Here is a 72,089-nt window from a genome sequence, read left to right as displayed (position 1 = left end):
AGACTAGACATTGTACTTCCTTTAAAGACTTGTTGTGGAGCTTATTGATGGCGAATCAACCCAGATTTGAGCTGGTAGCTAAGGTGGTTACATGTGCCTGGGCTTTGTGGCACAACAAAAATGAGGTTGTAAAGTATGTACACACGTATTGTATCAAAAGTAGAGAAACACTTGTACTCACACTTGTACTCTGGCAAACATATATTGGATGACTACTTATATACTCTAGTATTTTACTGCTTTCCCTTTTTATTACATAACACGTTATCAGCACGAAAGTAATCTAGCTAGATTCAGAAAACAATTCATCATCTTTTTGCCTAGTAAAGTGAAAGGTTATTTCTTTGACACTTTCATTTAACTCACATGTGTTTACATATGAATATATATTGCAGTACTAGATTAAATTTTGTATTTCATAAATACTTATCTACTTTAATTATTAATATTGTTACATCTCTATTGTATATATAGATCATGTCAAACTTGGCAAAACTTGAGTTTGTTGCCCTTGATCTAACGGGCACAAATTATCTATCATGGATCCTGGATGCTAAGATTCATTTAGAAGCAATGGCACTTGGAGATACAATTAAAGATGGCAAAAAAACATCCCAGTAGGATAAAGCAAAAGCGCTAATCTTTATTCACCATCACCTCAATGAGGAACTAAAAAGTGAGTATCTCACGGAAAAAGATCCCCTTGTTTTATGGAAAAATTTAAGGGAGAGTTATGAACACCATAAGAGTGTAATCCTCCCAAATGCTCGTTATGATTGGTTACACTTAAGGCTACAAGATTTCAAATGTGTGAGTAAGTATAACTCAGCCATGTTTAAGATAACCTCAAAATTGAAATTATGCGGTGAAAAAGTCACCGAAGAAGACATGTTAGAAAAAACGTTTATTACATTTCATGCCTCAAATACGATCCTGCAGCAGCAATATCGAGAGCGTAAGTTCCAAAAATATTATGAACTTATATCATGTCTTCTAGTAGCTGCGAAAAATAATGAGCTTTTATTAAAAAATCATCAGACCCGCCCGACTGGCTCCATACCATTCCCTGAAGTGAATGGAGTGTCATTTAAAAGAAATGGAGGGAATAAAGGTCAAGGGCGTGGTCGTGGTAAAAACAATCAATACAAGGGGAAACATACTTTTACTCCCTCAAAAGGAAATAACCCTCCTTATAACAATAAGTGGTATAGAAATGAGATAAAACCACAAGATAGTGGCAGAGGTTTGCAGAATAAATCTCCAAAGGGCCATGAAAGTGTATGTTATAGGTGTGGTATAAAAGGGCATTGGTCACGTACATGTCGTACACCTAAGCATTTAGTAAACTTGTACCAAGCCTCCTTGAAAGATAAGGGAAAAGGAGTTGAAGTGAACCTTGCTGATCTTAGTGATCTAGAAGATCCAATGAAATATCTTGATATCTCAAGTGAACCAAATGTTACTCACCTTGAAGCTTCTAACTTTTTTGAAGATATAGACAGAGAAGTTGAGAATTTAATTGGTGATCAAAATGTTGGTACCAATTAAATATTTCCTATCATTGTATTATATTATGATATGTAAATTATGTGTGTGCTAAATATTTCCTTTCATTGTATCATTATATTATGCTATGTAAATTACATGCGTTTAAATTAATGAAGTTCAATTTACATTCCGCACATATAATCTTATTGAATAATTAGTCTATGCAGACTCTATGATTCAGAAAATCACTTAGACACACCCATAAACCAGTTCATTGTTCATGCCAATGGCTTATCAACCATACACAAACCACTAGGGGGGCAAAAATCCAATAGCAATATCCTAAGGATCCTTTGCTCCAGATTTAAGGGATTTTGTTTCACAAGAAGCAAGCTTTCGGTCACTAAGTCTTCCCCCCCTTCCCTCTATATATATGTGTGTTTATCACCATTACAAAACACACCAAAAACAAAGTAAAGAGATATATATATATATATATATATATATATATATATATATATTTCATATCAACAATATAGTTCTACTATTTTTTCTTTGTGTTCTTCTTATGATCTTTTTGATTCTTTACATATTAGCCGTGCAAAAACATTACTCTACATTGTATTCTGACATCTATGATAATTTTAAGTATGCTTTATTATGTGTTTATTTTATTTCTTAGCTATTAAATTCAATGTATACATTTTGTATATTTTGAAGAAGCATGGATCCTATTGATGAGTATAATTCCAAGATGATTGGGGAAGATTTCTATCTAGCAGATAATGCAACAACACATACAATCCTTAAAGATAAGAAATTTTTTCAAAGCTTAATATTGATTAAAGCAAGCATCAATACCATATCTGGTTCATCAAACATAATTGAGGGCTTTAGAAGAGCAAATATTATGTTGTCAAATGGCACAAAATTTTGTATTGACGATGCTTTGTACTCATCTAAAGCTAGAAGAAATTTGCTCAGCTATAAGGATATACATGGTAATGGTTATCATATTGAAACCAATAATAAAGGCAATAAAGAATATTTAAATATTACTTCACTAGTTTCGAGCCAAAAGCTCATATTAGAAAGATTGCCTATTTTCTCTTCTGGTTTATATTATACCACGATGAGAACAATTGAAACAAACGTTGCAATGCATCAAAAGTGCTCTAATCCAAAGAAATTTATGCTTTGGCATAATCGTCTTGGACATCTAGGATCAATTATGATGCGTAGAATTAGTGAAAACTCTCAAGGACACCCCTTGATGAACTAGAAATTTCTTTCACCAAGTGACTATACATGTAGTGCCTTTTCTCAAGGAAAATTTATTGTCAAACCATCACCATCAAAATTTGTTTTTGAATCTCCATCTTTCTTAGAAAGAATTCAAGGTGATATATGTGGACCTATACATCCATCTTCCAGGCCATATAGATATTTTATGGTTTTAATAGATGCATCAAGTAGATGGTCACATGTTTGTCTACTTTCTACTAGAAATGTAGCATTTGCTAAACTCCTTGCTCAAATCATTAGGTTGAGAGCACAATTTCCTGTTATTCAATTAAGAAAATCCGTCTAGATAATGTAGATGAATTTAAATCTCAAGCATTTAATGATTACTGCATGTCAATTGGAATTGATATTAAACACCCTGTTGCACACACGCACACTCAAAATGGTTTAGCTAAAGCACTTATTAAAATACTTCAAATGATTGCTCGTCATTTACTATTAAAAACTAAATTACATGTTTCTACTTGGGGACATGCCATATTACATGCTGCATCATTAGTTCACATCAGACCAACAGCTAATCATAAACACTCACCAATGCAACTTATTTGTGGTCGACAACCAAATATTTTTCATCTTCGTAATTTTGGTTGTGCTGTATATGTTCCTATTGCACCCCCACAACGCACTAAAATGGATCCTCAACGTAGGCTTGGAATCTATGTTGGTTTTGATTCTCCATCAATTATTAGATATCTTGAACCTTTGACTGGTGATGTATTCACGGCACGTTTTGATGATCGTCATTTTGATGAAACTATTTTCCTAGGATTAGGGGGAGAAAAATCGTTGTCTGAAGCACGACGAGAGTTAACTTGGAATAATATGGCATTATGCCATCTTGATCCTCGTACAAATCAATGTGAACATGAAGTTCAAAGGATCATTCATTTGCAAGGTATTGCAAATTAATTACCAGATGTATTCATTGACAATAAGAAAATTGTGAAATCTCACATTCCAACTGCTAATACTCTAGCAAGGATTGAAATCCCAAAAGAACAATCCATTAAAATAGCAGCAAATGAATCTAAACCATGCCTGAAGCGTGGGAGACCTACTGGTGCTAAAGATAAAATTCCTCGAAAGAGGAAAATACAGGATAATCAAGTTGCAGCCCCTGAAGAGGCTATACCCATGAAACGGGCAATAGAAATAATTGATACATCCAAAATTCATGAACAAAAATCTCCTAAAAATGAATCTTCCAAAAAGGATCCTCCTGAAGAGGAATCCCCTGAAAGATTATCCCCTGAAAAGAATGAGGTACTTGAAAATAATGAGATCTCAATACATTATGTGAGTACAGGAGATATTTGGGATAGAAATAAAATGGTTGTCGACAACATATTTTCATTTAAAATTGCCCTTGACATTATTGGAAGTAATGATCATGAAATAGAACCACAATCTGTCAAAGAATGTAGAGGCAATTCAGGCAGAATTGAATTCACTTGTAAAACGTGAAGTATTTAGACCTGTAGTCCAAACACCTGAGTATGTAATGCCTGTGAGATATAAATGGGTATTTGTACGAAAACATAATGAGAAAAATGAAATTATGAGGTATAAAACACGACTTGTAGCACAAGGTTTCTCACAGAGACCTGACATTGATTATAATGAAACATATGCTCCTGTAATGGATGCAATCACATTCAGATTTCTGATTAGCTTGGTAGTAACAAAAAATTTAGATATGTGTTTAATGGATGTGGTTACAACATATCTATATGGATCATTAGACAATGATATATACATGAAAATCCCTGAAGGATATAAAATACCTGAAGCAAATAATTCCACATCCCAAAACATGTATTCTATCAAGCTGCAAAGATCTCTATATGGGTTGAAGTAATCCGGACGCATGTGGTACAATCGCCTCAGTGAATATTTATTGAAAGAAGGATTTGAGAATAATCCAATTTGTCCATCCGTTTTCATTAAAATATCAGAATTCGGATTTGCTATTATTGATGTATATGTTGATGATTTAAATCTTGTAGGGACTCCAAAAGAGCTCACAAAAATCGCAAATTATTTAAAGACTGAGTTTGAGATGAAAGAACTCGGTAAGACAAGATTTTGTCTCGGGCTACAAATTGAACAACTTCCAAATAAAATTCTTGTTCACCAAACATCATACACAGAAAATGTCCTAAAACAATTCCTCATGGATAATGCTCATTCTTTAAGCACTCCAATGGTGAGCAGGTCACTTGATATCAAAAAGGATCCTTTTCGTCCTCAAGAAGACAACGAAGAAATTCTAGAGCCTCAAGTACCTTACCTTAGTGCAATCAGTGCCTTGATATATCTTGCAAATTGCACAAGACCTGACATAGCTTTTTCAGTCAATTTACTGGCAAGGTATAGTTCTGCACCTACTCGAAGACATTGGAATGAAATCAAGCATGTATTACGCTACCTATGTGGAACTACTGACTTGGGATTATTTTACCCTAAGGGATCAAATCAACAGTTGATTGGGTATGCGGATGCAGGATTTCTTTCTGATCCACATAAAGGTAGATCACAAACAGGATAGTTATTTACTTGTGGTAACACTGCTATATCATGGAGATCTGTCAAACAAACATTAGCAACTACCTCCTCCAATCACTCAGAAATTATTGCAATCCATGAAGCAAGTCGTGAATGCATTTGGCTGAGATCAGTATCCAACATATACGAGAAAATTGTGGATTATCATCAATTAAAGATAATCCCACGATTCTATATGAAGATAATGCCGCTTGTGTCGCTCAAATCAGAGGTGGTTATATCAAAGGGGACAGAACCAAGCACATTTCACCAAAATTCTTTTATACACATGAACTTCAGAAGAACGGTGAAATTGATATCAAGCAAATACGATCAAGTGAAAATTTAGCAGATATATTCACCAAGTCCTTACCAACTGCAACATTTAAGAAAATAGTGAAAAGCATTGGCATGCGTCGCCTTAAAGATCTCCCATGTGTTCATGAGAGGGAGTAAAGATTTAACATAACATGTGCTGATTATACTCCTTTTCCTTTGCTTAGGTTTTTTCACATTGGGTTTTCCTCTGCAAGGTTGTAATGAGGCAATCCAAAGGCACTTAAAGGTTTACAAGAATACTGTACTATTTTTCCTTCGCTAATGGTTTTTCCCACTGGGTTTTTCATTTGCAGGGTTTTAACGAGACATATTCTTAATATGTGGTCATCCAAGGGGGAGTGTTGAAAACTGAGATAAGTTTAAGCTGAGTTTTACTGTGGTGATAAGATTGCTAGCTGGTTTGATAAGTTGCGCTGTATATTTACCGCAACATCTTCCAATAAGATAACTCTACTATTTACTTTACTTGACTATATATATATGGTATGTGGTTGTAAAGTATGTACACACGTATTGTATCAAAAGTAGAGAAACACTTGTACTCACACTTGTACTCCAGCAAACATTTATTGGATGACTACTTATATACTCTAGTATTTTACTGTTTTCCCTTTTCATTACATAACAGTTATATCAATAAAGTAGAATTTTTATTAATACTTAATACATTACACACACTTTGCTACCCACACTACTCTTCATTATTTCACTCACTACTTATTTCCTATCTCCCTACACTTTATTGGATAGCTATATCACTTTTTCTTTTTTCTTTTTTTTTGGTAACCTGGATAGCTATATCACTTCTTTCTTATTGGATGCCTGACATGCATGCATAACCGTAGAAGCTATATAGAACTTACAAAGGAGACATAAAAACAAAGCACTAATTGCTTCCACCAAAAAGCAAATGAAACTATCCTATAGAGTTGCAATTGTTGAAATCATGGAGAGGGAAAGTCAAGTAAAGAAGAGTTTTCCTTATCAGAACTCAACCTTCGACATTATTAGCATTTTTTTTTCACAATTGCTCCCTGCAAAATAGTTGAAGAGATTATCACCGGCCTAGTGCTAGAGCCGGTGATGACTCTCACAGCCAATAATGATTGGACCAATACTATTTTCACATGACTCACTACTAAGATCATTTGTATTTGAATTAATCACGATACATTGCTTCGTTAGTTGTAAAAATATTTGTATCTCTAGACCTACTAATAAAACAATAGAATTGTCTTAAACCCAAAAAAAAAAAAAGATAGCAATAATAAATCTTTGATTTCCGTGAAACAAATTAACAAAAATTAAACTCAAATAGTAACATTCTACTTTGACTATAATCAAATTGATTTGTTTACGGATTGAATTGCTCAAGTAGGAGAAATCTATTTTTTATAGGGAACAATGTAATGTGGAGGGTGAAGATGGGTTTGAATATTCCAATATTATGGACTTCAGGTTATATAGAATTGAATGGAAGATTCGTGTTAGACAATTTGGGCTTTGAAGATGAGTACACCTGGGTCAACAAAGTCACAGGCGTTGCTGAAGGGCTGGGTAGCTAAGCCAGCCCATTTGGAAAAGAGATATGGGCCTCTCCCCAACATGCAACAAAATCTAGATTTTTAAACTTAAATAGAGTCCAATCCTTTAACCACAAAAAAAAAAAAAAAAAAAAAGCCCAATTTCATTCGCACTAAATCCTTGAACCATCATCTACTTTTCAATCCAAAGAGTCACCATCTACTTTTCAATCCAAAGAGTCACTTGGCAGAATATTATCAATAGTCAATCCAATCCTTTAATAATGTTCTCTATCCAATTTTGGGGGTGTTGTGCAATAGCAAAAGTTCTAACATTAATTATTGTAATTTGAGATTAGCGGAAGTGCATTCGCATGAAGAAAAAATATATATATTCACAAGAAATAAGAATATTTAATGTGGTTTGGTCAACTTCATGCCTATGTTGACAAGCAACGCCAACCAAAATATTCACTATCAACTATATGGATACAATTCACCTTCTTTATTAATATTTTTGATATGGTTTCTTTTGTGTGAGTGTGTGTGTCTATATATATATATATATATATATATATATATATATATATATATATATATATATATATATATAGATATATATGTGTGTGTGTTGTTGTTAATTTGTGATTATTGGTCGATTTTAGTTAATTGAGTTGTGCAATTGGTGGTTTGGGTGTGGAAGGATTGGCCAAATGTGAGGGGTAGTTGTGCTTGTGTTTGATCTATTTTGTTTTATTTGTGATGAGAAGAAGGTTTGAGTAAAAATAAATTGAAATAGAAAACAAGTGCCAAAGAGAAACGGGTGGAAATACAATACGAAAACTATTTTTAAGAACAATTTCTCAAAACATCAAAAAACGCAAATTAATTTTTTGATGATAATTTAACATGATATCAAAGTATGAGATTTTAAGTCTAATTATTATCTCTTTTACTCTATTTTCCATTTAAAACCTCACATGTTGATTCTCACCTATTAAAAGGAAGTTTGAGCCCACACGTGAGGGGCAATGTTAAAAATATGTAATTAAATAATTAAATTTATCATTTCAGTTTAATATTTTGGGAAAAATCGATCATTTAACAATATCCAATAAGAAATTATTAGGTTCACCAATAAGACTGCTGAAATGGTCATCTCAACCAATAAAACACTACCACCAATGTAAGTATGATATAATTATCACTTGGTTTTTTTTGTTTTTTGGTTTGTGTGTGTGTGATAATCTTGATTGCATAGGTAGCTGTGTTTTATTAGTTGGGATACTTGGGAAGACAATTTCAACAATCCTCCGGAATGAACCTGATAATTTCTCCCAATTTCTCCACTCCAAGACTCCAACTAATAGTCTAATACCCGGATAGCAAATAACTAGCAAGTCCACCTCCCTTCTTTTGAGGTTGAATTCTTTTTCTTATTTATATGGTATTTTGCAAATACAAGGTTTATAAACAAGAAAATGCACTTCCTAGATAATAAACTTACATAACTTTTGTGCGTGGTAGGCTAGGATGATTTTATATGAATAAGGTATTGAGTTTGACATTTATCAATCCATGCAGCACATGGATACTAGTGTTTGATAATGAGAAAATAAAGCTACAGGAAAATGTAAAACTGAAATAAAAACACAATTTTTTACATGGAAATCGTTTGTGTTTGGAGACGAAGAAAACCACATACTCAAGTCAATCGATTAATCCAATGTTCTGAAAAATAATCACAATGTTGTAACAGTTTACAAGAGAGAAAGAGATGAGGTATAATGAGTAAGAAAATGTGGCAGTGTGAACTTCGAAGTCTGGAAAATTGTGTATTGTGTATTGTAGATGTGTATCGTTTTTTTTTTTAATTTTTTTGGACAATGTATTGATTTCTTATGGGACATTGTGTTGCTTTCTTATTTGAGAACATTGTTTAGTCTTGCCAAAAATAATGCTCTTGTGCACATATATGCTTGTCCAACAAGCTGGTGCTCCACCGAAGTATGGTCAAACTCTTGTAATTGTCAGTGTAGTGGCCAGTGTAAATGCTAAATAAAATCCCTCACTTATGTCAAGCATTACTCACCAACCTTGCTCTCATAAAAAGTGATGGATTATTCCACTTTGAAGGTGTGACTTGGTGATAGAAGCCTTCGTACAATTTTCACATGATGATTGATAGGAATTGAGCAGTTTAAGTAGTGATTGATGCTTCAATGAATATGTTTTGCCTATGATAATAGCTTTATCAAGATCCTCATGGTACCTAGTTTTAATATTATGCATTACAAGTTTTTTAAAATAAAATAAAAAATTATGTATTACAGCCACGTGACGTAAGGTTGATAAGTTCACACTAAAAACCATTTTTTCATTAAGTAAAAAAAAAAAAAAAAAAATGAAAAAAAAAAAAAAAAGTGATGGAGTAGATGCCAACAGAACTTTGCCTTATGGCTACATAAATTTGTTTAATTAGTATTTGTCTTTTTCGATGTCTATAGGTTAATACTTAATAGTTATATGTCTTTGCAACCATGGAAAAGACTAATGTTTTAAGCAAAACCAAATTAGCCATTTGTAAGCCACGAATGGTCCCAGGCTCCTAGCAAATATTCACACTCATCTTTAACAAATATATAGCTTTCTCTTGTTTCTTTTTCTCATTTTATTTTATTTTTGACACGTGGCATTGGTGGATTGGACCATTGCTTTGCTAAAGGATACCACCATGTACAACCAGGTACAGCTTCCCTATAAAACAATTTCAGACCTACATTGTAAAATCATATTCAATACTTAACATGGACTATCTTCTTCTTTTTTGATGAATTGGAAATATTTATTGTGGGTTCCACTTAGCTCTAGAGGTGTCCAGACCCGACCCACACCCGCCAGACCGACCAAACCGCCCGATCTTCACCCTATTTCAGCCCGAACCAACGCTCTTGTGGGTAGGTTACGGGTTTCCGCGCCCAAAACCCAAAGCCAGTGGGTCGAGTGGTGGGTTTTCTTCTCTAAAACCTGAGCCACCCGACTCGACCGATGTTATATGCAAATCCAGGCAACTCCGGCAAGATCAAGCTTAGATTCGAGGAGATCTGGCGAGAACTCGACCGTATTTGGTAAGATCGAGCTTAGATTTAAGGAGATCTGGCGATCTCAAGCTTAGATTCGACGAGATCCAATGGGATCAAGCTTAGATTTGAGGAGATCCGACCAAATTCCAGCAATTTGTAGCTAAAAAAATGCAGAATTCTGCGAGTTTTTCTAGAATCCGGTGAGTTTTTCCAAATTCCAGCGATGCTTTTTTTTTTTTTTTTTTTCCAGATCTCGATGCATTTTTTTATTCCAGCGACCCACCCAACCCGACCGATGCTCACCCTCACTCAAAACCGACTCGACCGATTTTTTCGGCGGTTGGTTTCGGGTTCCTCTGCCCTCCACCCAATGCCGGCAGGTCGAGTCTGGGTTAGGTCCAAAACCAAACTGGCCCAACCCGTGGACAGCCCTAATTAGCTCAACTAGTAAAGTCTAATAGTTGTATAAGAGATCTGGAGCTCAATACCTGTCTACACCAAAAACTAATTAGTGTATTGATCCAATAATAAAGATCTATCATTAGGAGCGAACGTCATAGGTTGAAACTCTCTTAAAAAAATGAAAATATTTATTAAGACAAAAAAATAGCTACTATAAGGACACAATTCGAACTCCCGATCCACAATCAAAAGGGAAAGGGCTTGAAAGACATTTTTACAATAAATTTGTAGAGAGTGGGCTTGATATTTAGATTTCAAAGGTGGTTTAAACAACAAAGAAAGAAAAGGCTTTGGGCCCAATGGCACAAATAATGAATGAAAGCTCCTCCTCGGACACAATCCGAGGATAGTTTATAATATTGCTTCTTAAGGTCGATTATAATGGTTTATACTATTCTTTCTCTTTCTCCAAGAAAAGCCTCATTTCTTCCGAAGGTCTTTTCTCTTATTTATACTCCCTCTTTTTTACATTCTCATCTTCCACCTCATGTATAATGCTGGTTTTAGATACTTGTCCCATCAAATTTCCCTGAAGTCCTCTAGGATCAGGGACCAAGTTTCAAACCTCATGCTCAGGTTCCATTTCTCCATTAATGTAGTCAGTATATCAATTGCAGAGTCTTTAATGTGTGGGCGGTGGTAACAGCTTTACATTAGATATCCCACCGCCCTTTCTATTGTCCTCCACGTGTACCGTGTCTTACCGTAACCATAGGAATTTCTATAACATACCCTGGGGATATTAAACCTCTCTTCCTATGACCTCGGCTTTACTATCCGAGGACAAAGCTTTTCTCGGACATAATTTGTCTACACGTTATCACATCTTTACCTAGCCTTTTCTTTACGAGGTACATTCATGTACCCCTAGATCATTTGATGTCCTCAGATTGAGTTTTTAGCCCAAGAGATTTTTTGGGCCATCCTTTATAAATTACTGGGCCCAATGTCCCTACAGCAACTACATAGATGGATTACGATCCTCAACTCTAACAAAATAAGGAGGCCCCAATCCCACATCAAAAGAACTAAGAGTTGTCCCCAAAGACCACTTGGCTAAGGCATGGGTAGCAACATTTGCTTCTCCTAATCGCCCATTTGATACAGTAATTTACTTTTGTAAATTTATTTTTAGGTAAGGTGAACACATGAAGTCCATGAATTTACTAGCAAATTTTGAAAAAACATGAAGAAAATAAAAATAAAATGCACAGTACAATTCATACTAGCAACTCATCTATTAACCATGATTAATCCAAAATGTTTTAAATCTCATTTCAATCGTAATAATTATTTTAATCATAAGGATGAAGGTAAGAAAGATTTTAATGTTACTAGGCTTGGACTCTGCTTCGTTAGTATAACATTCTAAAAATGACAAAGTTTGGCTCTAAATTGGCTTGAAATTATCTTTTTGAGCTTATTATATGCTTGATATTTCAAGATAATACATGGGTATTATTTAAACAAGTTACATAAATCATTAAAAATATTTATGTGACTAAAACTACATATGAATGGTTTCTTTATTCACCGCAATATAAATTAAAAACAAGATGGCTTCAAACTAATTTAAAGCAAAAGTTTTTCCTTTCTAAAAATTAGTTTTAATTACCTTCTAAACTCTATGCCACAGCCTACAATATATAACATATAACATGACAAAATTCCCATAAAACAAAAACCCCGTCATAAAATCGACCATTCAGTGAAACCCCAAACTCACCAAACTTTCAGTATGGTTCCCTAAGGTCTCAATCACCAAACAAGTGCTTTTCAACCGGTTTATAATTACTATTTTCATTTGCAAAAGTATTCTATACGTACTCTCTGTGTCTCAGAGAGAGCGAGAGCACAAAATCAAGCCCTGCAATCTACCATCACTCTTTCTTGGTACATACACCTTTCTTGCTTTAATTAATTTTTTGTGCCACAACAAGACTCAATACCACCCATTTTCTTCCTTGTTTTGGCATGGTTATTAGAATTTAATAAGTACTTAAACCTACCATAAAAAAAAAAAAAAGTACTTAAACCTTTTTCTTTATTGAATTTTGGTAATTAAATTTTAATTGAATTAGTATTTTCAAAATTTTTAGAACTTTTGTAATTGAATTTTTTATCTAAATCCTCATGAAATTTTTTTAAAATTTGTTGAGACTTTTGATCACGAAGTTTTAATAACCGTAGTATTTTAAATTTATGTTTAATTTTTGGGTAAATAAAAAAATTGTGTAGGAGGGGAAGGTGACAATTCCTATGCATCCAAGGCATTATAGAAAGAGATGAACAACAATACGCTCACTAATAGAAATTAGGGGGATTCGAACCCAATTTTAGATATATGTTGGAATCTTAATATTTAATTTTGCTTAAAGCAAACTGTATAAATAATTTTTAGGATATTTGGAGTGAGTTATGCCATAAAAGCACGTTAGACAATAGTTTAAGTAGGTAAAATAAATTATTGTCTAAAAGTGACATAAAAGACAGGCATCTACTATATCAACATGTAACATGCTATTTCTATTATATCATATAATATTATATGATATGTTTAATCATCTAAAATATTATTCACTCAAATATGGATTTTAAACCTTTATAAAAAAAATATGGATCTTAAATTCTTTTATACTATTTAAAAGAAACAAATTAAATTATCAAAGGAAGTATTACTTATTCAACTAATTTGTTACATTTTTTTTTTGAGAAGCACTAATTTGTTACATTATTGTTGATTTATAAGTGAAATGATCAACAAGGTTATGTAATAAAAGAATGTTATTTTTTGAAAGCTTAGGAAAAGGCATTTTTATTTTTTTTCCAATAACCAATAAAGGTTAGTATGTTATGTAGTAAACTGTAAAAGTTTTTTTTTTTTGGAAGCATGTTGTTGCTTGACATACGTCTATGACTCTGATTCAAATTTTCAATCACATCTCATGATTAAAGTTGTGAAGCAAGGGTGGAAGTCTTGAGATTGTGTACCCATCTTCAACGCTACATAGCTATAGCCATGAATATAACCATACATGTTTAGGTGATTTGGGCTTTTATATTGGGGTGGGTAGTTTACGTTACTTCCCCTTGTAAATTCTTACTTAGGTCGGGTTGTATGGACGAGTTGGGATACATAAATAACTTTTTTTTTTTTTTTTTTTTTGATAGGAAAACACATTTCAATTAAACAGTAGAAATTTGGATTACATCATGGGCACACGCGTGCTCAATAAAGCTAGGACATTCCTCTAGCCATGTGAAAAAGTCCACCACATGCACAGCATGTTGGGCAAGTAAATGGGCAGGGGCATTCCCCTGCCTTTTGACATGTGACACTTCTGCGGTTCTAAAGCAACGAAATTCTTGTGTAATGCCGCAGACAATGTTTTGAATTGAAGTAGGAACGTCACCAACGCCTTGGATCGCTCTACACACGATTAGAGAGTCACCTTCGAAGGTCGCTTCCCTTATTCCCACATCCTTCGCGAACTGGACAGCCACTTCCAACGCCTTTGCCTCTGCTTCCACCACTCCGGTAAGACCAACACCTTTCTTACTCAAAGCAGCAACGACCAAGCCAGCACAGTCACGGATGATTACGCCAAAGCCCACCTCCCTGCTCTTGGCAAAAACCGCCGCATCGCAATTCACCTTATATTGGCCTTGCTTCGGGGCTGTCCATTGTGCCTCCCCTTGAGTTTGAGTCTCTCGCTTGCTTCCGACCTTATTCGCCGTTTGGAACTCCTCGAGTAGGTAGCACGAACACTTTACCACCGCCTCACCAGTTTTTCTTCTCCCTCCATGCTTCACTTCATTTCTATTCCTCCAAATCCCCCAGCATATCATCATGACTCTTTCCATGATATCCGGGTAAGCATCCTTCCACTGCAACAGTTGGCCCACCAAATCAATAAACTCCCATGACTGTGAGATGGTGAAAGGAAGGACAAGCTTACTGTGAGTCCACACAGCCTGCGCCTGTTTGCAAAACCACAAGATATGGAGCGCCGATTCCATCGCATCTCCACACTCCTCGCACAGTCCATCTTGGGTGACCTTCCTTCTCCATAAATTTTCCTTTGTGGCCAGGATGTTCCGACACGCCTTCCACGTGAAGTGCTTCACTTTGTTAGGGACCTTCAAGCTCCAAATACCTCTCCAGATTTTCTGCACCATAGACTGGTCAGAGCTAGTCGCTTGGACTGACTAGTACTCATTTCATTATAAACTTTAAGGGAGGGTAGGAAAACAGGAAAGTATAGAAAATGGGAGAGAAAATAAAATGGTGGGGACAATGATTATATGCCTGGCCCCCCAATTTGGTTATTTTCAATTTTGGGACAATATGGTCTCTTCTCAAAAAGAAGAGGACAAGATGGTCATGAACAATCAAATCACATAATTATTTTATTCCCATTACCTCATTTTTTCAAACTACAATAAGTACATAATATAATAGTATTTCAATTTCTATCATTCAGTTTTCCTATTCCTCTTACCAAATACACTTACACACAATAGGAGAAATGTAATTACTTTATTTCCTTTCATGTTTATATCTTCTCTATCTTTTCCATTTTTCATTATCTCAACCAAACACACCCTTTATCACTTAAAAAAAAAAGGTCATGCTTAAGACTCACACCTATAAGATATTTCATTCACTACTCTTTTCGATTTTTTTTTTAGAATGCTTTTCAATTAATTAATTAGAAAGAAACCCACTCGGAGTAGGTCATGTCCTATGGTCTAGTCGTAAGCATAAGTAAGTCCATTTATAATTATCATTTAGCAATATTTTTGGTATAACTTATAAGTTGATTTTTTTTTTAAAAAAAAGTCTTAGTTACATTTTAATTTTTTTGAAGAATATGATTTGAAATCTATGACATGGTGTCTTTATAATTTGAACACATGTCCTTTACTCCAAAATAAGAATTTTAGGAGTTGACTTACCTGCAACATTCATATACTTATTATTTTGGCAAATTTGTAAGATATTGCTGTGGTCTGTTATGGTACTATTATACTTTTACCAAATTGACTCTTTAAGCTAAGTACACCGAGTGCTTTCATTACTTTGTAAAACCAGCCTGCCAAATGCCATTATATGCCAAGTTGCCAACCCATATTAATGATGTTCAACTCAAAGTTCAGACTCTAAAATATGCTCTGATTTGGCTCAGGCTGTTGATGTATAGTGTATCCCTTTCCCCCATATAAAAACGTCCTCAGAGTACCTATTCTGCCCTTGATTCATGATCAACCGAAAATAAACCCCACATAAATCCAACGGGTCAAAGAACCCAATTTGGTCTTTTCCAGCCTTCCCAAAACCCCAAACCCACTGTAACTTTTCAGTATGGTCCCCAAAAGTTAAAACCCCCCACCAAAGTTTTAAGAAAATTACACCCTTACCCACGTATGACGTATCCATAGTTCATTACTTATCCATTTCTAAAATTGTGAGCAATGAACGCCTTCTGATCATTACAATTGTATGGGCCGATGACGTTTCATTGATCGCTCACAATTATATAAGTTATCAAATAAATTTAAAAATTCGACCTGAAAGGACATTAATAAAAAAAAAAAATTTAACCCCCTAATTAACCACTCTCAAATCTATTCTTCTAAAAAAAATATCAATCTCAAAAACCTCAATTTAATTTGTTTAAAGTCCTAATTAGTACTAATTTCATTCATGTAAAAGTTAATTAGTAATTCCTCTCTCTCTCTCTTTTTCACACTTTTTGTTCACTACAATTATATAGAGTCGGTAAACTAATGATGTTTCATTGAATAATCACAGTCACACAAGTTAGCAAACAAATTGTGAAATTGGGCCTGAAACAATGTTAATAAAAAATAGTTTAACCCCCTAATTATTGCGTCTCAAATCTATTCTTCACGAAATAAAAATATATTAATCTCAAATCTCAATCTAATTTGTTTAAAACTCCTAATTAGTAATAATTCCATTCATGCAAAAACTAATTAGTAATTCCTCTTTCTCTTTCTCTCTTTGTTCAAAAAAGAGCACACTTTTTGTTTACTACAATTGTATAAACTGTTTTATTAACTATTCATAATCGTACAAGTTATGAAACAAACTGTAAAATTGGACTTGAAATAATACTAATAAACAAAAAGTTTAACATCTAATTAATCCGTCTCAAATCTATTTTTCTCAACCCAAAAAAAAAAAAAACCAATCTCTTATCTCAATCTAATTTGTTTAAAAACCTAATTACAAATTTCATTCATGCAAAAAGCTAATTGCTCAATTAATAATTCCTCTCTCTCTCTCTCTCTTTGCTTGTTCAAAAAAGAGCACACAAATCCAAACACAGCCATATTGGAAACAACCACTTCCCCCAAAATATTTGCTTTTGTTATTGTTTTGTACTACAAATAGTCAAATACAAAAAGGCCAAACATTTTTCTGTTTCTCACAATTTCTTCTTGACTCTCTCTCTTTCTCTCTCTCAGCTCACACTCTCACTCTCTCTCTCTCTCACCCCAAGTATGTCTCTTTCTGTTGGCATTTTAGGGGGGTAAAATTTAGGGTTTTTGATGAAAACCCAGAAATTCTAAGGGAAGAGGGAGTGAAAATCTGTGGTGAGTTTTTCATTTTTTAGCTCATTTGCATTTCTGGGGTTTTCATTTTTTTTCCTCTGTTTGGTTACTGAGAAAGTCTAGACGGAAAATGAGGGAATTTTTTGGGGCATTGTGTTTTGTTGTTGTGTGTTGGGGAGTGGGAAAGTTAGTACATTGATGGGCTTGTGTTCATTTCCTTATTTTTTTTCTCCCTGTTGGGTTTTCTCGGGAACCAAACAGAGGCTTTTTAGTTTCTCTTACCTCTTTGTTTGACTGTCACTCTTTAAACCCATGTATAACCATTTTGTTGTGTGTTTTTGACTTTTTATCTGGTTTTAATTTAGGGTTTTGTGAGAAAAATCTCAGCTTCAAGTATATACCAACGACTCAAGTCAGGTAATTTTGTTCTTCCTTGCATGCATGTTGATTTTATTTTTTGAAGTGTTTGGCTGCTGAGAAAATGGAGGGAAATGAAAGTGGTGATTTTTTTCCTCCTTTTTTTTTGTTGCTGTTGTTGGGTTTTGGTTTTTGCCTAAAAATTAGGGGGGGAAAAAGGGCACTAGATGAAAGGAATTTTCATCCATTTTCTCAGAAGCCAAAACAAAGCCTTTACGTTGACTAAATTTATTCCCTTTTTTGCTTATATTTAATTATTCATTTATTCTGTTCAGTTTTGCTAAAATGTTGTTTCGGGCTTTTTTGTTTTTTGGTACTGTACTGATACTTGGATTTCACTTGTGAAAGTGTAATCTTGCCATTCCTTTTTATTTATTTCACAACTATAAACTATATAATAGGATGGCATTTTGATAAGTAATGAAAAAATTCCGAGAATTTTTAAGTTTTATTTATAAAGCTACGAAAATTGTAAACTGGTACTGAGCTAAGCAAATACTGCTATTATATACTTACTCAACATCACTGAAAGTTCCTGGAACATTATTCTTTTTTTCTTTCAATATTATTTTTGTTATGGTCTTGTTTACTGTCCACGAGTGATCTCATTTTGTTTACCTTTTGACATCTGCTTCCATAAACAATGTTGGCTTCACAGATCCTGAAATAGATGGAAGAAATTGCCTCTACTAGTTTTTTAGATGGGGAGGTTTTGGGGATAAGATTTGGCTTGGCCACTCGTCAAGAAATCGTAAGTAGAATTAAACTTTGAACCAATTACCAAATTACTGGGTCAATTTCTAATTTGTTGTTACAATGTTTTCATAGTGTACAGCATCCATCAGTGACTGTCCGATTAGCCATGCCAGCCAACTTGCAAATCCCTTTCTTGGCCTGCCCCTGGAATTTGGGAAATGTGAATCCTGTGGCACCTCTGAAGCTGGGAAGTGTGAAGGTGTGTAAGCGTTTATCAACCTTGTTATCTTGTGTAAAAATGATAGGATAATGTTAAAATGTATGGCATGCTGATAATCATTCATTTGCATGTGTTATAAAAAGTAACTGAGTCTTGTTCATTATGTTCCTTTCAGGGCATTTTGGATATATTGAGATGCCTATACCAATATATCATCCCAGCCATGTTAGTGAACTGAAGAAAATGCTGAGCTTATTGTGCCTAAAATGCTTAAAAATTAAAAAGAGCAAGGTATGACTTGAGGGCTCCTTTTTATCTCTTGATTCTGTTTGTGAAACAGAGACTTCACGCAAATTTAATTTTACTTGTTCTCTGAGTCTTTTCTCTTTGTTGATTAAGGGAATATAAAGGAGCTCATTGTTTTATTTTCACTTTTCTGCCGAGAAATGAAGTGCTTTTGTCAAGAAGCCTTGCCTATAAAAATCTATTTTGAATATTCTTTCTATCTTTGTAATTATATTATTATCTTTTTAAGTAATTACAATATTACTAGAAGCTTTGAGGGATTTGAATGGTCCACTCTTGAGTTTAAGTCTTTTTTTCTTTCTTACTCTTCTTGCATAGTGTTTAGTTTTGCCTACCTTTTCTTGTTTTTCCCTTCCTGTTTTGTTTGATCATTGTAATTTGGGTTCTTGATGTTGATGTCCCTATAGTACATTTCCTGTGTACTTGGCCTGTTTTCTTTTTCTAATAAAATCTTTTTCGTTACCTATCAAAAAAAAATTTTGTTACTTATAATTATTTTTATTTTTATTTTGTATCCCTTAATTTTATTATCTCTAAATATATAAGCTGGGAAACATTAACTGTTGTGCAATGTTTTGACATTTTCAACATATTTCATGAAACCCCCTGCTTTGGAACCTATGACTCTCTTGTTTGTTAATATCTTGTCAAGAAAGAATTGATATTTACTCTGTATCTTGATTTTCAATCCTTTGTTATTTTGTAAACCAGTTATGATGCACCTTTTGTTTGAGATTTTACAATTTCTGACCTTGGTACTTTTATATGCTTGATTGTACCATTCAGTTTCCGGCCAAGAATACTCCTGGTCTTGCAGAAAGATTGTTAGCTTCATGTTGTGAGGTGAGTGTCAATTGATGGTACTATATTTTCCTTGTTGGTAGATATGCATTATTTTATTCTTGCCAATATGTATTAACTTTTATGTGTCACTGCTGTGACATCATGTCTTAGTATTCTTGTTTGGCGATCAAAGAAATTTCCCCATTTGGATGACTGATGAACCTTCTTTTTAGGGAGAAGAGATGACTTTAAGTTATGGTCTTTGGTTCATATCATATATGATCATAATTCTTTGCCCTATAGACAGGTCCTTCAGATATTATTGAGTGATTGCTCAATTGGCACCTTCTCCCCTTGTAAGAGCAAGGTGGAGGGTGAGGTTTTGGGTTCAAGACTCATTGGGTGTGTGTATAATTACCAAAAATAAAGGATGGGTCCTTAAGATGTTTTTACCATATCCTTTGGTGCGGTTAATACTGTCTATGGTTCTATAAAGTTGAGTGAGGCCTTTGTTGAGCTATGTTGCTTGTACTTCAAGACACCATGGCTTGGTTATTAATATGAATGATTGAAGTAAGCCATGTATAAATTTCTTATATTCCCATTCTCTTTTCTTATTTTATTTTATATTCATCCTCATCAATTGGTAAGCTATGAGATGAATGAAAGTACTAAAAATTGATAGATAAAGCTAATTTGGGGTTTATAAAGAGATTGGAGTTGGTTTTTGATTCTGTCTGTAGCTTCTTAAACTTAGAAGTTAGAACTGTCTCCTTACCTTGTAACAACCTTTCTTGTAGACCACTTTTTTGTCCTAAGATTGTTTAAAATTTGATCTTTCTAGCAGTGCTTATTTGTGTAGATTTGAAATTTTTTCTGACGATATTGTTCTGTGCATTTAAATCTATTTTTTTCCTTGTTTAGGAAGCTTCACAAGTTTCTATTAAAGAGGTTAAAAAGGAAGGTGCTTGTTACTTGGAACTGAAGCTGCCGCAAAGGACAAGAGGAGAGGATTTCTGGAAATTTTTGGAAAGATATGGTTTTCGCTATGGTGATGACTTAACTCGAACTTTGCTTCCTTGTGAGGTTGGTTTCTACTCTTAATTGTGTTTGATTTTTGCTTGTTACAGTGACACTAGAATGTATTTTTTTGGGGCCTAGTTGATAAATGTAGGAGGAGGTCTTATATATTTAAATTGACTTCTTATCTGCTATTGTTTTATCGTTTTTGTATTTGTGGTGAAAATTGCTGTTCTGCCTTGAGTTTACACCCTTCTCCATGTTGCAGTGTTCTAGTACTGCTTGTGTTTTTTTGCACACATCTATTGGTAATCATCTGTTCTTATCTCAGAAATTTGGAGATGTGATCATCTTATGACTTGTTTTTATTGCATGTATTGTACTAGTAACGTTGTTTTTGAATGACATAAATAGCTACTCTTTTGTTTCGATGACAGTAATTTGGTGATTTGATCAGCTTATTGTCTTAGACTGCAATCTATGAATTTCATGTTCGTGCTAATACTATTTGTAGTTTTGGCTCACATTTCTAATCATGGTAATTTGGCGATATTACCATCTTATTTTCTTAGGTTGTTAGTTTGACTTAAATTTATGCCATGTTTAGGCCATGGTCTGCCTATTGCTTTTGTGAAATGTTTTGGATTTGAGGATTGGCTTGGAATAAAATTCTCACTCACTTATCTTGATGGATGTATAAGTTGGCTGAACTTTAGAATATATTTTGAAGTATCCCACCAATAAAATGATGTATTCAATTATTAGTGATTGGGACAAATGTGTTGTTTTGTAGAGGTATTAGATATGAGAAGAGAAAGCGTGTCGTGTAAATCATATGAATATTAGAAAATGCTGTGGTTTTCTGTTGATTGTGATATCTGTTAACTAGACTTGTGCTGCAACTTGATATTGCCTCTTGTACATGTGTAAATAACTAACAGGTAATGGAAATGCTCAAAAGAATTCCTGCAGAGACTAGAAAAAAGCTTTCTGCAAAGGGGTATTTCCCTCAAGATGGATATATCCTGCAATACTTGCCTGTCCCGCCAAACTGTTTGTCTGTGCCAGAAATTTCTGATGGTGTTAGTGTCATGTCTTCGGTAAGCCAAATTAGAAGCAAATCTTACAATTCTTTTGTGTTTAATGTCTTAGCATTTGGAGAGAGGATTTTGCTCAATTTTGAGGAGGGTTACTGCTAGTGAGATTGAAGCTTTTGTTTTTAAGGTCTCTCTATGATTGGACAACGGCTACTTGGTTGCTCTATTCCACAAACTTCTTGGAGTTCCTAGATCTTTTAAATTTTAGATCTTAATTTTGTCTTGGGTGTTTCTCTTGTATACATCTTGATTCCTGTGTTCTAGGGTTGCAGCCCATGTTGTGCTAATTTAAAGAAATTTATCTCTTTTTTAAATTTAAAAAAGAAGCAAATCTTAGCAGTGGGCCTTTTTTTTTTGTCGCCTATTTTGTCTGAGGTTGAATTCTCAGTCTACAAGCATTTTTGTCTTGTTTTATTCCAGGATCCTTCTATATCAATGCTCAAGAAAGTTCTCAGGCAAGTTGAAATTATCAAAAGTTCAAGATCTGGTACACCAAATTTTCAATCTCATGAAGTTGAAGCTAATGATTTGCAAGTAGCAGTTAATCAGTATCTGCAAGTTAGGGGTACTGCAAAAGCATCTCGTGATATAGATACACGATTCGGGGTTAGCAAGGAGTCGAATGATTCTTCAACAAAAGCATGGCTTGAGAAAATAAGAACATTGTTCATCAGAAAGGGTTCAGGCTTCTCTTCTCGCACTGTGGTTACTGGTGATGCTTATACAAGGGTCAATGAGATTGGTATCCCATTTGAGATTGCACAAAGAATTACATTTGAGGAGAAGGTTAATGTGCACAACATGAACTATCTACAAGAGCTGGTAGATAACAAGTTATGCCTCACATTTAGAGATGGGTTATCAACATATTCACTGAGGGAGGGCTCGAAGGGGCATACTTTCCTGAGGCCTGGTCAAGTGGTACATCGGAGGATAATGGATGGGGATTTTGTCTTCATTAATAGGCCACCAACTACTCACAAGCATTCCTTGCAAGCTCTAGCGGTGTATGTTCATGATGATCATACGGTGAAGATAAACCCGCTTATTTGTGGGCCCTTAGGTGCTGATTTTGATGGTGACTGCATTCACTTATTTTATCCTCAGTCTCTTGCCGCGAAAGCAGAAGTTTTGGAGCTTTTTTCTGTGGATAAACAGTTGCTTAGCTCTCACAGTGGCAACCTCAACTTGCAACTGACCACAGACTCATTGTTGTCTCTAAAGACGATGTTTAAGACATATTTCTTACCCAGAGCTGCAGCTCAGCAATTGGCCATGTTTGCTTCATCTTCTTTGCCTCGTCCTGCTTTGTTGAAGGCTCATTCTGGTGCCCCTCATTGGACTGCTGTACAAATGTTACAGACTGCTTTGCCTGCTCATTTTGACTGTGTTGGAGAAAGATACTTGATTAGTCAAAGTGACGTGTTAAAATTTGACTTCAATAGAGATGTAATATCCTCTTTGGTGAATGAAATTGTTACTGCTATTTTCTCTGAGAAGGGTCCTGAAGAAGTATTAAAATTTTTTAATTCTCTACAGCCCTTGTTGATGGAAAACATATTTGCAGATGGTTTCAGTGTTGGCTTGGACGATTTTTCCATATCCGGGGAGGCCATACAAGATATTCAAAAGAATATTCGGGATATTTCTCCTTTGCTGTATGACCTAAGGTCTACATACAATGAGACGGTGGAGTTGCAACTGGAGAATCACATCAAAGTTGTGAAAGCGCCAGTTACAAATTTTATTCTAAAGTCATCTACATTGGGTGAGTTAATTGACTCTAAAAGTGATTCAGCTATTAACAAGGTAGTGCAACAAATTGGGTTCCTGGGCCTGCAACTTTCTGATAAGGGAAAATTCTATTCCAAAACATTGATTGAAGATGTGGCCTCCCTTTTTAATGGAAAATATTCTTCCGTTAGAGTTGACTACCCTTCTGCTGAATATGGATTGATTCAAAGCTGTTTTTTTCATGGGTTAGATCCATATGAGGAGATGGTTCATTCAATATCTACAAGAGAAATTATTGTTCGCTCATCGAGAGGACTGACTGAACCTGGTACTTTATTTAAAAACTTAATGGCCATCCTTCGAGATGTTGTTATTTGTTATGATGGCACTGTCAGAAATGTTAGTAGCAATTCTATAATTCAATTTGAGTATGGAGTAAAGGATAAAACTAAGCCTCAGAATTTATTTCCTGCTGGGGAACCTGTTGGTGTCTTAGCTGCAACTGCGATGTCAAATCCTGCTTATAAGGCAGTTCTTGATGCTACTCCAAGCAGCAATTCCTCATGGGAGCTGATGAAGGTATTAAATTTTTGGCTGGTGCATATGATATTATTCATCTTTTCTTTGCTTCTTCTATAGCAAGTGCATGGTTGTCTCTCATGATTGTACACTCATATTTTTATTTACTTTTTACTCCAGGAAATACTGCTTTGCAAAGTCAATTTTAAAAATGAACTTATTGACCGCCGAGTAATATTGTATTTGAATGAATGTGGTTGTGGGAGAAAGTATTGCCGAGAAAAAGCAGCATATTTAGTAAAGAATCAATTGAAGAAAGTCAGCCTTAAAGATTCTGCGGTTGAGTTCCTGATTGAGTATGTTTTGCCATTACATTTGGTGCCTTTTGTTACTTATTTATCTTCCGTTACATATCTATGCATTTTCCTATGCATGTACAATATGGCTCAAATCTATGCTCATTGTTAATTATGTTGTTAGTTGATATGTTATTTTTGTATTATATGTGTATTGGTCTTAAAGATGGATCCAAGAAAAGATGATCATTTATGTCATTCCCTATAATACGAATTTTGTGAAGTAGAAGCTATAAATCTTGAACGTCATGTGACCCTTGGTTGTCTCACATGTGCTGTAATTGATATCTGGATCTGCTTCTTCATTTGCCTAACTTGTTATATATTTGTGATGAAGTTTTGTTGACCCTTGGTTGTCTCACATGTGCTGCAATTGATATCTGGATCTGCTCCTTTATTTGCCTAAGTTCTTATATATCTGTGATCAAGTTTGTTGACCTTTATTGAGTCAAATGATCTGGAGGGTCTAGTTCGTCCATTAAAGTTGAGCATGGCCTTAGTTAACCAATTAGGCATTTGTTCGGCATTCATTTTGTTTCCACTCTTTGCCTTACTGTATGTGTGATTTAAGAGAATTTAATCCCAAAGGAATGTATGCACACTTGTCCATTTTGTCAGCCCCTTCGCTATAACAAGACTAGTCTTTTATGCATCTATGTTATGTTTTGTTTTGTTCATTTTTATTCCTTTGGCATTTTAAAAGGTGGAGTAACTAGCATGTGACTCTAAATGAAATTAGATGGTTAAAATTTATTTGTTATTTGGAATATGAGATAGGACTCTAGGATTAGGCTATTATCAATCAGCAGTAGATTCAAGTTCTCTTTCCTGCATCAATCTGTGCTGGTGCTACAAATATAATTTGCAGATAGTTTCATTTCTTCCCTTGTTTCTGCTGACATGCTTAAACCAAGTCAACAAGTGACCCTTTTGGTAGGAAACAAGTCCAGAATTAGAAAGGCCACTTTGGAGGAATATTTGTCAAGTTAAGCTGTACAATCATTATCTAAGATGCATCTCACTATGTGAATTTTAAAGATCTTGGATTCTCACTGAGCAATGTTTCTGTGTCATACTTTTCCCCCCTCTTCTTCTTTAGTCTTTCTTTTCTAACCTCTATCTAGTGAAAAGAAGTTCTAAAAGCTTGCTTTGCCCCGTAATGGTCACTTTACTGTCCATACATCATATCAAATATATAAATATTGCTTTGGATGTAAAATAGAGATTGTGATAAGTGTATATTACAAATCAATTTTTCCACTGAGTAGCTTTGTTTGAGCAGGTTCTAAATGTCTAGAAAAAATGAAAATTGCAAGAGATGGTCATCCTCAAAAAAGATGTGCGATTGAGTTCTTTGTTTGCTAATTGTCTTTATGGTTAAATTTCAGTGAGAACATAGTGGGAGAAATTGCTTGTTCACCATCCTGTGTATGACAGCTCCCATGTTTTTTTCATTTGCTCTCTTTTTTCTATGACAATATGGTGCTCCTTTTAGTACCAACATGCAATGCAATCTCCCCTCTCTCTTACAATTTGTCATACTCCAATTTTTTTTCCCTGTTCAATTTAATTCGAACTCCATCAAAGTTCTGATAGTTGTGCTTCTTACATGCAGATATAAGGGGCATCGAACTGTATCAGAAGGTTTAGAGATTGATGCAGGCCTGATTGGTCATGTCCATCTAAATGAGGTTGGTGCATTTGCTTTTAACTTGTTTATTACTCTCGAGTATATTTACAATTGAAGTTGCTGTTGCTTGCTGTTTAGCGATTATTCTTTTGGTGAGTAACTTGAGATTTGTTGAACAGAAAATGTTGAAAGATATGAACATTAGTATGCATGAGGTTCTTCAAAAGTGCCAAGAGACTATTAATTCATTCCGGAAGAAGAAGAAAGTTACTCGTGTTTTTAAAAGGACGGCTCTGTCTTTCAGGTTAGTCTCAGTTAACTTGTAATCACATAATAAATTTGCCATATGGTCATTAAATTTAGGGTTTATTTTTTTTTCTGCAATGTGCTTTTTGAGATGACTAGGAAAACTGCTTACATGGTGTGGGGCGCCTGCGCGGGGGGGTGGGGGGAGGCTTAAACAGCTTTTGCTTACTTTGACCCTTTTCCCCCTCCTTCCTTCAAGTTGCATTTTTTAATTGATAAATTTTTAATATTTTTTGATTTATTTATACAGTGCAGTAATATAAAATTATTGCAAAGAATTTTATGTTTGTCACACCAAAATGTAAATCTGTAAGTATTGGCCTTTGGCCATCTCTTGAAGTTTCAAAGAATCCAAATCTACCAGACTATGACTTGTGCTTCCTGTTGATGTTGTAATGGAGGATGAAGATTAGCATTATGGTTGATGGTTACAATTTGATTAAAATCTAAACTTTTATAGGTCAGCATGATAGTTTTGTTTTGGCTCCAAAGTAGGAATCAGTGCATACACCAATACTTTTTTTTATAAGGTTCGTATGGGGTATGTGTGGAGGGAGAGTAACTTCTTGACTTCTGAAGGTTGTGAAAAATCAGTTTTTGATTTGAACCTCTTACTTTTTTTTTTTCTTTTTATGATTGGTTAAGGTTCAAGCATTACCCGGTGGTATTAGCATCCTCTGTGGTGCCTGGTGCCTTGGGTTTGTACCCCACCGCCCCCTCTGCCCCCTATATACCTACAACACCAACAAAGCCTTGGTCTCAATATTTTAGGGTTGGCTACGGATCCTAAACAGATTAGCAAGGGACTGGAGATTTTAAATCTTAGAAATTAGTTCTTTTTATAGGGTGTTTCACGTGTATACTTACCATGTTTCATGGCGGGTGTCCCTTACTGGGCCTACTAAATTAAAGTTCATTTCCTTAACCCCAAAAAAAGAACTACCTACTAATCTTTTTGTCATTGTTGGCATCCTAACAATTTAGCGGTCAGAATGACCACACTTGGGATTGAACATTATGTATTTGTCAAATATAGTCGATCTTTGTTGTCAATCTTTTTCACTAGTAGACTAATAAATCGTTGTCTCATTTCTTATTCTGGGTCTTGTCCACGTTATCTTTTTGGATAAGTAAATAATCTCCACATTATCGCATTTTAACATGACATCACAGCCCATGAAGCTACTCTTTCATTGCTGTTGTGATATGTTATCCAACATTGTTGAATCCTTCTATAACAGCAGAAGAATCACGATGAAATGTTTATCTGAGACACCTTTTTCTTTGATGGCTTTGTTGTCATATTTTGTACTTGCTTCCAATGGTCTTTTTAAGGAACAAAAAAGAATATAAAGTGTGGGAATATCTTAAAACCTGATATATGAGTATGGTAATAGACACCATAAGCATGTTCTCTCTATGAATAGACACCATGAGTATGACTATGAATATCTGGCTTGAAAAGAAGTTTCAAAATCTCTCTAAGCATGTTATCTCTCATAGTTGTAAATTTGTAATATTAGGTCTAGCATTTTTGTTATTTACATGGTATAAACTAATGAAATGTTTGGTTTAGTTTTTGCCCTTGTGTGTGCAATTTTATTCCCTTCTAACCCACATGTTTTCTGCAATTTAGCACAATACTGAAATTCTTAAGAGTGAAAAGTTACCTTTTGCTTTATGGTCTTTCTTGGCAGTGAATGTTGCTACTTCCAGCAGTCTTGTGCAAACGAAATCGCTGGTATGCCGTGCTTGATGTTCTGGTTGCAGGATATGTGTGATATTCATTTGGAGAATACTTCACATATCCTTGCTGACATGATTTTTCCGGTTCTTCTAGAGACGATCATCAAAGGTATAATTCATTGCAGCTGTTCGTTATTACATGATTTTTGTTTTAAAGTTTCATGAATTCTGCTATGTACCTGTATATGAACATGGTAGAGTACGTGATTTTACCTCAAAATTGGTCATTGTTAGGCTCAGGTGCATGCAACCTGTGTTCTGTTTTTCTTTCTTAATACAGTTTCATTATCATGATTTTGTTTCAAAACTAATTATATATATATATACACACACACACTAGTCGATAAAAGTGATTTTCCTCTCCTGCTGATATGCAATAACTGTGCTGGATAACAAACAAATACAAAATGGCTTTTCTTCTGCTTCACTCACTCCTGCTTTCTCCATTATTTAAAATTTCACTGTGCTTGTGGAATTGTGAGGGTTGAAAAGTTTTAATCGTAAATGTCATGCTTGAATTTGGTTAAATAGGCTTTTAAGCTGCTTTTCAATTTCTTTGAATTGAATGCTTTAGAGTTTTTTCTTTAGTTTGGAAGGGATTCTCTGAAACAGATGTAAGAACAGTTTTATTCATATTTTTCTAACGTGTTTCTATTCCCTCATGTCAAAGTGCTCTGCAAATGAGGGTGACTAAACTCCATTAAGATCATAGTCTTTTTAGAGTTGTGTGTGTGTGTGTGTGTATAAAATTAGTTTTGTGCTTTTCTGATTTTTATTTTGTTTTTTGAGTGTTTCTTTTCTAAAAACAACATTCTTGAGACATTTTCCCTCTTAGTCAATGTATACATAACTGATTAAATAACGTAGGACAAATTGAGGTATGTGTTTACGTGTGTTTGTGGTGGGCTTGGGGTTAGGAGAACTCGTAGATCTACTTTTAGAATTTTTGAAGAGGGGTTTTAGGATTGTGATAGAAATTTAAAGATGGTTTGATGAGTTATTTGATGACTACGTAGTAGAATAAAGTATGTGGGAATTTAGAATTTTGATAGGTAAAAGAAAGAGCTTGATCTGGGATTGTAAAGAATACGAGTAAGAGAGAATTTTAGGGTCTTCAGAGGCTTTATGAACAGTATCCGTGAACAATGCCAAGGAAAGCGATGAAAGAAGAGAAAAAGGAGTAAGAAAAGAAACCACAAAGGCCAGCATGCGTCTATGCGCAAAATACTCAAATTTTGTTAATCAACTCCATCTCCTTTGAGTACATTGTGCATAATTTTTATAAGGACCTCTTCTTGTACTAGCAGTATTAGGACTCCTATTTTGAATAGTGAACTAAAACCTAAAAAAATACTAACTTGGATCCAAAGAAAATAAAGTCTAAGATACTTAAGATCAATTGGTGATACTCAAGCAAATTTTTGAGAAGGAAACCTTCTGAAAGTGTGATCCTGAAGTCTCAAATATGGAAAAAGTTTTTAGTGTTTTAACTTGGTCCAGGGTTCCATATATGTTCCACAACTATTGATGTTGCCCTGTATACCAAATTGTATAATGTACCTTTACCTTTGATTTATTAGGTCCAGCCTAAGTATTTATTTCATTGGTCGTATATGCTGTGTCTTGATATTTTAAGAATTCCATTGAATCTAGAATATGAAATGAGATGCTCTTTCTTTTGAATGGGCAGGTGACCCCAGGATTTGCATGGCAAGCATAATCTGGATTAATCCAGATTCAACAACATGGATAAGAAGCCCTTGTAAGTCTCACAAGGGCGAACTGGCAGTGGACGTCACTCTGGAGAAATCTGTTGTGAAGCGTACCGGTGATGCTTGGAGGATCATTATGGACTCATGTCTTCCAGTGCTTCATTTAATTGACACAAGGCGCTCCATACCATACGCGATCAAGCAAACTCAGGAGTTGCTTGGGATCTCTTGTGCTTTTGATCAGGCAGTTCAGGTATTATTAGACTTCCTATACCACCTTCTGAACTGTTCCACATTAGGTTTAGATGCTAATCAGCTCAATGAAAGGGTTTTTTGTTTTTATTTTTATTTTTTCTATTTTCCTCTCCTTTTTCCCCTAAGAGAAACAACTAATGTTGTTGCTCATTGTGCAGCGCCTGGCCAGATCGGTGACAATGGTGGCAAAGGGTGTTCTGAAAGAGCATCTCCTTCTCTTGGCAAATAGTATGACGTGTGCTGGAAATTTGGTTGGCTTCAATACTGCTGGTTATAAGGCACTGTCTCGCTCATTGAATGTCCAAGCACCATTTACTGAAGCAACACTTTTTGTAAGTAATAGCTTTCATTTGAATTATTTGAAATATGTACAGTTTAAATGCAAGCATTTGTCAAAATTGGGATCCTATTGAGTATCACTGGATCAAAGTGGTTTCTTTGGATTGGAATATAGGATCTGATCATAAAATTGTAATATTTTTAAATTATGCTAATTAACTAAAAGAAAAAAAAAAAAAGAGCTTACTTAACCTTTTCTTCTATAGTACATTTCCATTGTACTTGTAGTGGCTTTGGCTAATAATATTTCTTACGTTACTTGCCAACAAAAAAAAAAGGTAGAGGTTATACCTTTTGATTATAGCTCTAAAGGTGGAGCCCTCACAATTTAAAAATGTAAAGATCAAGGTTTGACTCCTTGCAAAAAGTACATAAATATGTATCCAAGCTACATAAAAAAATTTGTCTAAAGGTGGAAGACTAACGTTGCTTAAAAGCACGTTATCTAGTTTTGCCACTTATTATTTATCTCTTTTTACCATCCCTACGCATGTGGCCAATAAAATTGAGAGGTTGCAAAGGGATTTCTTGTGGGGGGACTCCAAGATTCATCTGGTGGGATGGGACAAGGTGTGTGCACCTTTGAAAAATGGTGGGTTAGGAGTAAGGAAAGTAACTACTTTTAATAAATCCTTACTAGGGAAGTGGCTATGGTGGTTTGAGATTGAGGAGACAAGGCTTTGGAGAAGGGTTGTCGCTCTAAAATTTGGGGAAGAATGGGGGGATGGACATCCAAGCTAGGTAGAGGGGTGCATGGGTGTGGCTTGTGGAGAAGTATCAGCATGCGTTAGGAGGAGTTTAGCAAAAATATTCGCTTTGAGGTAGGGGTGGGAGATAGAGTTAAGCTTTGGACAGATCAATGGTGTGGGGATTCTCCTCTTCAATTGACTTTTCCGAGGGTGTATGGGATTGCTTCCTATGAAGAGGCATCGGTGGCCTCTTCTCTTGAACGGTTGGGGATAGAGGAATGGAGAAGCTATAATGTTCATTCTCTTTGGAATCCTAATGATTGGGAAATGGGTGGGGTGGATGGATTTCTCCATACCTTGGGTTCAAATCTACCTCCCATTGAGAACGGAGATCGTATGAGGTGGAAGTTAACAAAGAATGAGGATTTTGATATCCGATCGTTTTACAATAAGTTGAGAAGTCTCTTGCCCATTATTTTTCCTTGGAAAGGTGTTTGGAAGGTTAAGGTTCCTCTGCGTGTTTCCTTCTTTGTGTGTACTGCTGTATGGGATAGGATTTGAGAGGTAGAGGGATGGATTTTGTTGACTGGTGCATCATGTGCCGCTGCAATGGGGAGACGGTGGATCATTTGTTACTTCATTGTGGTAAGGCTTATCGGCTGTGGAGTTTGGTGTTTAGATCTTTTGGTAAATCTTGGGTCTTGCCAAGATCGGTTGCGAATACTCTTTTTGGTTGATGGAATTGGCTTGGAAAGCATTCGTCTAGTATTTGGAATTTAGCTCCATTGTGCTTAATGTGGTGCCTTTGGAGGGAGCGAAACAGGAGGACTTTTGAGGACATGGATAGCTTGGATGACTAGCTATATTGGCTTCTTTTAGTGGCTCTCCATTTGACTGGTCTAAGGCTTGGGGACTCACCTCTAGTGATTCTCTCCCTATGTTCCTTAGCTCGCTCTTGTATAATTAGTATATTTTCTTTTCTTTTTTCTTTCTTCTCTTTCTTTTCCTTTGTAATTTTCTCTCTGCCCTATGTTGTTTTGCATAAGGTAATGTTCTTGAATATATATCATTATTACTTATCAAAAAAAAAAAAAAAATTTGTTCAGTTACAAAAGATATAGACATCCCAAGTTTGCAACAATAAATAAGTGACATAAAAAATATATTAATTTAGCCATCCCAAGATTGCAACCCTGTAGACAAATAAGGAAGATTGCAGGTTTTCAGCAATGTTTAAATTTGTGTAATAGGTAGGTGATGCAGAAAGCCAAGAGTGAGAAACTAATGAAAAATATAATAAGCAAAGAATGGAGAAGAAGCAAGAAAAAAAAGTAAATAGCTGAGGGAAAAGGAAACTGGGAATTTCATTGTGAGAGAGAGAGAGTTTTGATGCCACTGGTGTTCTGATGTTAACTTCCGCTCCTAGTCTGCCTCTGTACTCTTTTGGCATTGAAAAAGGGGCTAATTGCCCTAATGGGATGTAACAGCAGTGAATAAGAGAGCTGATGGCCCAGGAAATTTGTGTTGAGGCATGTTTTAATGCATCTTTGGCCTTGCCTCTTTCTTTTTGAACTGATTTTATATTGGACCTAACGACCAAATGCAAACAACAACTCTGTTGCAAGAAAACATCCCTAAGTTCGTACAAAATTTGAATTGGTGGGATCTTACATAAGATAAGATCCTGATTTTAAATCCTGGTCCCAGCTAAGCCTACTACTGATTTTTGAAGCTATGTGGATCGTTTGTTGGAGTTTGGAGCACAAAATAATGCAACTTAACAACAATCTAAACTAAATTTTGAAAAACCAGTAAATAATTTTCGATCCAAGTTGAGAATAATCTGTTATTAATTTTTTGTTTCACCTTGCCCCATATGTGATTCAGACACCAAGAAGATGTTTTGAAAGAGCTTCTGAGAAGTGTCACGAGGATTCTCTGTCGAGCATTGTTGCATCATGTTCCTGGGGTAAACATGTGGCAGTGGGTACAGGTTCTAGATTTGATGTGCTCTGGGACAAGAAGGAGGTATTAATGATTTTAAAGTTCTCCAAATGTCTTTACAACTGTTTTAACTTACTTGGTGGGGTACTGCTAGATTTATTTGACATTGTTTACGTTTCCAGGGAGGATTGAATCAAGAGGGTGGAATAGATGTTTATAACTTTCTACATATGGTGAGAGGAAGTGCAAACGGAGAAGAATCAAATACTGACTGTCTGGGTGTAGATGTTGATGATCTTGTGCTGGAAGATGAATATGCAGAGTGGGAACCCTCCCCAGAACATAACTCAAGTTTTGATAAGCCATCCTTTGAAGACAGTGCTGAATTTGAGAATTGTCTAGATAATCAGCCAGGTGAATCAACTTGGGAAAAGGTTTCGGCTTTCAATTCAGGCTCTAGTGGAGGATGGGATGTTGATAAAAATGCGGGAACAACTACAGGAAAGGGTGATGTATGGTCTGGTTGGGGAAGGGACAAAGCTGAAAACCAAGATGCCCCGGCTTTGAAACCCCCGGAGGATTCTGCTGGGTCAGGTGGTTGGGATTCTGTGCCGGCTTGGGGGACTAGCGATAAAAAAACAACAAATGATTGGGGAAGGGACAAAGCTGGAAAACAAGATGTCCCGTCTTTGAAACCCCCGGAGGATTCTGCTGGGCCAGGTGGTTGGGATGCTGTGCCAGCTTGGGGGACTAGCGATAAAAAAACAGCAAATGATTGGGGAAGGGACAAAGCTGTAAAACAAGATGCCCCGTCTTTGAAACCCCAGGAGGATTCTGCTGGGTCAGGTGGTTGGGATGCTGTGCCGGCTTGGGGGACTGGCAATAAAAAAACAACAAATGATTGGGGAAGGGACAAAGCTGTAAAACAAGATGTCCCATCTTTGAAACCCCAGGAGGATTCTGCTGGGTCAGGTGGTTGGGATTCTGTGCCAGCTTGGGGGACTAGTGAGAAAAGAACAACAAGTGATAGTGTTTCATCTGATTGGGGGACCCTTAAATCTGAACAACGCGACATCATCTCCACAAAAGCTCAAGAAGATTCTTTCAGATCTGATGGTTGGGATGTTGCAGCGTCTTGGGAGAAAGGAACTGCAGCAAAGAGTGAATCATCTGGCTGGGGGACCAAGAAAGCTGAAGCTGGTGTTGTCATCTCAGAAAAAGATGATTCTTTCAGATCTGATGTTTCAGTGCCTTGGGGGAAAAAAACTGCAGAAAAAAGTGAGTCATCTCTTTGGGGGACCAAGAAAGCTGAAGCAAGTGATGTCATCTCCTCAGAAAATGTTTCTTCTGGTTGGGGGATGGGTGGCAATAAATCACGAGATTCATTTGTCTCTGCAAAAGTACAAGAGAACTCTCCCAGAGCTCGCAGCTGGGATGCTGCAACTCCTTGGGGGAAAAAGGCTGGAGCTGGTGATGAATCTCAGCCTTGCAGAAATGATGGGAAGCCTCTACGTGACCGAAGCACAGAGCCTTTCGATTGGGATAAGAAGCGGACACAGGAGAGAGTTCAGTCATCATCTAGTGGGGACTGGACTAGGGATGCACACCCATCCCAGTCTGTGGATGTTGAGTCACCTGCCAATAAGAAGTTGACACAGGAGACAGCTCAGTCAACATCTGGTTGGGCTTCTTCAACTGCTGAAGACTCGAGTAGGGATGAACACTCATCCTTAACCGTGGATGTAGACTCACCTGCCAATAGCAATCCATGGGGGCAGCTGAAGTCACCAGAATCTTCACAAGGTTGGGGCTCTCAGAATGAGTCAAAGCATGGTTGGGGTTCACCAAATGCTGGTAGTGGCAATGAAAGTGACAGACATAATAATCAGTGGGGAAGAGGAAGCATGGAACCACACTTCAAGAAAAACCGATTCGAAGGTTCAAAGGGTTGGGGTACAAATAATGGAGAATGGAAATCTAAGAACCGTCCTGCAAAATCACCTGGACCTGGAAGGGCTCATGATGATGCTGGTGCAGGTGGAATATTTACTGCAACCAGACAACGATTAGATATGTTCACTTCTGAGGAACAAGATGTTCTTGTGGAAATTGAACAGATTATGCAGACTATCAGAAAAATAATGCATCGGACTGGGTATGTTTTCCATGGTTTATACTTGTATAGCTCTAAATAATGTGTGCTAGTCGTTGTTGTCTTTGTTGCTAAGCAACTCGATAATATGGGATGATTGTTACACTTGCATTTCAAGTTATATGAATAAAACTGTAACCAAATGATATTGGCATTTGTCATATAAAATGTTCTGTGTCCAATTAGAATGGACCAGTTTATTCAGGGAAATCTCTCCTTTGGAGTTGAATAGAGTCCAGGTTGAGGACGATGGCAAATGAGGCGTGCTTAAAATTTTATCGACAACCGTGAATGATAAACTTTTACAATTGAATTAGAGGCACTACTCAGTACATTATTCTTTTAAGCTATAGGCAATTAACATGGTACCATTCTAATAATTTAAATGCACAACTTTTTGAAGTTGCTTGATGCAATGTGTGCTGTTTATCATGTACCGTGTATCCTGCATTTGTGCTCTGTTTCCATGCTTAGCCCTTTTTCCCAAGGCTAAAAGGCTGACTGTACTTTACGTTTTTATTGATATATATATATATATATATATATATATATATATATATATTTAGTATTATACCTTTTGTGCATTTAGGATACTGGCTAGGCACACACCCACTTGGGAGCCACTTTTGTGGTATCACATACCCCTTAGGTAAATGTGCATTGGCAATTATGGTCTTCATTATGGGATCTTTAAACCAGAAATAAAATCCAGAAGCTTTCATTGATGCCTCATTTTTCTACTCTTTGATCTCTATCTAATTTGTGTGTTACTTAACTTATCAAAAAAAAAATTCTCTTCTTAACTTGGTCATTTCCTGAAATGTGATCCATTCCCATCATATGGACATCTTCTGATTTTAAGTTTTTTTCTGAAGGTACAATGATGGGGACCCGCTGTCAGCTGAGGATCATTCCTATGTACTTGATAATGTTTTTAACCACCACCCAGATAAAGCAGTGAAAATGGGTGCTGGAATTGATCATTTCATGGTATGCTTCACAACAATGTTCTTGCAATTTTGTCCTTAATTATTCCGTCCTCATTATATGATACAGTGGATTCAGGACATTTTTGGATGTTTATTGTTGGATATGTGAGAGTTTATTGTTTGTTTTGCCTTTTCAAAAGAGATTATTTATAATAAAAACAGATCTTTTGGTCTGGCAAAGTTTTCCAAACAGAATATCCTTGCCTATTTTTTTTCCAATGATTTCAAGCTACCATGTATACAGTGAAATCCTTTTGCACACCAAATATGTGCATTGACTTTAAAAATCTGTGCAATTGGTTTCTTATTGCATTGGTGGACAAACATATGGGAAAGCTATGCTCTCCAGTCTCCACCTACCTGAGGTGAATTGCCTTGACCATGATTCAATATACAAGAGTAATAGTTTTGCAGTTTGAGTTACATTCGGGGGTTAATTATCTTGTTACTGCAGAAAACTATTGGTCACTTTTTCCCACGCCATTCAGGAATGCAATGTCTCAAATTTACATTAATTAAACATAATTGTTTACAAAATTTAATATTTAGCTCAGTGCCCTTTTTTTTTTTGCTGACCTTCCTCTTTGATCTAACTTTACTGTTTGTAAAAATATCCAAGACCATGGGGATAATTTTCTTGCAAAATTTTCTCTAATGACTTCATGTGATTCTTACTCTTTTTCTTTGATTAGTTGATAAGTTCGTACTACAGTACTACTTAATAAATGGATCTAAAATAGTTGATACTTCATGATCTTACATCTACCATAACTGAGTTTCCATGATGAGTTCTTCTCCCCACCCCCCCCCCCCCCCACCCCCAAAAAAAAAAAAAAACTGGTGAAGTGATGTGTCTCATTATTCTAAACAGAAAATGTATATAATTTGCTGATTATTGAAATGGGTTGACACATCTATTGTGTAGTTGGAAAATCTTATTTGTGCTTGTGGACTGTTTTACTTCAATGCTGCAGTGTTGGATGAATCCTGTAGTCCAGAACAGATGACTTTGTAAACATGGATTTTGACTTGACTAATTTGCAGTGTTTCTCTATTTAATAATAGGGAAGAAAATTTTAGGTCTTTGGTAGGTCTTAAGAATGGAGTAACCCCCCCCCCATCCCCTCTTTTTTTTTTTTTTTTTCTTCAATTGGTAATTTAGCATTTGCGTTACATGATAATTGATGTTTGCTATAATGTTGAGCTCGACATGTAGGTTAGCAGGCACAGCAGTTTCCAGGAAAGCCGGTGCTTCTACGTTGTCTCAACTGATGGTCGTAAAGAAGACTTTTCCTACCGCAAATGCTTGGATAGCTTCATCAAGGGAAAGTATCCAGATGTTGCTGAAACATTCATTGGTAAATATTTCAGAAAACCCCGTTCTGGGCCTCCTGGAGGCAACCGGGAGAGACACACCAATCCAGAAGAAACTGGTTCTTCTGGAGGGAATCAGGAGAAGAACAATACTCCAGAGGAAACTGAGAATGAAAATAGGCAGTAAGTCCAAGGAGGGGGGGTTCTAATTTATGTTAATTGTAAATCTTTTAGCTTGCCTCCCTCATCATGTAACTAGTTACAAACAATTCCCATCATCTGCTATTCTGATTTGTATATATACTGGGCGGATGTTTTTAGTTTACTTCCAGCTCGTCCACAACAAAATCAAAACTGAAGCGTGCTTCCATCTCAGTTGCTCATTTTTCATACAAGAGCGGTTCTTATTTACCCTGTAGTTAGCTTATTTGGTAGTTTGTAACCTATACAGTGGGTTTTGGGAAATCACAGGCTATTTATTCTTGTTGTTTTTGAAGCAAAATAGATGGAAGTGTTGCATTCTCATCAAAACTTCTCCAATTTCTACTTTCTTCTTCCTTATTTTCATTTATTTGTTGTCTTTCCAGTTTGATTAGTCTGCTGCTTATCTTAGTGAGATCAATTGTGATGTGTGACTGATAAAACAGACATGGTGTGCGATCCTATAGCTTCATAACTGTTGGGGGAGTGTTTTGCAAGACACTGAAGAGTGAAGACACCACAGGGCTCTTGTTTATTTTGACAAGCAATGCAATTTGTTGTATATAGTAACTAGCATGATTCAAGGTTGTCTTATACTACTTGTGAAGGTTTTGCACGTGTAACAAGGACTTTGAAAACGGGTTTATGGGCAGGGTGATGTTTAATCATGGGTGCTTTGTCCCCATTTTGGGCGGGGCGGGATGTGTATATATTAGATAAAAATGAGAGAAAAGGGAGGAATGAGAGAGAGAAAAAACTTTGAATGACCAAAACCATTTTAGAAACACTTTTAAATTAGCAAATTCTATCATACCAAAAAAGAAGAAGCAAATTCTACTTATCTTACCTGTCACATATTAACCAACAGCTGTATGCTCTTAACTTATCCAAACCTACAAAGACGAGTTCAATGGTACATCAATACATACACATTAGGCTTTAACTTGTAATGCTATATTAAAATACTAAATAAATTAAACTAAATGATTTCAAATATACATTCTTTTTAAAGTATTAATAACGTGGTATGGGTTAGTTAGATTGAAAGTTTTGTCTACAACTCTAATTTGTGTGTTTTTAAGAGAATCTATCGACTCATGAAAACTAATTTAAAGTGTTGTGTTAGGTTAGATCAGGTTGGCTATAATTTATTAAGTTGATGTGTTTAATACCTACTCATTATAACAGGAGAAGTGATTCGTCTATAATATTTTTACAACAAATTTTAGGTAGAAAATTATTACTTGTTATAATTTGAATTTACTACTGAAAGTTTGAAATTACTTTTTCACTCACAATTAACATTTGACTAAATTTGATGTGAAAATATTATAAACACAATATTTCTCTTTGTTATAAGTCACATATCCAAAAACCTCAGTATTTCTCTTACTCATATCCAAAAACCTTTTTTTTTTTTTTTCTTCGTTTTTTAATAAAACATATCCAAGCAGGAAAGCACATTATAATGTTTTTTTTTTTTTTTTCTAAAAAAAGAAAACGTTAAGGGTACGCGCACGTTACGGCATCAAACCACTGGCCAATGGAAACATTAAAGAAAACATTGAATGTTCCTAGGTGACATGATAGTACAAGGTTCTAATCATCTGATCATCAACTCCACGTTTTGACCCACAACAAAGCCAGTTCAGTTCACTAACACTCTCTCTCTCTCTCTCTCTTGTATATTTGTATTTGAATTGTAAACTTTATCTGTGAGTGATTGTATTCACAAACAGAGTGTGTAGAATGAACCCAATGGCCTCTTTGGTTGGGCAGTCTGTGATGGCGCTTCCCTTAGAAAATGGGAACTATAAGGTTTGGGAGGACCAATCTTTCATCAAGTGGAGGAAGAGAGACTCTCATGTTACTTTGCATTGCCATGATTCCATTGAAGGTCAGACTGGTTCCCTCTGTCTTCATTTGCTTTCCCATGTTGTTTTTGTTATCTGGGTAGCTGAATTTTGAGGTTTTAACATATGGGTTTCTCTTAAAAATCAAAAATTTATCTTTAGTTCATTTTTTTCATAGAAGCCATGGGAATTATTGCCTTTTATCATCAGGCTGAGTCATCAATTCGTTTTTGGTGTAGTTGTGATTTGAAGACTATTCCATTTAAGCTACTTAGAACCCGAATTTTATCTTTAGTACATGGTAGAACTGATTCATTTTCTTTGATTACAAACTCATCCAAACTGCAAAGAGGAAAAACAAACAATCTTGATAAAAAATGAGACTGGAGCATGTAAACTGATTGTGGTCTTTTTTGACAGCATGGGTCCTATGTAATTCTTTGAGTGGTCTATGAAAAAGTCACACCAGTCACCAGGTTGTAAAAAAATTGAAAAATAAAGAGAAAAAGAAAACAAGGATCTTTATGGTCAAACTGATTCAAAAAGTGTGAAATGTTGGAGTGGTTTGGGGATGCTTGAGGCTGGAACAGATAATATGATTGTGGTATTTATTATAACACGAGTTCTGATATAATTTTCAAGTGGTCTATGAGTATTATCCATTTTTCTTACACCAATTCTAGTTCTCTTCACATAATAAGCACCTTGGTTCCATCATGTTTTTAATTCCTCTTTGTACTAGTTTCTTTCTTTTCATTTCTCACATTTAGGGCAATCTGACATTTTGTTGTATGAATAGGATCTCTTAAATTCTGGTATGAACGCAACAAAGTTGATGTTGCGGTTGCTAATTCTGCTGTTTGGAATGATGATGCTGTTCTTGGAGCCTTTGAGAGTGCTACTTTTTGGGTCAAGGGCTTACCATTCGTTAAGTCTTTGTCTGGCTACTGGAAATTTTTCTTGGCTCCCAATCCTAACAGTGTTCCTGTGAATTTCTATGATGGTTCATTTCCGGACCCTGAGTGGAAGACTCTGCCAGGTATTTGCATACATATAGATGACACTCACACACACGCACACACACACATACATATATATATCCATGCATACAAACATACACACACACACACACACACACACACACAGAGACTTATGTGTAAATATGTATATATTTTCATTTATTTCACCACTTTCTATTTTATTTCTTTTTCATTTGAAATCTTCAATTGCCATTATCATAATATGAAAATTTCCTCCTAATGCTTGTCAGCTTGCGGTTATCTGTTCCTAATTTGCATTGTCTTTTGAATTTCAATGTGACACTCCTAATCAATCTCGGGCAACTATGTACATTTTAGTAGGTCTGTTTAGAAACTAGAAAGACATGCTTGGTGTCTTGATGTGCTCTTTCCTGCACTGCTTTTTGACTTGTAGTTATGACCCTTTTAACTTCAGGATGATATTTGGCATTATGCGAAACACTAAATTAGTTAAACAAGATAACCTATTTAATTTTTCTTGTATTATTTTGAAGCTATGATTGATACGAAATTGAAATTTGAGTTTAGATGAGCTTTCTGATAATTTTCATGCATGCTAAATGTAGCATCTAATATTTTGCATTTCTTCTACAATATTAAATACTCTTAGCCTTTCTTTTTTCCTTTGTAGATAGAGAAGCTTGAGGAAGATTTGGGATGCTTATTATTTCACGATTTTCAATTTTGTTATAGTATTTTGAGTTATGCAAACACTGGCATTGAAAAAATGTATCAAGTTCTTAATTGTTTGATGATTGAATCATCTTAAACATTGTGTCATATCTAATGCTTACAAGTGATCCTCTTTCAAACATGTCTCATAATTTTTTTTTTCTTTAATTGAAACAGTTCCTTCAAGTTGGCAGATGCATGGATTTGATCAGCCTATTTATACAAATGTAGTATATCCATTTGCAATGGATCCTCCCTCTGTTCCTGTGGACAATCCCACGGGTTGCTACAGAACATACTTCAACGTTCCTAAAGAATGGAAGGGTATGATCTATATGGACATTAGTAGAATTTTAGCTCATTACTGTGTCTGTTGATGCATCTTGATCCTTTTATTTATTTTCTTCTCTTTTTTGGGTTTTGGCTTCTTGATCAAAGTATATTAAATGGAAGCTTATCTGTTCAAATGTTTTATTCATGTTTACTTGGTTTTCATATGAACTTTGATATACTATTTATATTCGACAGGTCGTAGGATTTTGTTGCACTTTGAAGCTGTTGATTCCGCCTTCTGTGCATGGGTAAATGGGGTTCCTGTAGGATATAGGTAATTAAGCATATTTCTAATGAATTTTTTTGTAAATTAAATTAAGTTTACTCCATTTAGTTTCTGTCATTTGGATATCCTATATTTTCTCTACCATTTTATTTAGTTTTCTCAGTGAACATATCCTGTTTCAGTGACATTTTATATATATTTCTAATGGAGCCTTAACATTGCACATCATTAATTTACAAATTTTAGTTTTTTTTAAAAATTAAATTGCCTTGATTAGTGTTTTCTTTTTTGATCGGTAAATTTTCTTGATTAGTTATGTGTTACACACGAAGAAAGGAAAAAAAAAAAAATCTTAAAGTTTTATGGTATATATTTTGTTTGAGAAATGTTCACACCAAGGCATCCCACATTTTATGTTTTTTAAGAAAAAAAAAATGCTTCTAAAAAGTTTTAGTCAATAATTTATCTCTTAATAGCAAGCTAATACCCCTGCATACTTAATGTGAAATGTTTAATAAATATAATTCCACATATTTAAGCTTAAAAAATATAGTGGTCATAAACTATGTACTGCTCTAAATTGCATCATAGTGAAACAATGTGTCTTGTGTCCAGTTGTATGGGATGTGATGTTTGATATATATCCTGTATCCATTAACATGTTTTTTATTATTGTGTTAGGTCAGTCAGGATAGTAGACTACCTGCCGAGTTTGAAATCACTGATTATTGTTACCCTTGCGATTCGGATGAGAAGAATGTTCTAGCTGTTCAAGTATTTAGATGGAGTGATGGCTCCTACCTTGAAGATCAGGATCATTGGTGGCTATCTGGTATTCATCGTGATGTGCTTCTTCTAGCCAAGCCACAGGTTTGTGTGCTGATCAACCTTGCTTTAATGTGTTGTTCTATTACAGCTAAAATAAATCAATGGTTAGTAGTTGGATTTCTTTGTATATCGGCAGGGGATTCACATGATGAATTGAGTGGTTAGTACACTGTACCAAGAGCACCCTGCCACTTTCATGAAACAATTTATTTTCTCTGCTCATTTCCCTTAACATGAGAGGCATTGAAACATTACAGTATGATGTTACAGATGGATATACCATCTTTTTATTTTATTGCAATTCTGTTATGATTGAGGTGATAAGAGAAATCAAGAAGGTATCAGAAACTATCTCAGGGCGATAACATAGTAAGAAGGCCACAAAGCAGATTTAATTAGAAAACAAGAATGCAAACTATAGATTAGATGTGTCTACTTGTTATATAATTTCTCCTTCCTCATATCACTAAATCAAGGAACACTGCACAAAAAAAGAAAAAGAAAAAGAAAGAAAAAGAAATGTACTTAACCTTAATTGATTATCTCAGATAAGTTGTCTACTTTGTCTTAAAAAATCATGCCATTTTCTTCCTTTTGAATTGGCCAGGGAACCACTACATGCTTCATCAAATCTTTTATATTGGTGTAAGAGCAGTAGGTCTTTTAGAAATTGTATAGATCTAATAGTAATAATTAATTGAATATTGCTGCCCTTGGAAGTTCAATATTATTTTTCAACATCACTTTGCTTCTGACGTTTTAACTGAACAAATGCATTATCATTTTTTTTTATCTATTTTGGGCAATTTGTTCCAACTTTTTAGCGTTGCATAAGAGTTAACTTAAGAAGTATATGGTATGCAGGTATTCATTGCTGACTATTTTTTCAAATCAAACCTGGCGGAAGATTTTTCTTATGCAGATGTACAGGTTAGAATTAAAATTTTAAAATTAGAAACTGATAACTTGCCAGAGTTTAACTTTGTTCTATGTTGAGTGGAGAATATTAGATTTATCTTCTTGATCTCCACTCTCTGTTGTTGGTGAGTAAATATACGGTTGATAGCGTATCTGCTCTCTTAGTTTGCCTACTAATATGTGCAGTTTGCTTGTTTTTATATATCTGAAATATCCATTTACACATAATAAGACTTGGTTTTCATCCGCCCATGTCCATCTTTCATAAGATTTAACCAACTCAAAAGTCTGCCAGTAAGTTTCACCCTCTAGGTGCCAAAGTTCCTGTGTCACACATCAAAGCGGAAATTTGGCTTTTTAAGGTGAAGCTTTCCTGGCGTGCTGCTGTCTGCTTAATCTTTGCACAGTTTCCTCTCCCTCACAGGTGTTATTTATTGTCCATGCAAAATTCACCATAAATAGTTACAAAAAATTAGTTATTGTCTTTTCCAAATGATGTTTAATATATTAATGATATTGTTCCTTTTAGGGTTCATATCATCCTTTAAGATCCACTAGGTGCACAACTAACTAACCAATAAAAAAAGGATTTTGCATGCACAAATCTATTTTTGTCTACTTTTAAATATTCTTCAAATATTTTATCAAAATTTAGGTATGATCAATAGTTGCAATATGTTAAGATTATGTTTTCCTCATTACAAAATCCAATTATGGGAGACATTTCAAGTTTCTTTTTCTTGCACTTATCATAGGTTGAAGTAAAAATAGACAACTCTTGTGAAGCATCAAAAGACAGAGTTCTTGAGAACTACACTATTGAAGCTGCATTATATGACACTGGGAGCTGGTACAACTTTGATGGACACGCTGATCTGCTTGCATCTCATGTTGCTAATATAAAGCTCAGTTCCTCTACGACAAGGCTGGGATTTCATGGTTATGTGCTTGGTGGTAGACTTGAAAGTCCAAGGCTTTGGTCTGCAGAGCAAGTGAGGGAGCTTACTTAATTTGATTCGTTTTCAATTTTAGACCTAAGCTGGATGTACTTTTGTTGATAAATACTGGCTTTTGGCCTAATGGTCAATGTGTTTCCGTACATAGGTTCAAGCAACAGTGGAAACCAATTTTAACTTTTGGTGTTCCCTGACTTGATCAGTTCATCCACCTCAATCAAATGGGTTAAGCTAAACCCTGGTGGGTTACTCGGTCTTGACTGGGCTGAATGGAAGTCTGGTTAGCTAGGTGCCAGGTGACCAGTTTGCCTGGCGGAATCAACATAATGTGTTGTTACACTTTCCTAGATAATATTTTATAATATTCTTTACCCCCCCCCCCCCTCTTTCCCCCCTGGTGGCCCCAACAAAATAAAGGGACATCTTCATAAGGAACGGAGGAAGATGGAATGAAGCACAATAATTTCTTCAAACTAAAATATGACGAAAAGATGAATATATCAAGACAGTTTAGAATGTGATTGATATCTATTTGAAAATATTGTACCTACATTCTGCTGTTATTTTCTTGTGTACTATTTATACTCCTTTTGATTAGTAAAAAAGTTTAATTCCCTGTTCCTAATATCCAGCTCTGTTAGAAAATTTAGTGTAATTATGAGTGTTTTAGACAATAGGCTTTCAATTAGTATGAAAAAGCTTTTACTTTCTTAGCCTTGGAAGTTTGTTACTTGTTAATGGATATTGTTGTAAAAAAAACACTATAGGAAGCACCAATTACATACCTTCATTGTTTTCAGTTAAGAATTTTTAACAAAGTTTAAGTCTCTTTTGATATTATGGCCTTGAAAACTAGAACCCATAGAGTTTACTAATATTTAATTATTTGACTATGAACCTAAGTTACTTCTCATTTCACATTGATTATGTGCTAGTTTCTTTGAAGTTGAATAGTTTGATTTTCATGACCTATGATTGAAAGTGTGAAATGTTAAGTTGTTAAAGAATGGAAGATTTTCATGACTTTAGAAAGCTGAAGAGTTGTACTTTAGGGGATTGGATTGGATTTGGTTTTTTTTTTTTTTTTTTTGGTTTTCCATTCGATGTTAGTTGCTAATTCCTCTTTGTTTTGTCCAAGATTATGTGAAGCCTTCCATTTCATTTTTTTCTCAACAATTTTGGCATAATTCCATATTTACCAATGAATTTGAATTTGGATATCTTACGCAATTGTTTGCATTTATTCCCAGCCAAATCTGTACACACTGGTTGTTGTCCTGAAAGATGCATCTGGCTGTGTAGTGGACTGTGAATCGAGCCTTGTGGGCATAAGACAAGTATCTAAAGCCCCTAAACAGTTACTTGTTAACGGGCATCCCATTATAATAAGAGGTGTTAACAGGCATGAACATCACCCACGTCTGGGGAAGACAAATGTAGAATCCTGCATGGTTAAGGTGACTGCTTTTTTTCTTCTGGCTTTATCTCTGCTTTCAAAGTTGATGTATTGGATTATGATGATGTTACTGGTTTAGGTATCATTAAGACATTCATTACTATTCTGCCTGCAGGATTTGGTTCTAATGAAGCAAAACAATATCAATGCTGTGAGAAACAGCCATTATCCTCAACATCCCCGTTGGTATGAGTTGTGTAGTTTATTTGGCATGTACATGATAGATGAAGCAAATATTGAGACACATGGTTTCGATCTATCCCGACATTTGAGGCATCCTACTTCTGAACCAAGTTGGGCTGCTGCCATGATGGATCGTGTAATTGGCATGGTGGAGAGGGATAAAAATCATGCATGCATTATTTCTTGGTCCTTAGGAAATGAATCTGGATACGGCCCTAATCATTCAGCCTTAGCTGGTATATATCCTTGTTTTGGGCGTGCTATTTGCACATGCTTGGAAGCAACTTTGGCAAAAGATTTCTGCCTCGTTATTTTGAATCATACATATCATTAGCTGGTTTTTAATTTCTAGACATGTTTGATATCACAAAATTTTAAATAAGATTTCTGTACATAACTTGGTTAATGATGTGGTTTCTAAAAAATATCATTTGCTTTTATGGTAAACTTGTATTAGAACCGTGGTTTGTGTTTCAGAGAAGTTTTTATTGAATACAAATGATTGAGAATGAATCTCTGCTTAGCACATCTCTCATAAAAGAGACAATAAATCTTTGGGAATAGGCTGGCTATTAAAATCAGTTTGACAGTATCAGAAGTTGTTTTTGCTTGATATGATGATTTGGGCTTAATGAATTTCACACATTAATTGGTGAAAATGTTGTGAGAAGTTAAGATTAAACTTAATTAGGGAACAGCCATGCTTTCAGGGAGAGAGGTGTGCGCTCTAATTTTTTAACATTTAATCATTATATAGAATTTTATATAAAATTGTTCTCTCTGTCTCTCTCTGAAATTCTACATCAAATTTCTTTCACTATATTTGGGGAAACATGTCTATAAGTTTGGATGTTTTTTCAAAGTTTTGACAATATTATTGAAGTTGCTTCCACAGACACCTTTTCCTTTTCATTCACTTTTAGTGTGTAAACTTTAATTCAGGTTGGATTCGGGGAAGGGATCCCTCACGGGTAGTACACTATGAAGGAGGTGGATCTAGAACCTCATCTACAGATATTGTATGCCCCATGTATATGCGTGTTTGGGACATTTTGAAGATTGCAAAAGATCCAAGTGAAACACGTCCTTTGATACTGTGCGAGTATGTTATCTTTGTTCTTAAATATGATACTTTTTTTTTTTTAAAGTTCAATATTTCTTAATAATATCATGGCTCTCTTTTCTTTTTCTTAAAAAAAAATGTTCTAGTGGTCATGGCCTTTCGTACTTGAGGATACTTATTATGATGAATGGCAGGTATTCGCATGCAATGGGAAACAGCAGTGGGAATCTACATGAATATTGGGAAGCAATAGATAGCACATTTGGTCTACAAGGAGGCTTTATCTGGGATTGGGTTGATCAGGTCAAGAATCTTCAAGTCCTTATGAATATATTGAATGACCAGTATACTATTTTGCTTGTCATATAGAAATAAATATACATGTCAAAAATTTGAATTTTATAGCAAGAAATGACCAGGCAATCGCAAAAATTATGAGCAATTCAGATGTCTGTGCTCATGCTACATGTTGGCTTATAAGTTGTAATGTTAATTTGGACCCATCAACTTATGTAAAAAAGTTCCCACCGCTGAAACAAATCTGAAGGTTACAGAGTCACAGTACAAAGTGAAAATAAGATGGTAAAATCACTTTGCAGAGCCAGAAACAAAATACAATGACTATGTGGTTGATCTCATGCGTCCATGGGCTAGGAATTGAAGTGATTATTGAACCCGCCCCCACACCCGCACTCCTCCCCCCCTCCCCCACACACATGCTTTCTTTTCCCTCTTCTGGTGTTGTTTCACAAGATGGATATATAGTTGAGGGTAAAGATTTGCACTTTGTATACAGGGGTTGTTGAAGGATAGAGAAGATGGTAGAAAGCAGTGGGCATATGGAGGTGACTTTGGGGATATTCCTAATGATTTGAACTTCTGCTTGAATGGCCTTACTTGGCCAGATCGAACTCCTCATCCTGCAATACATGGTAACTCAATGTTTTGTGTCTTACTTTGAATTTAAGACATGCTTGAAGTTCTGCAACATAACACCTGTGTCATTTATTTGTTTGCCCTATGACTCATGGCTTTAATTATTATTTCAGAAGTCAAGTATGTCCATCAACCAATCAAGGTTTTGTTAAAGGAAAGAATACTTAAGGTACTTACATACTCCATTCACATTCCACATGTCTTTTGTTGAATCTTTTGCTTATGTTTGGTTGGAATTTTACTTTGCAGATAAAAAACACTAATTTTTATGAAACAACACAAGGATTGGAGTTTAGCTGGGCTGCTCATGGGGATGGATGTGAACTTGGAACTGGAGTTCTATCTCTTCCCTCAATAGGACCACAGAGCAGTTTTGATATTGAATGGGAGTCAGGTCCATGGTATTCTCTATGGGCTTCCTCATTTGCAGAAGAATTTTTTCTTACAATATCTGCTAAGCTTTTGCACTCCACACGCTGGGTTGAGGCTGGTCATGTCATTTCCTCTACCCAGGTTCAGTTGCCTGCCAAAAGAGAGATTGTTCCTCATGTAGTTTCTCTTCGTCCCTACATTGATACTATGAACAGTTTAATCACTTTTATGATCTTACTAACTGTTGTACTTTGCTATATGACTAAGATATTACAAATGACTTTGGTTACCAGGTCATTAAAGCTACAGATGCTACCTTCCGTGGAGAAATTCTTGGGGACAAAATAAGAGTGAGCCAACACAATGTTTGGGAGATAGAATTGAATGCTAAAACTGGATTAATTGAAAGCTGGAAGGTAGTCTATACCATTGAATTTATAGAAGTGAATGATATTCTATTTTTTATTAGTTTAAAAGACAGTTTTTCTTTTAATGTAATTTACTTGTTAAATGAAGGAAATGGGCATATGAATGTTTTGGTGTGATTTTCTCTGCAACTAATAAAAGTGATTTGTAGAAGTAATAAAAGTAATGGAGAAGAGTTTTAAATAGAGAGGTGACACTACGTGCTTAAATAGTATAGAATGACAGAAAAAAATACATATGATCAAAGTCAATTAGTTTATCAGGATCTATAGAGTTGTCTCCAATTTAATTGGGAATTTCAGTTTAGTTGGATTGACTAAAGTATTGGTATTTTATAGTGCTTCCTTAAATTATGAAGTTAGTCTTTGTGCTCCTGTTATACCTTCTCTGCTGATAGACCTTCAGGTTGTTTTCTTTAGCCAGATTCTCTCTATAGTTGGAATATAATGGCGTGTAGTTTCATTATTAAGAAACTTTTCCTTTGTTGTACTTATAAAAAAAAAAACTTTTCCTTTGTTGTCATATTTTAGGAAAGGAGAATGACCAACTTGTCTTGAACTTGTTGTTTAAAACTGTAAATTGAAACTTCCCTACAAATATCGTGTTTTCCCAAAACTGTATAACATACTTTTTGTTATATTCATATCTTTTTTTTTTCTTTTTTTTTAAAAAGGATATGATGGAAAAACATAAAATTTTGAAAGAAAAAAAAAATACAATTTTTTCCTTATGAATTTCAAGTTTTTGAGAACTTCAATAAATATGCTCGTGGAAGGTGAAATGAGGCATGCCATAATTGAGATTTTTTATATAAAATTATTTGGATATCCTTTGGTTTAACTTCAGAGGGAGTGTCTGTTAAGCATAATATGATTTCATTTGATATATTTTCATTTTCAAATTTATATTTTGAAGGGGGATGTAAGCTCCCCTCTATATATCCTAATAATAATTCTGAACTCTCTCTCTCTCTTCCTTTATTTTTGGTAACATCTGTCTCAGTTTACATCCTCTTCATATGATATTTTACATATCTAACTTCTCAAGCAGAAGTTGTTTGATATGTACTATTGTCCTGATACACATAGAAGCATATGAACTTGTGATAAATGACAACTGCTAGTCTAAAGATATGGTTGTTAATGATAGGTTGAAGGAGTGACTGTAATGAACAAGGGGATATTTCCATGCTTTTGGCGAGCACCTACTGATAATGATAAAGGAGGAGAAGCAGCAAGTTATTTATCCAAGTGGAAAGCTGCTCGTTTGGATAGTCTCCTCTATATTACAGAAAATTGTTCTGCACAGAATATGACAGACAACCTTGTGAAAATAGAAGTGGGGTTTATTGCTGTCCCAAGGGGTGAGAAGGGTTCTGTCCCAAGGGGTGAGAAGGGTTCTGTCCCCGAGTTTGACAAATCGAATGCATTGTTCAAAATTGATATGATTTACCAAATCTATGGTTCTGGAGATGTCATTGTTGAATGCAATGTGAAACCAAATTCTTCAAATCTTCCACCTTTGCCACGTGTGGGTCTAGAATTCCATTTGGAGAAGTCATTGGACCAGATAAAGTGGTATGGAAGAGGTCCATTTGAATGTTATCCAGATAGAAAAGCAGCTGCACATGTTGGGGTCTATGAGCAGGAAGTGGGTGACATGCATGTTCCTTATATTGTTCCTGGGGAATCTTCAGGTAGGGCAGATGTTAGATGGGTGACATTTCAAAGGAAAGATGGATGTGGGATTTATGCGTCCATCTATGGCAGCTCTCCTCCTATGCAAATGAGTGCAAGTTACTACACTACAGCAGAGCTTGACCGGGCAACACGTATCGAAGAGCTTGTTAAAGGAGATGACATTGAGGTAATTTCTACTGATTCTTCTAGTGGTCTTGTTATGATTTTTTTGCAAATGTATTTGTGTTATGCCTCACGGACTTGAAGTTTGAAACTCATAGTCTATACTTATTACCATTATCATTAGCAATAATGTGATAAACCAGCATTCTACAAATTCCGTAGAGGAGATGGAGTGGGCTGAAAGATTTGTAAGCCAACAATCTATGCATTGGATTTGTTGTCATAAATATTTTTAATGCCAGTAAAAAAAAAAAATTGTATAGCATTATTAGAATTTTCATGCTGCATCTACATATAGATGATCTTTGAGGTGGCCACTTAAAGGAAAAGTCAAAGAAGGGGAAGCTACAATTGCTTCCTACCATGAGCCTGCCTTCATTCCCATACAAGATACCACAATATGGATTCAATACGTAACAAATTTCAAGAAGGAAGTTATTTGATTTTTACCCCCCAAAAAAATTTCCAGATTTCCCATTACAAACATGTGCATCAACAATAGTTATTTTGTAGTTACATGCATACATAATAAAAGAAAAGAAAAAAGTCTTCTCCAGCTTGGGTTTACAAGTTTGCATGTCTATTTGATGCTGCAATTGATTGCTACTTGTTCTGCTGCTTTCCTCCTTTTTCTCTGATTCTGTCATTGTTTTTGTCATCACCATGTTATATTGTTTTATGGTGTTACAGGTTCATCTTGATCACAAGCACATGGGAGTGGGCGGAGATGATAGCTGGTCCCCATGTGTCCATGATAAGTATCTGATTCCTGCTGTACCCTACTCATTCTCAATGAGGCTGTCTCCAATAACTCGAGCCACCTCTGGCCCTGACGTTTACAAATCCCAACTTCAAAACTAGCGACTTTTTCTTGGTTGCATGGCTTGATGGAAGGTTGAGGATGTATATTAGATCATATGTTACCTTATAAGTTAGGAAAGAAATGTCCAATCCAAACCAAATACATCATATAAGTGGGACTACCACCTTGAGGCTAGAAAGCTCTCTCTATGCAAGTTGGGTAGCTCCACTACCAAGTCGGGGCATTTAGTCATGGGGATTGGTCATTAAGTTGTTTACTTGCCAATATCAATGCTTGAAAGCCTATGCTATGAACATAATACTTTTATGCAAACTACTTGTCATCTTCTTTAATAAAATCTCATGGGAAAAGTAACTAATTCAACATTTTGATCTATTACGAGTAAAATGGTATTGGACTCTTTTAGAGACTTTTTGCTACGCTACTTTTGAAAAACTCTGGTTTCTTTTGGGTGTAATATTTACGAGTCCTGAACCTAACATAAAATTAGCTACTTAGAGGGAATTTATAAATTGGTTGACATGTCTAACTTGCATCAACCCAAATAAACCAAATAAATTATTTGTGTTGGATTGATGGGATTTGTTAGTCCATCATATTTAACTTGTTTAATCACTACGCAACTTTGGTGCGGTGGATACTCTACAAGTATAAATGCTTGTGAGGTGTGGGAGTGAGAATCGGAATTCAAGTTTTCAGGAAGGAACTTTACACACGTATACAGTTAGGGTCCGTTTAGATTGAAGGGAGAAAGAGGGTGAGTGGAAGAGAGTATAGTAGAAAAAATTGGTTGAAAATAGGTTAATTTTGAGCCAAATTTAATCTACATTACTCTTTTTCCATTCCCTTCAATCCAAATGGACAACTAGATTAGGTTAGAGTATAATTTTTATTTTGTATTTTGTTTAAACAAATGACTTTATTTTTAATCTAATATAATTATTTTTAAAGAAATAAGTGAGTAATTAAAAAAATGATTGTCTATGATGATAAATGCACATAAAATGATGAAAATAAATGCACATAAAATGATTTACCTCCCCTACGCGCCCCCCCCCCCCCCCCCCCCCCAAAAAAAGAGAGAAAAAAAAATCTGAGACTTATTTTTACTTTTGCTTTCTGCGTCACTTTGGCTACTTGATCTTATCTAGTTGATTATTTGTTTGTAAATCTATATATATATATATATATATATATATATATATATATATATATATATATATATCTAAAAGTTGAGGCGTAACATTTATTATTGCTACGCTCCTGTTGAGCCACATCATCCACTTATTTTTTACATTTCCTATACTCATTTTTATTTGAATCCAAATCTTCTATCTCACTCTTCCTGCGCTATTTATTTATTTATTTTAGGAAATTGAAATAATAAAAGGCAAAAATTTAGCATTTAATAAAATAGATGAACATGTGACATGTTTTTATTTGTAGAGTATATAGAGGAGCAAGAAAAGTGGGACAAAAGATTTGGACTCCTTTTATCCTTCCTATTAAAAAAAACTCTTACCCTCCCTATTAGTCCACATTTGCTATTACACTTCTTTCAACCTTGCCCCTCCCTCTGTACCTTTATATCTCCCTGCTACTCTCTACTTTACCGTTACTCCATCATTTTCTCTTTCTTATATTTTGATTCTTCTTCTCCGTATTTATTTTGTATAAATTTGATATCACTTCTCACATTCAATCCATATTTTTCCAACAAAAAAATGTGTGTACTCTCTCTCTCTCTCTCTCTCTCTCTCTCTCTCTCTCTCTCTCTCTCTCGATTTTTGTTATTTCTTATAACTTTGATTAAGGGTGATGATTTAAAAAAAAAAAAAAAAATTTAAATACTAGCCATTGACCCGTGTGATGCACGGTATAGCTTAACAAAAATAATTTTTTTTACTTTTACAAAGACAGTTTTTTGGACAAAAATATTTGACAAAAATGAAATTTTTTTACTTTTACAAAGACACTTTTTTTGTAGAGAAAACTGTTAAAAAACAAATAAAATTTCACTTTACTTTAAAATTATATATGAATGTAAACCATTTAAAATTCATGTCTTACTATCTTAGGCTGAAATAGATAGACAGATGTCAAAACTTATATATGCTAAAATTTAAATTTTGGTTAGATCGCATACTTGAGCAGTTCATGCCTATTTGAAAACATTGAATATGGGCAGCAGGTAGTAAGTGGTCATTGTGTTATATTCCACTTAGAATAGAAACCGATGTGACTTACATTTAGCTCAAATAACATATTACCTTCTTGACTATGTGGATTTCTATGATGCATTGCTTTTCATCCACGCTCTTCATACTCCAATAATGCACCCAGGAGCGACTCAACAAACTTTGAGACCTAAGGCGATATATTTAAATGGGGTCTTTTTGTAATTACTTAATTAATATTTAACAAGTTTTTAACATTATAATTTTTTTAACAACAAAAATCCATTCTTTTTATCTTGTAATATGTTTTTTTTTTTTTGAAGAAATGCTAAAACTATAACAAATTTTATACAAAAAACTTACAAACAATGTAGTAATGAATATGATTAATAACATTTCAAGAAGATAATAAACAAGTATTTGAATGAATGATGTTAAGGATATTATACATTTTACAATATAAGACTTATAAAGATGTATCACTAATCACAAAAAGTAATTAAAAAATATATTTAATAGGTTGTTAACGTTCACAAATCATATATTTATTGTCACATCAACTTGTAAAGATTTTGAAGCAAAATTTAAAGTATTTCTAGCATTTTCCTATATGAATTATTTATTTTTATTAGCAAAACATATTTGTAAGCCCTATATATTTAAAGTTGTATTATTTCTAACATTACTCAATTCTCTAGAACTTCTTAAAAGTAGAAGAAAAATATAAAACTATTTTTTTTTTCTTATATCTCAAAATTTTGTTTAAAAAAATATATTTCAATTTTGACATAAAATTTGGGGTTTTTGTCTAGTAGGGGCCTAGGTGGTGGCCTAGGTAGCCTAGGCCTAGGGATGGCCCTAAATGCACCACAATATAGGCATTTGCATGATGGTTGGCCAAAGCCCAAAGTTGAATGGTTCATAATATTTTCCTGTATTATAATTAATGTAGAGTTTTAGATTGACATCCGATGTCTAAATAATTAACAAAAAATATGATTTAATATAAAAATATGTTTATTACTATGATGAAGCCTTTGTTTTTGTTGGTTGCTGGAAATTATAGCTGAATTTTTTGGTATATTATCTGCATAATCATAATCATGTAACTTTTTCTCAAAAAAAAGAAAAAGAAAAAAAAAGAATCTACTATAACACAATATATGTTGTATTTATTGCAAAATAATTAGAAACATAAATGTTTATATATATATATATATATATATATATATATATATATATATATATAAAGTAGAAACACAAATGTTCTTATGCCAGTTGTATTTCTAACATTGTTGAGATCTTCTCTTCTAAATTGTAGTCACTTTTCAATTTAAAATGAATAAAGCAAGTTAATTTCATATACTATGGGACAATACAATTTTATATTTATTCATAATGAAAAGAAAAAAGTTTCTGCTATATCTTCTCTGCTTTCTTATTTGCTTAAATTGATATTGTTGTTTTTTTGACTGAGAATGTGGGTAGCAATTTGTTGCTTTTTAATTTATTTTGTAACTTTGCCTATTTATCTTTTTTGCATTGTTTATAAAATTCTACCAAAATAAAGAGAATTAGTGCAATACTTCTTGGAAACAAACAGAAGACTGAAGACCCCATTAAATTAAAAATATAAATTCTAATAATATATTAATATTATTAATTAAAACGTTAAACAAAGAGAAATAAAATATTAAAACTTATCTTCCTTGAAGCCCAAAAACTCATATTCTGTTCGGATAATACCTCGCTTAATCTCAGTTAAAGTTTAAACCTATTTAATTTAATGGGTTTTGGTGGTGTAGAGCATGGATTAGGTATTTCATTAATTCATCCAACAATTTGAGTGAGAGTAATGATACAAGACAATTAGAGATAGAGATGATTCCATTCAAATATTGTAAACAATCCGAATGACTCTAAAATTCAAGGGACAATCATATATAAATTTAAGCAAATATTGTTATGCAAAGATGATACCTGAGTCTTGTAAGTGCACAATTGCACCTGGACCCAAAGACAATCACGGGCTCAGGCCCAATGAGCCTTAAACAATAAGATTTGTAGAGTGTGGGCTTTAAACCTAGGTTAGAAATGCTGGGAGCTTGATAACAGGCTTTTATAAGCAAACACAAGTAAATAAAGAACGATAATGACAAATGGATCTCCTCGGACTCGAGCCGAGGACTATTTCTTTATTATTTCTCTTTCTTCCTTCAAAATTACAAGTTCTTAATTTCTTTCTTAGTTTCCCGATCCCCCTTTTCTTTGGCCTTTACCCCCCTTTTATACTTCCTTCCCTGATACTTTTTGAACAGTGACTAGAAGTTTCCACCTCACTGTTCAGGGGTCACCTCCCCATTAATGCGGCCAGGGAGGTAGGTGCAGAGCCTTTAATGCGGAGGTGGCAGCCTTTATTCTTGATATTTTCTTTAATACTGGTGCATCTAGAAGATTCAGGATGTCCCATTTTAACCACTGGTCTCTCCAGAGTTGTGCTTTGACCTTCATAATGAAATTTTGAATTCTCTAGGGCTTTTTCGAGGAGAAGCTCGTCCTCGGCTGTATCCTCGGACCCTCGGCGTATGAGCCAACTCATAGAGTTTAACCCTGGAGCAAGTCGGCCCTCCATGTTACAGCCCAAAGGCCCATATGCCCACTTGGGTCCTTTTACTCCCCACAGGTAGGTTATTATTAGCTAATATTGGTGAGAAAAAAATAATTTTTTTAGAAAGAGAAAAAAATAATTTTAATAGTACGTTCAAATTAAAATCAGTATCAATTATCACAATACTTTCACAATAAATCTTAAGTGGTAGGTTATTATTAGCTAATATTGATGAGAAAAAAATAATTTTTTTAGAAAGAAAAAAATTCATTTAAGTATATGAAGTAGTTGATTTAAATATGAAATAAACTCTCTTACATATACATTGTCATTTTTAGTAATTTATCCCTCAAACTGTAATTTTTATAAGTGCTAGTCAAATATTCAGTTTTTTCAAAAAGCACTTTTTAATAGCTTTTACCAAACACTCAACTTTTTGAAAAAACACTTTTTCTTCATGCACTTTTTAAAAACTCTACTTTTTTATTATGTATTTTTTCAAAAAACCCAACCAAACTCACCTTTAATGACTTTGCCATTTCAAATTCCCATCGTGACCCCTAAACCTACAATTACACATTCCAATTCTTCACTTAAATGTAATTTAATTTATTGTTTTGTTCTTCACTTTTAGAGTTGAAACCACATCCGTTTGGAATTGGAAAAGACTTGTGGGGAGTAAAAGGACCCAAGTGGGCATATGGGCCTTTGGGCTGTAACATGGAGGGCCGACCTGCTCCAAGGTTAAACTCTATGAGTTGGCCCATACGCCGAGGGTCCGAGGATACAGCTGAGGACGAGCTTCTCCCCGGAAAAGCCCTAGAGAATTCAAAATTTCATTATGAAGGTCAAAGCACAACTCTAGAGAGACCAGTGGTTAAAAAGGGACATCCTGAATCTTCTAGATGCACCAGTATTAAAGAAAATATCAAGAATAAATGCTGCCACCTCCGCATTAAAGGCTCTGCACCTACCTCCCTGGCCGCATTAATAGGGAGGTGACCCCTGAACAATGAGGTGGAAACTTCTAGTCACTGTTCAAAAAGTATCAGGGAAGGAAGTATAAAAGGGGGGTAAATGCCAAAGAAAAGGGGGATCGGGAAACTAAGAAAGAAATTAAGAACTTGTAATTTTGAAGGAAGAAAGAGAAATAATAAAGAAATAGTCCTCGGCTCGAGTCCGAGGAGATCCATTTGTCATTATCGTTCTTTATTTACTTGTGTTTGCTTATAAAAGCCTGTTATCAAGCTCCCAGCATTTCTAACCTAGGTTTAAAGCCCACACTCTACAAATCTTATTGTTTAAGGCTCATTGGGCCTGAGCCCGTGATTGTTTTTGGGTCCAGGTGCAATTGTGCACTTACATTACCCGTTAAAATTTATTGTGAAAGTATTGTGAAAATATTGTGATAACATTTCCTTCTTTCTTTTTTTTCCTTTTTTTTTTTCCCTCTTTTTTTATCCTCCACACACAACATTTCTTTTTTCTTTTTTTCCCTTCTTTTTTTCTCCTCCATACAGGTACCCTTACCCTTTCTTTCTTTCCTTTTTTCCTCCTTTTTTTTTTCCCTGCCATTCCTCCAAACTCCAAAACGTCTAGAGCTCTCCTTCTTACTCTTTTTTTTTTTTTTTCCTCCTTTTTTTTCCTTGCCATTCCTCCAAACTCCAGAACGTTCCAGAGCTCTCCTTCTTTTTTCTTCTTTTTTTTCCCCCTTTTCTCTTAGCACTTCGTCTGTAACGCCCATGCACTTCTCCATTTGAAAGATTTTGCTATATTCTGATTTTTTTTTTTTTGAGGAATCCTAATTTGCAAGGGATTGATTTTTTATTTTCCTTAGCTGATTTGGGAATTTGTTATAGATTTTTTTGTGTTTAGATTTGGAAATTTGTTATTGAGAGGGCAGAGGGCAGAGGGCAGAGCAGAGAGATGAGAGGAATGAGGAATGGTGTGAAAGGGTAATTTGGTAATTGTCCTGTGAGTCCAATGGATAGATTCAAACGCGCACGGGTTTTTTCCAAAATGGAGCTCTGAGCTCCTTTCAGTGATATGCGCGTTTCTTCACAAATATAAAACGCAACTTTTTCCAAAAAGTTGCGTTTTGTGCTGAACCAAATGCACATAAAGGGCTGGCTTTTTTCAAAACGGGCTTTTCAGGCTCAAAACGTTGAAACAAATTGGTACTAAGTCTCTATAATTATTGTGTCATTGAAGTGTAACATTTATTGTTGCTACGCTTTTATTAAGTTTTATTTTATTTTATTTTTTTTGTGTGGTGTATATTCTAAAGGGTTTAACTATTGAATACACAACATATGCTTTAAATCTCCTTAACTCATACTCATTTTTCAATGTGAGATTAACCCACTATTTTTTCTTTTGAGAATATTAAATATTTTTAACACACACACACGGAGAGAGGGGAGAAGATCTTAAAAAAATTTACGCTCATGTTGAGCTAAATCAACTTCCATGGCATTATTTTCTTTTCATTAATAAACTAAATTATTTTTTTCCATTGTTTTTCTATTAGTCTTTTAACAATTCCACAATTTTTACTTTAGCTTCCATAACACTGCTGAGATTATTATAATAGTATAAATTCATCACAAATTTACAACAATATCTTAACCAAAATTAAGATGAAACAAAAGGAATAAAAGATAGACTTTATAATAATTTATCACCCAAAAAATTGGTAGGAATTTTCAAATTCATAGCTATGTAGATTGTGTTTTGACGTAAACTCAAATTCCTATTTCCAAAAAAAACTAGGTATAAGCTTTATGCCTGTGAAAATATATTTTTGATTAGTCTAAGCGCTGGGGTTCTTCGAATTGTTCTTCTACCATTGAGTTTCTTTCTACTCTTAGAATTGTCCCTTGAGTTATTTCTTCTTTGATGTTGTTTGTTGTTTTTTATGTTCACCATCATGAACATCATGTATTTTCTTTCTTTGTTTTTATTTCATCATGATTAATATTACTCTTTTTACCAAAAAAAAAACCACTAAGTATTAAGCCAAATCAAAATTCAATCAAAGTTGTATAAAAGGGAGAGAGAAGACTTTGTTATTAGAAATTAAAAAAACATAGTACCAAAACACATTTAAAAAAAAAAATCATCAACCTTAAATAGAATTATAAGAAAGAAAAAAAAAATCCACAAGAAAGTAGAGAGAGAGAGAGATTTAGAAGAATATAGTTCACCTTAGAAAAATGTTAATCAAACATACAAAAAATAATAATATGATATATTTGTAGAGATAAAAAGATAAAAAAAAAATACTTATAGAAATATATATATATATTTTTTAAAAGAGATGATACTTGAATTAATTGTTATTTTTTTATATACTACACCCAATTACATAATATTTATATATTCTCAAGCATCGCGTGGGTATTTGACTAATTTAGATAAAATGTCATAGGCTATTATATAGTATGTGAGATCTTCATTGACTCATTTCAATGCAATATTACTTATTTATTAAATATGTCAAAAACAGGTTGGTAGCCTTTTTATAAAGGGTTTGGGTGCCTTGGAGACATTTGTTAAGTGACCATTTTAAGAAAGTTTTGATATCATTTTTATGGACAATATAAAAATTGTCAAAAAAATTAGTTACTTTTTTTTTTCTTTTTCCATAAAAAGTTTTTAAAAGCATTTCTTGAACTAATGCTTTTAGGGCATTTGTTAACTTTTTTCTTGAACCCTAAACTATTTCAATGTTTAGAAAATGGTTATAGAACCTCAATAATAATTAAGTAATAAGAGCTAGGATAATAGGTTCTTGTAGGGTGACCTAGACCCCCAGCCTCTAGCTGGTTCTCCTTGAAATGCATTAAGGCACAACAGTTGATTGGACATCTAGGGGTAAAACAATATTTTGGCGTGGGCCATGAGAGCGGTACCAAATCGAGGTAAACTTTGAATGCTAGATATGTCCTCAAAATAATAGAGATCAAATTTTGCTAGTGAGATGATGGGGTATAAGCCAATAGAGAAGCTAGCAACTACAAAGCTTTTTTTTTTTTCCCCCCCTTAGAGATGGTGAAATTTCTTTTTATAAAAGGGAAATCATGTCACTTATTTAATAGAAGGCCTGTGTTCAAGTATAATATTTTACGTATTTTAAGATTATATCATCATTTGTCACAAACAATTTGTATAATATGTTGAAGTAGTTGATTGTAAGTAATAGACAATCACTAATACATGAACACCCATCCACCACCCACAATTTATTAAAAAAAAGTGGCAAACATTGTTGTGATCCTCATTTTGATTGCTTGTGTGTGTTGTATGAGTGTGCGATGAATCTTACATTAGGTATTTATTGGGTAGATCTGGACTTTATTAACAACTATAATGAGCCTTAATTGTGACTAATTTTTTTGAGGTATAGTACAGATATGACTAGGGCTTTTCCTTGGGTCGTTATAATTGTATTCCTAAATTTTCTCATAAGATTTTGACATCAATATCAATATTATATATATAAGTAGAGACCTCATGCATGAAAGCATGAGGTCCTGCCATGTGGCGCTTTCCATCATAGCCATCCTTTTTTTTTTTTTTTGTTCAACTTACAACTCATCTATTACTTATTACCCCTCATCACTCCTCTCTCATGTCTCAATTGACTAAAATAACTTTTAAACTTTCAAGTATACTGTATACCATTAATTGTTTAATAAAGAAAAAAAATACCATTAATTAAACTCTTCTACATCTAACCCTTCAATTGCCTGCCTGATGCAATTATCTAAGTTATATAGTTCTTCTATATCTAACCCTTTAGTTGCCCGTCTCTTTCAATTATCTAAGTTATATATTAGTACACTTCCTTCTAGCCATGATTCTCCTTTTACAATCACTTCTCCTTTTCTTTTAATGTTTCTCTTTTTCTTTTTCTTTTTTTCTTTTTTTTATTCTTTCTAAAATCTTTAGCTACACATTTTTTAGAAATCAAGTTTTTATAACTCAAATTCTTGATGTATTGTAGGACAGATTGTGCTTGAAATAAGTAAATCCTATGGCAAAATCGCGGTTCTGCATTTTGGAATCTGTAAAGTTCAAACATGGCGAGTAAGAGTTTGAAATTTTATTCTTTTTCTCCTTTTGAAATTTTATTCTAGAAAAGTATTTGCATTCTTGGCTAAGTAAGAGGAAACACAAATACTTTGCTTTAACTATTATAAACTAAATTAATTTTTGTTGTTCTCAATCTAATATTAGAGTTTGCAACAGAGGGTTAGGTTTTAATTGTGTTATCAATTCAATATTAGAGTTTGCAATTTTGACATGTTGGGTGTTTTGTTGGAATTATTACAGACAAATAAGATTAAGTAGTTTATGAAATCCCATGACAATGGCAATGGCAATGGCAAGGAATCCAATCGTATCCAATTGCTCTCTCTCCACACCTTTGCAAATACCACAAACATTTCATCATAATTGGAATGTCCCTTTGAGGTCAATTTTATTTTTCCCATTATTTTCTTTGGGATGTTATTTTTAATTTCAGTAATCAACTGGGTTTATTTTTATTTTTTGGGGACAATAATCATCATATGCAAATATTAAAATCTTGAGCATCTTATCACAACTATTAATATACATCCTTTTCTTACTTTCCAACTTCCATTCTTGTAATTGAAACTATATGGGGCTAAATAATGACTATCATCGATTAAAATCTCATTTCAACTGCTGCTATGCATTTGCCAACTATTGGTGCTATAGTGCTTAAAGGCTCTATAGGGAATTTTTGGTTTAACTATATATTATTGCTAGATATCAACACAACACAAATTTCATCTTTTGTGCACATTTTAATTTAGTCTTCTTTCTTTTTTGAATTTAACTTGATCTTTATCAATGTTCATTCTTTGTTGTTAATTAATGAAATGCTTTTGATTCCATAAAACATTTGGATATTAATTTTTACATTCTTGATCAATTTTGAGTGTTATTTGGATGTAGTTAAGCATCAATGTAGTAGACCTCATGTTACTTTATTTGTTGCTTAATGTACATTGTGCAAGAAGGTGAATTAAAAGGTCAGAGTTTGCATGTGCATGAGATGAACTTTATGCAATCTTCAGTAGGAAGGGGACCATTCACACAATGACAAAATAACACATTAAAGAATGTAAATTCCATTCATGTTTTCTAGCTATAAGAAACTTTTTTTTTATTTTATCTAATAATAATTTATAGTTCTAAGGTATGCAAATGCTTATATTTGGCAATTTGCTTTGTAAATTTATGAAGCTTTCTACATATGATGAGGAATTTCATATTTGAAAGCTTTAAAGGGGCAACTGAATATAAATGTTCATGGAATTACTTTTTAACCATTGTCGTTTGTGACTTTCAAATGACTACATATTGCAAATCGTCATGTTGATATTAGTTTGGGATACTTACAAAAAATAACAAAGAATGTTGCCAAATCTAAATTTGGCAGATTTGGCACTAACTAAACTCGATAGAATTTTTAATTTTAATATTGAGCTTTAATAGGATTTGATTATGGTTAGGAACTAGGGTTTGGTTTGAATTTAGTTTTACTATTAAACTTTGTAAATTAATCATGACTAACAATAATTGTAGTAATGAACACAAGGGGTTAAAAGATATATATATATATATATATATATATATATATATATATATATATACAATTTTTTTTTTTACAAAATGCACCGCGCATCGCATGGGATATCGGCTAGTTATTAATAAATGTTTGGTTAGTGCTCTCTCGAATTACTTACCTAAGACAATTTTAAATTTGTCTCCTTTGTGGAAGAAAACTTCAAAAAAAAAAAAAAAAATTAGCAGATGCTTTAAAGACATTGATTATGGAAATATTTTTAGAAACTTTTTTTGAGAAAAAAAAAAACTAACTTTTTGGATATGTTTTATTTATTTATATTTTTTATGAAAATAATATTAAAATTTAGAAAATGTTAATGGATGCCCTTAAAGCAATAATTAACAATCTAATTTAAGAAATTTTTTATGAGAAAAAAAAACGATTAATATTTTATAGGTTTTTTTCATTTCCCATTAAGTTGATATTAAATATTTCCTAAAATGAATTATTAATCATTGCTTTTAAGGCATCCGTTAATATAATTTTTAAATTTTTTATAAAATGATCCATTAATAAATACTTTATAAGCATCCCTTAGCATCCCTTATCCGGACCCAAAAAAGAAAAAAAGAAAAACACCTAAAGGAATCACGCTACAAAACCTGGATCTTGTCTGTTTAGCTGGAAATGAGGAGAATTTATTTCAGATTTGGTATTTAATTTGTATAAATTTAAGTACGTATATAATAATGGCATATCATTTTTAAATTCTATTCCACCAAAACAAGCAATCATGTCATTATTTACTGCACCATGCCATGTGCAAAAAATGGTGATGCATATTATTATTTTTAAACAAAATGGTTCCCGCCTTAACCAAAAAATTCAATACTATAAAGCGCCTTACTTATTAGCCGCTGCATTTTTAAGACCATTCCCGGTTGACATTCACATGAACCAAACAAAACCCACATTTCCTCTGTAATTTTCACTTCCAAACACTCAATTTTTTTTCCACAAATCTCATCCCATCTCAGCTCTCAAGGTCAGTATTTTCTCACACCCATTTCATCAAATTTTGTTAATCATTATTGTTGGGTTCAAATATTATATGTCATTTTGTGCTACTAGTTTTTTTTTTTAGGGTGAATCTATGTTGAGTTTGAATGGTGATGTTTTTTTGTTGTTGTTGTGTAGTGAATTGAGGATTCTTGAAGTTTTGGACCAAAGGGTGTGTTTGGATTTTTGTTGAATTTTTGTCAAATTGGAGAAGTGGGTTTTTTTTTTATTCTGCTATAGTGCTTAAGATTTGAGTTTAATGATGAGTGGAGATAATTTCACAGATGGGTTTCGCAAAACCCGTCCTGCTTTAGCCAATGTGACCAATCTTAAAAGGGGGTTTTTGTTTGGTTCAGGTGATTTGGGGCCTAAATCTGGTGATGGGTATGGTGGAATTGTGGATGGTGAAGATGGGAATTTGCGGATTGCGAAGAAAGTGTGTTTAGGAGTTGATAATTCAGTCAAAAACAAATGTGGAAGGAAGTTTGGAGTTGTAGATGTTAGCGAAAAGGATTTGTCCCCTACTTGTAGTGAGGTTGGTACTTCACTGGAGAACATTGCCTCTGATGTTGTAAACTTACCTAATAAAAGTAAGGAGACATCGAATTTTTTTGATGGTATTGTCTGTCTTGTTAAAGATGATAGAAAACGAGAAAGTAGTGCGGAGGTTGGTGATGCATCAAGAGATAATTGTGTGTCTAGTGTTTTGATGCCTGTGTTTTCTGAACCGTGCAAGAAAGATTGTCGCGTGGTTGGAGGGAAGTGTCGAGATGAGGAAGTGAGACTCACTTCTGGTGTTACACAACAAAGTAGTGTAGGAATCGAAGGATTAGTCACGCGTGTTTTCAAGGGTAATGAGAAGGATCTTGGTCTTGGTAATTTGGCCTCGAGCAATTATGGATCTATTGAGTCGTCTAGATTTCCCAAGTCACAGGGTTCTAGGTTCCATCAATTGGAAAGATGTACAGGACTTAAGGGTGATGGTTGTACTAATCTAAATGCTGGTGACAGCATTCTCAAAGGTTGCTCTTGTTCATTTTGCTTGACAGGTAATCATAAGTTCATAACACCTAACTATGTTTCATTGCTTGTGCTAATGGAATTTAACTTCTTATACTGCATTTTAATTCTAAATGGGTTATGTCTATTTTATGATTTGTGAACCAGCTGGTTATATTTGGTCGGACCTCCATTACCAGGATATCAAGGGTCGAATATCTGGTGAGTTTGTGGATGGTGTTTGATAGATTACTTGTCTAGAACTTTTACATGTTTAGTTTGTTTTCTTCTCATGGTGATATTGTTTCCCTCATTAGTATCACCTAATTTTGTGCCAGTATTGAAGAAGAGTCAGAAAGAAGCAAGCATCTTGGTTCAAAGGCTGAAGGAGACTGACACTCATGGCCAAGGAAACAGCAAATCATTGAATTTAGAATCTGATCTCACGAGTCAGTGGAAGTCACTCTTTATTCGTATGGAGGATATTTTTGTTCATGAAAGCAACCAGCTTGTGAGTGCAACTTTTATTTCCTATGGCTTAGTGCTCAACCCTCTATGTGAATGTGTTCTGTGAGTCATTGCTCTAACCAATGCTTCATTGCAATTTGCAAGCATTAATGGCTCCTTATGATCGGACTAAGGTTCAAGATCATCCTTCATTCATGTCATGAAATTTCAGTTTTCTTTTCTTATCTCAAATGTGTTGAATATGTCAATTTTCTGGGCAGCAAGCCAGTTTTAATACGCTAAAGGATTTGAGAGAGAACTGCAAGATGGATCTGGAGATGATCAATGGAATGGCTTCAGACAAACTTTAGTTTTCTTTGGAGATTGTAAGAATGTCTCATTACACTTGTTCAGTAGTTTGTGCAAGCTCTGCACATGCCCGTGCGTGATCCTGAGAAGTTGTATAGAGAACTCCTTGATGCCTTTACCATTGTTTTAGAATCTGGAACAAATTCAATTAGCTTGTACTATTAGTGTTCCTTTAATGGTTGGACAAAATTTTCTTCCATGAGAGATTTTTTTTTTTTTTTTTCATTGACCTCGAATAATGTTGCTTGGTAATGTTATCTACTTGTTTATCTGGTTCAGTATCTTCATTTTGTTAAGTTTTGGCTGGATTTGATTTAATTTTTCCCCAACTTTGCAATTGTGTGATTGCCTTAAATTTAATCTAATTTATTTTTTAAAACTTTTGTCATGATTAAGGTTGCACGCCTTTGACATTGTTTGCCTATATTCTATCTAGAACGTATGATCTTAGAACCAAATCAGTTATCCTTTTCCAGTTAAGTTGTGTTCGAATGTATCATAATTTTAATATACACTTATAATTTGTTGAAGTATCACAAAGTGAGGAATTCTCTAATTTATAGAAACTAGTGGATTGTCCGTATGATGTGCAGATAATGTTGAAAGCTTCTATGTAAGAATGATATGAAAAATGTTGAAAATATATTAGAGTAATAATAGAACATATATTAGAGTAATAATATGAATTATAGTTGGGATAACATAAAGGTTTTTGTTGAATTAAAGTAGTACAAATTAAAGTGATAAAAAATATAGACTATGTCACTATAGCATAATTGTTATAAAAATTAAAAATTAGATGAAGCAAATAGTTTGTCATAAAAAGCGAGAATTTAAGTTGCACGCATATATCCATTACACAATATATATATATATATATATATATATATTTTTTTTTTTGGTGCTAAATATATATATAGCCTTTTGGAAATACACTTAAATGACTATGGTGTGCATTTTATAAGAAAACAAAACAATACAAAAGAACACAAAATTCAATTTTGGTTGTAATCCTTTTCGAGTTCTTTTTCAATTGGATACCTCAAAGTTACTTGCTTTAAGGGCTAAATGCCAAACATTCAAACTTATGTGCAAATTTGAGATTAAAGGTTAAATACAAAATTACTCTAATAAACCACCATACAATAGAACCTCATGTTTTAAAATAAGGGTTTGACTTACCTTAATTTATTTTTTAACTGGAATATTTTTTTGTTTTAATAAGAAACTACGACATCACTCACTAACTAAATAAAAAGGTGGAGATCAATTCCCACTACCACTTGCCATTGTGTGTTCAAAACAAAAGGAGGCATCTAGTTAAAAAAGTATTAGAGGTAAGTCAAACATTTAAAATATTATATATGAAGTTATTTTTATGGCTACACATTTCCTTTGTGACGGAATCGTTATTACAAATAGTTTAAGAATGGAAGAACACAAAATGACCAAATACGGTGCTACGGAACTTAAGAGAAGATAACAAAATGAATTATAATATATTGCACATATATAAATACATTGTGCCAAGAGTGAATTGTCACAAATTCCAAATAGTTTGTAAATAAAAAAAGAAAAAAGAAAAAAGAAAAAGAAATCACATGAATTTTTAAAGCCATATGGTTACCACTATAATTCCATTTAAATAAAATTGTACATGTTTAAGGCCAGGTGACTCAATATCGTATCTTTGAAAGAAATCTAAATTGACACAAAACCAAATGTTGGGTCACCACCAGCAACCATCACCATATTCACCCTTAATTGGCATCAGCAAGCAGCCAAGCTCTAAAGGTCAATTTGTTTTGGTAGATATGAAATCATTTGCTGAAATAATATCTATAGACACATGGCATGTTAGATTTATCTAGCTAATATCATTTCTCCGATCTTATACTAATCCTTGATGTGTTTTTATTTTATTTTATTGTACAATGAGTAAATTGATCTTTTAACACAAGCAAAAATTTCAAGGAATATAGAAATAACACTATAGGCTGCCAATACATGTACTCCATAATTAACCCAAATAAAGAACAATTACCATGTGATATCACCATGATTGATCTTGGATTATTCCAACCATGATGTTCACTTTCTTCTTCAATGCAAGCTTCAAATTCTCGATTGTTGTGATTCAACAATGTACACACAAATAGAAAGAAAGAAGGAAAACACCTATTATCTTGTCAAAATGAGTATTAGCTTTCAATACAATTTTAGTTACAGCCATGTGCTTGTCAACATAGAGAGAGAGAGAGAGAGAGAGAGAGAGAGAGAGGGCTATCCAACAAATTGGTGATTCTCAACATGATCACAACCCACAAGGTTCAATATACTTTTAATCCTGCCTTCTTCACATTAATTCTTTTGCATTTGTATTCTAGTTCTAGTACTTATATAAGAAGATTGGGAATAGAAGTTAGGCAATGCAAGGGTTAGATGTGAAGGAGGAGACGAAAAGCCCAAATCTGATATCAAGGCCGGTAAATGAAAAGCATTTTAATTCCTTTTAAGATAAGGATATTCACCTTTTTAAATAAGAGAGAGAGAGAGAGAGAGAGAGAGAGAGAGAAGACCACATGGCACTCATTAAGCAGTGATCTCATGTGGAAGTGCATGAGGTTCTGTAATGTGGCGCTTTGTATGAGTACTTTTTCGTTTAGTCTTTTTACCTCCCATCTTCTTATCAATGATTAGTTTAAGCCATAAATGCAGAAAATTATAAGATTTGTTTCTACTCCATTTTCCAGCTTCTTGAACTCTTCCACTTTTAATTTCATTAATTTAAAAAATGAAAGGTTTTCTCCATTCAATGTTAGTTTTCATGTTCTTTTATATATTCCAGTTTCACCAAATATCAAAAGGCCAAAAGAAAAATAGGATTGGAGAGATAGAGAGACAAAGAGTGAGAAATTAGTGTAAAAAAGATTATGAAATTGGCTTTGGTTTCAGGTGCATATGATCTAAACTTCTTAACAACACTATCAAAGCTTGATACAATGCTTTAACAACATATGGGGTTTCTAAAAGGTATGTGTTTTTTGTCTTTATTTATATGTTTGGAAAGTGTTTAATCTTTTATTTTTTTGATGAGAGGAAAGTATTTAATCTTTGTAAGTGATTAAGGTACTCAGATGTAAGTAAAATTATGCGTAAGATATGAAATAGTATAAGTTTATATTTCCTTGTTCAATTATTGTTTTATTTTTAATCTCATGGCATGTATATTTAGTTTTGTGAATTAGAAATTATAAACTTTAAATCTTAGATGTTTAGCCTTCAAAAGTTCACTAGTTTTCTTTTTTAAAAAATAAATACTTCTAAAAAAAAGAAAAGGAAATAATAAAAAATTTTATATTGGAAACGGTCATATGTAAGAACTAAATATACATGTACACCTGATCAAACAAAAAATGGCATATAGTGGCATTTTTAGAGTCTAATTAATTATGATTACTTACAAATATATTGTGTTACAATTTTTTTTTCATTTATTATTTTAGTGATGTATAATATATAATTGAAATTAATTTTCCCACATTATAACATATATGAGAATTATAAAATAACTACTAACGAACATGCGCAACGCGCGGGACATTACTAGTTTAGATAAAAGGTGGAAGGTCAAACGGAAAAATACTCTAAGGCAGCTATTCTGGTATGCTAAAAGACATGAAGAGAAGAGAGATATGGAGGGAGTAAACTCTTTAAAGGGAGGTCACATGGCGGAATGTTATGCTCTCCCACATGAGGTCTCTGCTTTTATATATATATATATATTGATATTGATTATTTGTGTTTGTGATTAAAATGGTATTTTCCCTTAAGTTGGGGTATTATTTTCAAATGGGAAGCACCTAATATGAAATTGAATTTCCTAATTGACTTGTGGCATGTTCAATTGTAAGTCTTTGATAGTTTAGAAGAGGCAAGAATTGCTTTTGGGCAGTGAACTTGGGGAAAGTGTCCACTACTTATTTGTTAAAATGTGCTTATACATCTTCTAAGGTGTTAAATCCATGGGGGGCATGTTTTAGTTTGTCTTAGTCCAGACTACACAGACTCACTGTTTTTGTTTGCAGCATCTAAATATGCCTCTGTGATACAGATGCTTTGACCAGTGACTGTTAGGTAACTTATAGTAGTTCTTTCCACCACTAGTCTTCTTCTTCTTCGTTTTTTTTTTTTTTTGAAACTCTTTTTTTATTTATTTACTGGAAAGAACTCGAAAAACAGAAGCATGAGACTTGTGTTTGCTTGAGACTTTTTGAACCACCATTGGAATAGTCTTGTATGACTTCTTCATTTTGCATTGAACAATTAATATCTTTAGTTTTGGATTACTGTGTCACTGTTTTTTGTATCTTTCAATTATTGAAAGAGAAGCGTGAGTTCTTTGGCTTCTTCGCGGGCTTTGTTTGGGATATGCTTATTTTGCTATTAAAAGTATTCTAGATAAATGTAAAAAGTAGTTGAAATAGTACAGTGAAACTCATGAACGGTATAAAAAGTATCGTAAAACCCATGAATAGTAGCAAAAATAAACTGAATAGTAAAATAAGTTGGCAAAAATTATTTTTGCCAAATGCACACTTAGGGTCTATTTGAGATCTGTTTATTTTGATGAAATTGAAAACTTTATTCTGAAAGTACTGTAAATAAAGGTAAAAGTTAGCTGAAATAGTACAGTGAGACCCATAAATAGTATCAAAAAATGCAGTGAGACCCATAAATAGTAGTAAAAATAAGTTGAATAGTAAAACAAGTTGGCAAAATTAATTTTTGCCAAACACATTAATATCATGAAAAAAAAGATATTTAACTATTTATTTATTTGTTATATAATATAAGATATTAAGGTTGGCAAAAACAACCATAATTTTTTACTTTGAATGCATCCAAAAATGACATCCACAAAAAACAAAAGGAAGAGTTTCCTAGTTTGGGCCGCCTTCATATTTATGAATAGTCAATGATGAGCGGTCGGCTGTAAAGTAACTTGTATCATATTCTGTTTCATCTCCACTTCTCTTTGCATTGTCTTTCTTTATCCTTGTTTTTGGTATCCAGTTTGATAATCATGGCTGTTGGTGAGGTTTTTCTCTCTGCTTTCCTTCAAGTGCTGTTTGACAGATTGGCTTCCCGCGAGTTCATAGACTTACTACGCATCCGGAAGTTTGATGACTTGCTGGAAAAGCTGAAGATCACATTGCTGACTGTTACAGCATTGCTTAATGATGCTGAGGAGAAGCAATTCCATAGCCCTGCAGTGGAGAAGTGGCTGCACATGGCTAAAGATGCTCTTTATGATGCAGAAGACATATTGGATGAGCTTGCTACTGAAACTTTGAGGTATAAGCTAGAAGCTGAATCTAAGGCTGGCCCAAATCAGGTATGGAACTGGAACCTTATCTCCTCCCCTTGCAGCACTCCATCTAGTAGAGGGATAGAGTCAAAATTGAAAAAAGTTATTGAGAAGTTAGAATTGATTTCCAAATATAAAGATGTTCTTGGTTTAAAAGACAATGTTGGGGGAAGGTCATTTGGGTTTAAACAAAGATTGCCAACAACTTCATTGGTGGATGAAACTTGTGTTTATGGCAGGGATCATGATAAAGATTTGATAATTGAGCAGCTACTAAGGGATGCACCAAGCAGTAAAATTGGTGTAGTTCCTATAGTTGGTATGGCAGGTATTGGTAAGACAACTCTTGCTCAAATTGTTTACAACAACGATAGAGTAGAGAAGCATTTTCATTTAAGAATTTGGGTCTGTGTGTCTGATCAGTTTGATGTAGTGAAGGTAACAAAAACAATTCTTAGGTCAGTCACTTTGAAACACACCGATCTCAATGACTTAAATCTGCTTCAAGTTAGTTTGAAAGAAAAATTGGTTGGGAAGAGATTTTTGCTTGTTTTAGATGATGTTTGGAACAAGAGAAATAATGATTGGGATCTGTTATGGAATCCATTAAAAACGGGGGCCAAAGGAAGTAAAATATTAGTAACAACACGAAATAAGGATGTTGCATCAAGCATGGGGACAGTTCCAGCTCATCATTTGAGAGTTTTGTCATTTGAAGATTGCTGGTTATTGTTCAGGAGTCAAGCATTTGAGA

At 34.2% G+C, this 72,089-nt stretch overlaps 5 protein-coding genes across 6 annotated transcripts in view; all 5 read left to right on the top strand.

The window, feature by feature from the left end:
- Nucleotides 1-831: 831 nt before the first annotated feature.
- Nucleotides 832-1,548, top strand: LOC142616852 (uncharacterized). The gene has a single exon (XM_075789613.1). The coding sequence runs from the start codon at nucleotides 832-834 to the stop codon at nucleotides 1,546-1,548; it is 717 nt and encodes a 238-aa protein (XP_075645728.1).
- Nucleotides 1,549-17,189: 15,641 nt separating this feature from the next.
- LOC142615477 (DNA-directed RNA polymerase V subunit 1) lies at nucleotides 17,190-38,084 on the top strand. The gene is made up of 19 exons (XM_075788216.1): nucleotides 17,190-17,371; nucleotides 17,695-17,746; nucleotides 18,405-18,497; nucleotides 18,575-18,701; nucleotides 18,838-18,953; nucleotides 19,755-19,811; nucleotides 20,676-20,837; nucleotides 21,713-21,871; nucleotides 22,289-24,181; nucleotides 24,302-24,477; nucleotides 26,093-26,168; nucleotides 26,287-26,411; nucleotides 28,111-28,268; nucleotides 29,850-30,124; nucleotides 30,285-30,458; nucleotides 33,042-33,182; nucleotides 33,281-35,253; nucleotides 36,126-36,240; nucleotides 37,456-38,084. The coding sequence occupies exons 3-19, from the start codon at nucleotides 18,417-18,419 to the stop codon at nucleotides 37,738-37,740; spliced, it is 6,093 nt and encodes a 2,030-aa protein (XP_075644331.1). The 5' UTR covers nucleotides 17,190-17,371; nucleotides 17,695-17,746; nucleotides 18,405-18,416; the 3' UTR covers nucleotides 37,741-38,084.
- A 1,282-nt stretch (nucleotides 38,085-39,366) lies between these two features.
- On the top strand, nucleotides 39,367-52,064 carry LOC142616783 (uncharacterized). The gene is made up of 17 exons (XM_075789564.1): nucleotides 39,367-39,651; nucleotides 40,407-40,646; nucleotides 41,497-41,643; nucleotides 41,848-41,926; nucleotides 42,565-42,748; nucleotides 43,571-43,636; nucleotides 44,380-44,616; nucleotides 45,831-46,037; nucleotides 46,152-46,455; nucleotides 47,162-47,321; nucleotides 47,477-47,585; nucleotides 48,079-48,214; nucleotides 48,332-48,387; nucleotides 48,468-48,767; nucleotides 48,884-49,006; nucleotides 50,166-50,882; nucleotides 51,569-52,064. Exons 1-17 carry the CDS (start codon nucleotides 39,504-39,506, stop codon nucleotides 51,737-51,739), a joined length of 3,384 nt encoding a protein of 1,127 aa, XP_075645679.1. The 5' UTR covers nucleotides 39,367-39,503; the 3' UTR covers nucleotides 51,740-52,064.
- Nucleotides 52,065-64,031: 11,967 nt separating this feature from the next.
- LOC142617905 (uncharacterized) lies at nucleotides 64,032-66,178 on the top strand. Its single transcript, XM_075790879.1, has 5 exons — nucleotides 64,032-64,135; nucleotides 64,288-65,198; nucleotides 65,317-65,370; nucleotides 65,487-65,659; nucleotides 65,877-66,178. The coding sequence occupies exons 2-5, from the start codon at nucleotides 64,409-64,411 to the stop codon at nucleotides 65,964-65,966; spliced, it is 1,107 nt and encodes a 368-aa protein (XP_075646994.1). The 5' UTR covers nucleotides 64,032-64,135; nucleotides 64,288-64,408; the 3' UTR covers nucleotides 65,967-66,178.
- Nucleotides 66,179-70,957: 4,779 nt separating this feature from the next.
- The window catches only part of LOC142614580 (putative disease resistance RPP13-like protein 1), a 4,984-nt gene continuing 3,852 nt past the window's right edge, over nucleotides 70,958-72,089 (top strand). Inside the window, exons 1-2 of one of the 2 annotated variants that reach the window (XM_075787132.1) lie at nucleotides 71,300-71,362; nucleotides 71,575-72,089. The exon at nucleotides 71,575-72,089 is cut by the window's right edge and continues 3,525 nt beyond it. In XM_075787132.1, coding sequence (XP_075643247.1) covers nucleotides 71,657-72,089 — 433 coding nt within the window. In that variant the 5' untranslated portion in view covers nucleotides 71,300-71,362; nucleotides 71,575-71,656. The other variant, XM_075787131.1, reaches the window with a different exon arrangement.

The sequence above is a fragment of the Castanea sativa genome, chromosome 11 (assembly GCF_040712315.1).
Source record: "Castanea sativa cultivar Marrone di Chiusa Pesio chromosome 11, ASM4071231v1".
NCBI lineage: Eukaryota > Viridiplantae > Streptophyta > Magnoliopsida > Fagales > Fagaceae > Castanea > Castanea sativa.
The sequence above is the reverse complement of the archived record's forward strand: the minus strand, read 5'-3'. Positions and strand labels throughout refer to the sequence as shown.

Excerpts from the sequence above, each read along its gene's own strand:
- LOC142616852 (XM_075789613.1), top strand. The coding sequence starts at position 832 with ATGTTTAAGATAACCTCAAAATTGAAATTATGCGGTGAAAAAGTCACC.
- LOC142616783 (XM_075789564.1), top strand. The coding sequence starts at position 39,504 with ATGAACCCAATGGCCTCTTTGGTTGGGCAGTCTGTGATGGCGCTTCCC. Across the intron at positions 41,927-42,564 it reads GGGGTTCCTGTAGGATATAG|TCAGGATAGTAGACTACCTG; the intron begins GTAATTAAGCAT and ends GTGTTAGGTCAG. Across the intron at positions 43,637-44,379 it reads TTTCTTATGCAGATGTACAG|GTTGAAGTAAAAATAGACAA; the intron begins GTTAGAATTAAA and ends CACTTATCATAG.
- LOC142617905 (XM_075790879.1), top strand. The coding sequence starts at position 64,409 with ATGATGAGTGGAGATAATTTCACAGATGGGTTTCGCAAAACCCGTCCT. Across the intron at positions 65,371-65,486 it reads TATCAAGGGTCGAATATCTG|TATTGAAGAAGAGTCAGAAA; the intron begins GTGAGTTTGTGG and ends ATTTTGTGCCAG. Across the intron at positions 65,660-65,876 it reads TTCATGAAAGCAACCAGCTT|CAAGCCAGTTTTAATACGCT; the intron begins GTGAGTGCAACT and ends TTTTCTGGGCAG.
- LOC142615477 (XM_075788216.1), top strand. The coding sequence starts at position 18,417 with ATGGAAGAAATTGCCTCTACTAGTTTTTTAGATGGGGAGGTTTTGGGG. Across the intron at positions 30,125-30,284 it reads CTTTTGATCAGGCAGTTCAG|CGCCTGGCCAGATCGGTGAC; the intron begins GTATTATTAGAC and ends CTCATTGTGCAG. Across the intron at positions 35,254-36,125 it reads AAAATAATGCATCGGACTGG|GTACAATGATGGGGACCCGC; the intron begins GTATGTTTTCCA and ends TTTTTTCTGAAG.